Source organism: Manis javanica, chromosome 14, assembly GCF_040802235.1.
Source record: "Manis javanica isolate MJ-LG chromosome 14, MJ_LKY, whole genome shotgun sequence".
NCBI classification, from domain to species: domain Eukaryota; kingdom Metazoa; phylum Chordata; class Mammalia; order Pholidota; family Manidae; genus Manis; species Manis javanica.
In genome coordinates this window covers 22,673,160-22,745,248 of record NC_133169.1, presented here as the reverse complement: position 1 = coordinate 22,745,248, position 72,089 = coordinate 22,673,160, and the positions used below count along the sequence as shown (strand labels likewise).

Below are 72,089 nucleotides of genomic sequence, written 5' to 3'. Positions count from 1 at the left end.
ACAGAATGATGTAGAAATGAATACGGTCACATCATGGTAGCTAACTGGTGCCTGTGGGAGGTGTGGAAAATAAGAATGTGCTTATATAATAATCTAAATAGTTAGGAAAATATAACTGAGTACCCTCAAAATAGCTGTTAGGATCTCTTTCTAATTTGTAGAAGCAGACACTGGCAGACCCACCCCCTATCCTATCAGCCCCAGTAGAGTTGCACACTCTGTCCCCTTCCTTCCCTCTGTATCTTACTCTCTGATGTTCCCTCCACCTTGTCCTTCACCATTGTTTATCTCTTTCTGTGTCCTAATTCTTTCTACATACATTTCCATTCTCAGAATCTCCTCTCTCCTCTACCTAATGCTAAACTTTCATGGAAAAACCATTTCTCAGAGAAAACCTGTAGGAGGTGACATTTGATTTCTCCTTTTTCTTTCTTGAAATATGGAACTCTGTCTAGACTATGTTTTTGATCCTCAAACTCGTAGGCCGCAAGCAGTCTGGGTTTTTGAAAAATAAGAAAGAGAAGACAAGATTTGTGTTAATAAAGTGATGGATGGGTAAGCTCAACATACAAGAGGGCTTGGGAGCCCTCTCTCTGATACCAGTTTTGATATCAATACAATGATCCCAGGGTTAAGGGATTAAGACTACACAACCTGCTTGGTGAACACTGTCTGATAATAATCTTCCTAATGTTAATGATGGGAATTCTAGGTGAGGGTGATGATAAACTTTTATCACCTTTCCCATTTCTGCAAAATTGAAAGCCATTCAGAAACCTTGTATCATAGCACATTGCCTTCCAGGAGAGGATGACTTGAGCAGACACAAGGATGCAATTGGTAGGTCAGATATTCCAAAGCCAGATCAACTAATGAGAAATACTGACTTCAACTCATGAGGTCGTTATGATAATGTCCATGTTACAGATGAGGAAAATGAGACTTTATGGGGTAAAATACCTTGTTCAGTTTTCTCAGTCCAAGATCTGGAATTCTAAACTCAGATTCTGTAAATAGAAATTCCATGCTTTCCTTATAACAATACAATTTAGTCTTTAAGTGAAATTGTCCTAGTTTTATCAATAACATACAAGTTAACACTTAAACTTAACACTTCAACATCTCAGTTACCTTACTTGTATGTCAGGGATGATAAAATATACCTTAAAACTTTGTTGTGGGAATTTGAGAGGTAGATGATGGATAACACATACCAACAGCCTGGCATATATAATAGGCAGTAAAACTAACATTATAATAGCATTATTAATTAACATTTAAAAATAATAATATTAATATTATAATAATACATTACTGTCTCCATTTTTATATAAATTTAAGTCTGGGTTAGGTATAATTTTAATGAGAAAAAATAATCAATCAATAGTTGCCAATAGCATGCTTATCAGAATCTAGGTAAACACAGGAATGTGGATTTATTTTTGAAATCTAGGGAATGGCTATTCCAAGTTCCACAAAAAAACGAGTTCATCAGTTCATCTTCTGCTGTGTAACAGAATAGGTTAAATCAGAAATCATTTATGGTAGCACATGAATGGGGTCACCTGGGTGAGCTGGGTTACGTCTCTAGGACAGGCCTGGTTGATTTCAGCTGGGCTCACTCATGCTGGGCTTGGGTCTTTGCTTGGTTGGGGCACCTTTGCATATGTCTCATCCTCCTTTGGGACCTGCTGGTCAGTGTAAGCCTGTCCTTTTTGTGGCAGTGGTGAGAGTACATCAAATGGCACACATGCACTTTTGAATTTCTGCTTGTATCATACCTGTTAACATACCTGTTAACACAGCATGTCACACAGGCATATAGTCTTGAGAGCTATCAAGATATTCTCTGTCTCTGGAAGGGAAGAGCTAAAGAAGTGGTGTAAAAGGGCATGATATTTCCAAAGATCAAAACAGCTGGAGTCAAACCGATGGCCACTGAAGTCAAAGTTTATTGTGCACACACCAAAAAGACAGTTTGCACATTGGGAGCACTCAAACCAGACCACGGAATGAATCTTTGGGGTATTTGTTACAGAGCAGCTTATTTAATAAGAAAGGGGTGACTGTTCTTCATAGTGATTACTTACAATATTACAATTCTCAGTGGTTTCCTCATATCATACTTGGTAAACAGTTCCAGTATTGCTTATCATTTCCAGGAACACAAGCAAGAAATGATCCAGGTCAAGTTAACCTTGAAAAATAAGGTAAGTTAAGTTTTGTTTGTATGACTAAACAGGTTTTGTCTGCTCTGGGAATTTCCAGGGTTGTTCTGCATTTCTTTCTGATTTTAACAGATGCAAGCAAAGTTGGATAATTTAGCACAAGACATAAATATTCTCTTGGAAAAATGTGTAAGAAAACCCCATTTTTGTTTAAGGATGGATTTCCACCCTTTGGTAGAGGGGAAGTTTAGTATACTATTAAATACATGCTGTATGACCTTGGGACAATTTTTTATTTTCTATGGTCCAGCAAGATGGAATAATAATAAGACCTATGGCATCAAGTGTCTTTGAGGATGAAAGATGAATCTAATAAATAATTAGATAATCTATGAAACAAACTTAAAACAAGGTCTAGCACATAGTGATTAATAAATGTTTGCTGATATTTGAACGAGTCATTGAGGAAAAAAATTTATCATTTTACGTAAAGGTTTAAGATGCTCCTGGGAACAAAGGGAATCCAAGATTCCTGACTCTTTATTGTATTTCTTAAAATAGGGGAGTGTAAATATAAACTGTTTTTTTCTGATTAGTTTGGTTGTTCTGTTTCTGTGCATTTCCAAATAAATTTTAGAGTCAGCTTACCAAAATCTGCAAATAGCCTGATGAAATTCTGAATGATACTGAGTTTAATTTACCAATCAATGCAAAGAAAATTAACATAACACTGAGTCTTTCAATACATGAAAATGATAAATCTCAGTAATTATTTAGGTCTTTACTTTCTATGATGCTCTGAAGTTTTCAGTGTAGAAGTGTAGCATATATTTTGTTACATCCTTGAATGTTTTATATATTTTGATGCTACCATAAGTGGAATTATTTTAATTTTATCTCTCAATTTTTTAACTATATAGAAATAAATATGTGTATTTTAAAACTTGCTAAATACTCTTTTCAAATAGTTTTTTTTGTAGATTCCTTAAAATTGTCTGTGAACAGACTCATTCAGTAAATACTGATAGTTTGAACTTCTTTCCAAATCAATGTGAATTGTATTCTTTTAAAATTATTGAAATGGCTAGGATCTCCATGCAATGCAGTATAGAGTGGTAAAATGGTTCATTCCTGCCTTGAGTCAAATCTCTCTGGGGGAAATTCAGTCTGTCACTAGACATGATACCTGCAGTTTTTCTTGGATTCCTTCAACATTTGAGAAATTCCGTTTTACCAGTAGTTTGCTAAAGTTTTTATAATAAATAGATGATGAATTTTCAAATATACCACTTAATATTTCTTCTTTTCCCCTTAATATGGTAAATTAGCACACATTTACTTTGAATAAAAAGTTTTGCATTCCATGGATAAATTCCTTGTCTCATCTAGCATAATTCTCTTTATAAGTGATGGACTCTATTTATTATTTACTCTTTATTTAAGGTTTTTAGATATCTGTGTTCATGAGTGATATTGGCTTATAGATTCATTTTTCTTTTTAAAGCATTGTTTGGTATTTGTATCAGGGATATATTGGCCCATAAAATAAAGTGGGAAAAGTGCTTCCTGTATTTCCTGATTAATTTTGCAACAGAATTTGTATTGTTTCTTTCAAAAATCTGATAGAATTAAGCAGTGACTTTACATGGGTATGGAGTTTTTAAATTATTTTTGTGGGAAGATTTTAAATTATGATAAGAATTTCTTCTTCAGTAAACATAAAACTGATCACATCTTTCTATTTCTTTTTATATTAGTTTTGGTAATTTTTGTCCTTTCAGGTATTGGTCAATTTTATCTAAATTTAAAACTAGATTGGCAAAAGGTTGTTCACAATATTACTTTATTATGCTTTTGATGTCTTTAGAATCTCTATTAATGGCCCTTATTTATTCCTGATATTGAAAAATCCCATTTTTTTTGACACCTCTCTTGATCATTAATTTCAGGATTTACCTTTGTCTTTCATTTATGTTACTATGATCTTAGCAAGCATAGTTTTATCTTCCTTTCCTCTGCTTAAGATTCACTGTTTTTTCAATCTGTAGTTAACTTTCATAACTTTTAATGCCTCTTAGGTATTATGTATTAGATGTCACTTCTGTCCCATTGTCTGAGTCCTACTCCTTTGACTCCAGATAAATGTCCTCCAGGAATCATACCTCCTTCTGCTTTGTTTACATTTGTTCTTTTTGCTCAATTTGGATTTTTCCTGGCCTATGTTCCATCTCCCCAGCTGTATTTTAATTTGTGTTTTATGTGTTGTTAAGACCACCATTGAATTTTTAATTTATTTTTTATATATATTTTTTAATTAAATTGAATTTTTTCCATTTCAATGTTCTTATCAGAAACTTAGTCCAAATGGCTTAGATTACCATTGCCAGATTTGCAAGGACAAAGTGATTTTATGTTGACAACAATTTTTATGTTCATAACTATATTTTCCAGCTATTTAAATCATTCAGCTAACTGTTATTGCTTTTATTCAAATCCCATCAACATTTCAATGACTATAACATCAATTCAGTAATAGACTCTTTAATGGAAGAGGAAATACTAAGCAGAAGACTTGTTAAGTCAGTTGATTTCTAATATAGATTTAATGAAGTACTGTGATCTGGTTTACATATCAAAATCCTATATGCTGGATGATTGTGGGGGAGTTTCTTGGTTTCAATCAACTGACATCTATAATAAGTAGATAAGCTTCCTTCTCTGCTGCTCTAATAACCAAACTTTATTCTATAGTGAATATTTCAGGAAAATATTTATCCTCTGTAGGTTTTCCCGTGGTCCAAAATACTTCATCTCCACATAACTTGTCAGCCATCAGTAGGTGCTTAAGAAGTTAATTTCACTTTCATTTGACAGAAATTACTTAGTAACTTCATTCTTAAATATACTTAAAATGTTCTGATCTATTTTTCTTTAATATGTCATATGACCAAAGTTACTATAATTGACAAAAACCCCACTGAATGGTATAGATGACCCACTCTACAGTCAAGAGTAGTGTTAATTACTTATTTGAATGGCGCATCTATCTACCCCTATAATCAGGATAAATGGAATCACTGTCACAAGAGAAGCAAGGTATTAATTTAAGATCTAGTATATTTAACAAATCAATAACATTACAAATATCAGCATATTTTAAGTTAGAATACATGCTTCCACATTTCTGCAAATTAGAAAGGGAAACTAACCCTTTGCATTATGAAATTGGTAGGATAAAATGTGAGATTAGAGATGGAAGATCAGCAGAATCTAACTAAAAAAATGAGAGATAAATGTGTTGCCTTTAAACATGGAAATCAATATTTAAGAGAAAAATAATTTAGAAACAGGCTTACCATAATAAATAACAGTGGTGTTTTGCATTAAAGGGGTAACTTGAGTGTTAGCAATGCTAATGTAATCTAAACTGAAATGATATAACATAGTATAAGATGTTAAGTAGTGAAGCCAACCTAATTCTAGTACACTGATTAAAAGCACCAAAAGAATTTTCTTAATTTTAGAAATCCATAGATGAACCATATTATTTTCATAGGAATTTCATTTGGATGAAGAGAGAGCTAGAAAATGAATCATATCCTATAAGAAATTTTAGAAAGAAGTGTGAATATTTGCTTGAATAAGAGATAAGTGTTTGAAGGTCTGCCATGCATAACAGTGGTTTAGGTTTATTATAATGAAGATGATACTGACAAGATTGTCTAAAAATGGAATTATTTTCCGGCACTGAACTTGTCCAAGAAGAAGCTGAGGAAACTTTAGAAAGAATTTTAAAGAGGAGATTCAAGTATCTGATGAGATATTCAAGTAGAAAACTAGATATCTTTTAAGGTTCCTTCCAATCAAGAGATTTTTCTGATTTTGTGAAAATGAACTAGCGAATTAACTGGCGTTTTCATAAACTCTTTATCTGTTCTCTTTTCTCCTAGGTTCAGTGGCATTTGTATTTATCATACTCCATACATTTTCCATATTCCTTATATAATGTTTCATCTTATAAACGTCTAATTTAAGACTCATATTTTTGCTTATCGTCTAATTTGAACTTATATTCATGGCTTATATTAGAAACAAATTTTTTCAAAACTGGTCCTCTGAAACTTCTCCAAGCTAAAAACACCCCTTGTTAGCTTGGAGGGAGTGGAGACACCATTTTAAGATACTAGTTGTGTTAGTTTCCTAAGAATGCCGTAAGAAATGCTCACAGACCTGGAGGCTTAAAACAATGGAAATTTATTCTCTCTCGGAGTTTAGATTAGAAATCTGAAATCAAGGAGGGCCATCCTCCCTCAGAAAGTCCTGTGGGAGACTCGCTGTCTGCCTCTTCCTGCTTCCGCGCACGCCTTTGCTTGTGACAGCGTAACTGCCTCTGCCTGTCTTCACATTGCTTTTTCCTCCCTGTGTGTGTCAGCGTGTTCTTGTCTATTTCTTATAAGGACACTCTCACTGCACTTAGGGTCCTTTTAAATCCATTATGACTTTCTCTCTTTTCATACCTTAATTTCATCTACAAAGGTCTGATTTCCAAATAAGGTCACATTCTCAGGTTCTGTATGAATGAATTTTGGGGAAACTGTTCAACCCATACATTTTTTAACTATTAATACTCTATTGACTCAAGGAACACCTATGTTTAATGTTCTAGGGTAGGCTTCAATTTTTTTGTTCCTCTCACATCAGGGATATTAAAGATCTTTACTGAAGAAACAATATATGACTTGTAACTCATTTTCGTGAAGCAGAAGCAGATCTTTGCACTATTTCAACATGGTTGAATTTCTTTCAGTGATTTGTTTGTAATATGATGAAATTAATTTCAGAACATATTTCATAAAAACTAACAGAACAACTCATGTACGTGCATTTAAAGGTAAACCATGTAAAGCATTAACAAGTAAAGAATCTTTATAACTCACTTAAAAGTACTTTTGTAAGCAATGTTTCCACAGTCTGTGCCAGAATACTGATTTTCTTTCCATCCTAGATGATCTAATTTTAGCTCTTAGTGATCTCAGAAGCTAAAAAATAATATCATTGAATTTCACACAGACTATATAGATATATGATATCAAAAAAGTTACACGAAGAAGGTGCTTTAAACAAATGACAAAAAAATCAAATTATTTTAAATTTGTCCTTAACATTGCTAATGGTATGTATCATAGCACCAGAAATTATTTTTGTTTTAACTTACGAGGAGAAATGTTGAACTAGTCTAATTAGTTCTCATAATGTGACATGTTTAAAAAACTACTGGGAAGTAATATATTATTATTATTTTTTTTTAAGAACATTATGTTTACTAGGCTCTCCCCTACCCAAAGTCCCCCCCACAAACTCCGCCACAGTCACTGTCCATCAGCACAGCAAGATGCCGCAGAATCACCACCCCTCCTCCCTGTGTTGCACAGCCCTCCCCTTCCCCCACCCCACATTATACATGCTAACCATAACAGCCCCTTTTTTCTTCCCCACCCTTATCCCTCCCTACCCTCCCATTCTCCCCAGTCTCTTTCCCCTTGGTAACTGTTAGTCCCTTCTTGGGTTCTGTGATTCTGCTGCTGTTTTGTTCCTTCAGTTTTTCTTTTGTTCTTATACTCCACAGATGAGTGAAATCACTTGGTATTCGTCTTTCTCCGCTTGGCTTATTTCACTGAGCATAATACCCTCTAGCTCCATCCATGTTGTTGCAAATGGTAGGGTTTCTTTTCTTCTTATGGCTGAATAATATTCCATTGTGCTTATCTGCCACATCTTCTTTATCCATTCATCTACTGATGGACACTTAGGTTGCTTCCATTTCTTGGCTATTGTAAATAGTGCTGCGATAAACATAGGGGTGCATCTGCCTTTTTCAAACTGGAGTGCTGCATCCTTAGGGTAAATTCCTAGGAGTGGAAATCCTGGGTCAAATGGTAGGTCTGTTTTGAGCATTTTGATGAACCTCCATACTGCTTTCCACAATGGTTGAACTAATTTACATTCCCACCAGCAGTGTAGTAGGGTTCCCCTTTCTCCACAACCTCACCAACATTTGTTGTTGTTTGTCTTTTGGATGGTGGCCATCCTTACTGGTGTGAGGTGGTATCTCATTGTGGTTTTAATTTGCATTTCTCTGATAACCAGCAATGTGGAGCATCTTTTCATGTGTCTGTTGGCCATCTGAATTTCTTCTTTGGAGAACTGTCTGTTCAGCTCCTCTGCCCATTTTTTAATTGGATTATTTGCTTTTTGTTTGTTGAGGAGCTTGAGCTCTTTATACATTTTGGAGGTCAAGCCTTCATCGGATCTGTCATTTATGAAAATATTCTCCCATAGTGTAGGGTACCTTTTTGTTATTGATGGTGTCCTTTGCTGTACAGAAGCTTTTCAGCTTGATATAGTCCCACTTGTTCATTTTAGCTTTTGTTTTCCTTGCCCGGGGAGATATAGTCATGAAGAAGTCACTAAAGTTCACATCCAGGAGATTTTTGCCTATGTTTTTTACTAAGAGTTTTATGGTTTCATGACCTATATTCAGGTCTTTGATCCATTTTGAATTTACTTTTGTGTATGGGTTAGACAATGATCCAGTTTGATTCTCTTACATGTAGCTGTCCAGTTTTACCAGCACCATCTGTTGAAGAGACTGTCATTTCCCAATTGTATGTCCATGGCTCCTTTATCAAATAGTAATTGACCATATATGTTTGGGTTAATATCTGGAGTCTCTAATCTGTTCCACTGGTCTGTGGCTCTGTTCTTGTGCCAGTACCAAATTGTCTTGATTACTATGGCTTTGTAGTAGAGCTTGAAGTTGGGGAGTGAGATCCCTGCCACTTTATTCTTCTTTCTAAGGATTACTTTGGCTATTCGGGGTCTTTGATGGTTCCATATGAATTTTTGAACTATTTGTTTCAGTTCCTTGAATAATGTTGTTGGTAATTTGATAGGGATTGTATCAAATCTGTATATTGCTTTGGGCAGGATGGCCATTTTGATGATATTAATTCTTCCTAGCCAGGAGCATGGGATGAGTTTGCATTTGTTAGTGTCCTCTTTAACTTCTCTTATGAGTGTCTTATAGTTTTCAGGGTATAGGTCTTTCAGTCCTTTGGTTAGGTTTATTCCTAGGTATTTTATTCTTTTTGATTCAATTGTGAATGGAATTGTTTTCCTGATTTCTCTTTCTATTGGATCATTCTTCGTGTATAGAAAAGCCACAGATTTCTGTGTGTTAACTTTGTATCCTGCAACTTTGCTGTATTCCGATATCAGTTCTAGTAGTTTTGGAGTGGAGTCTTTAGGGTTTTTTATGTACAATATCATGTCATCTGCAAATAGTGACAGTTTAACTTCTTCTTTACTAATCTGGATTACCTGTATTTTTTTGTTTTGTCTAATTGTCATGAATAGGACCTCCAGTACTATGTTAAATAAAAGTGGGTATAGTGGGCATCCCTGTCTTGTTCCCAATCTCAAAGGAAAAGCTTTCAGCTTCTCGCCATTCAGTATGATGTTGGCTGTGGGTTTATCATATATGGCCTTTATTATGTTGAGGTACTTGCCCTCTATACCCATTTTGTTGAGACTTTTTATCATGAATGGATGTTGAATTTTGTTGAATGCTTTTTCAGCATCTATTCAGATGATCATGTGGTTTTGTCTTTTTTTTGTTGATGTGGTGGATGATGTTGATGGATTTTTGAATGTTGTACCATCCTTGCATCCCTGGGATGAATCCCACTTGGTCATGGTGTATGATCCTTTTGATATATTTTTGATTTTGGTTTGCTAATATTTTATTGAGTATTTTTGCATCTACATTCATCAGGGATATTGGTCTGTAATTTTCTTTTTTGGTGGGGTCTTTGCCTGGTTTTGGGAGTATTCCCTCCTCTTCTATCTTTTGGAAAACTTTAAGGAGTATGGGTATTAGATCTTCTCTGTATGTCTCATAAATTTCTGAGGTAAATCCATCTGGCCAGGGTTTTTTTTTTCCTTGGGTGGTTTTTTGATTACTGCTTCAATTTCTTTGCTGGTGATTGGTTTGTTTAAATTTTGTGTTTCTTCCTTGGTCAGTCTTGGAAGGTTGTATTTTTCTAGAAAGTTTTCCATTTCTTCTAGGTTTTCCAGCTTCTTAGCATATAGGTTTCCATAGCAGTCTCTAATAATTCTTTGTATTTCTGTTGGGTCCGTCATGATGTTTCCTTTCTCATTTCTAATTCTGTTGATGTGTGTTGATTCTCTTTTTCTCTTAATAAGTCTGGCTAGAGCCTTCTCTATTTTGTTTATTTTCTCAAAGAACCAGCTCTTGGTTTCATTGATTTTTTCTATTGTTTTATTCTTCTCAATTTTGTTTATTTCTTCTCTGATCTTTATTATGTCCCTCTTTCTGCTGACTTTAGGCCTCAATTTGTTCTTCTTTTTCCAATTTTGATAACTGTGAAGTTAGACTATTCATTTGGGTTTGTTCTTCCTTCTTTAAATATGTCTGGATTGCTATATACTTTCCTCTTAAGACTGCTTTCACTGCATCCCACAGAAGTTGGGGCTTTGTGTTGTTGTCATCATTTATTTCCATATATTGCTGGATCTCCATTTTAATTTGTTCCTTGATCTATTGACTATTTAGAAGCTTGTTGATAAGCCTCCAAGTGTTTGTGGGCCTTTTCGCTTTCTTGGTACAGTTTATTTCTAGTTTTATACCTTTGTGGTCTGAAAAGTTGGTTGGTAGGATTTCAATCTTTTGGAATTTACTGAGGCTCTTTTTGTGGTGTAGTATGTGGTCTATTCTGAAGAATGTTCCATGTACACTTGAGAAGAATGTGTATCCTGTTGCTTTTGGGTGTAGAGTTCCATAGGTGTCTATTAGGTCCATCTGTTCTAGTGTTTTGTTCAGTACCCCTGTGTCCTTACTTATTTTCTGCCTGTTGGATCTGTCCTTTGTAGTGAATGGTGTGTTGAAGTCTCTGTTAGCATTTGTTTCACATATGCTGGTGCTCCTGTGTTGGGTGCATATATATTTATAATGGTTATATGCTCTTGTTGGACTGAGCCCTTTATCATTATGTAATGTCCTTCTTTATCTCTTGTTACTTTCTTTGTTTTGAAGTCTATTTTGTTTGATACTATTACTGCAACACCTGGTTTTTTCTTCCTATTGTTTGCATGAAATATCTTTTTCCATCCCTTGAATTTTAGTCTGTGCATGTCTTTGGGTTTGAGGTGAGTCTCTTGTAAGCAGCATATAGATGGGTCTTGTTTTTTATCCATTCAGTGACTCTATGTCTTTTGATTGGTGCATTCAGTCCATTTACATTTAGGGTGATTATCGATAGGTATGTACTTATTGTTATTTCATGCTTTAGATTCCTGGTTACCAAAGGTTCCAGGTTACTTTCCTTACTATCTAAGAATCTAACTTAACTCACTTAGTATGCTGTTACAAACACAATCTAAAGGTTCTTTTCTATGTCTCCTCCTTTTTCTTCCTCCTCCATTCTTTATATATTAGGTATCATATTCTGTATTCTTTGTCTATCGCTTAATTGACTTTGGGGATAGTTAATTCTGCATTTGCTTAGTAATTAGCTGTTCTACTTTCTTTACTGTGGTTTTATTTCCTCTGGTGACAGCTATTAAACCTTAGGAACACTTCCATCTATAGCAGCCCCTCCAAAATAGACTGCAGAGATGGTTTGTGGGAGGTAAACTCTCTCAGCTTTTGCCTATCTGAAAATTGTTTAATCCCTCCTTCAAATTTAAATGATAATCTCACCAGATAAAATAATCTTGGTTCCAGGCCCTTCTACTTCATGGCATTAAATATGTCATTCCACTCCCTTCTGGCCTGTAAGGTTTTTGCTGAGAAGTCTGTTGTTAGTCTGATGGACTTTACTTTGTATGTGATCTTATTTCTGCCTCTGGCTGCTTTTAACAGTCTGTCCTTATCCTTGGTCTTTCCTATTTTAATTACTATGTGTCTTGGTGTTGTCTTCCTTGGGTCCCTTGTGTAGGGGGATCTGTGGATCTCCATGGCCTGAGAGACTATGTCCTTCACCAGATTGGGGAAGTTTTCAGCAACTACCTCCTCAAAGACACTTTCTGTCCCTTTCTCTCTCTCTTCTTCTTCTGGTATCCCTATAATGTGAATATTGTTCCGCTTGTATTGGTCACACAGTTCTTTCAATATTCTTTCATTCTTGGAGATCCTTTTTTCTCTCTGTGCCTCAGCTTCTTTGTACTCCTCTTCTCTAGTTTCTATTTAATTTATTGTCTCCTCCACCATATCCAACCTGCTTTTAATACCCTCCATCGTGCTCTTCAATGATTTTATCTCTGACCTGAATTCATTCCTGAGTTCTTGGATGTCTTTCTGTACCTCCATTAGGATGTTGATGATTTTTATTTTGAACTCCCTTTAAGGAAGAGTCATGACGTCCATAACATTTAAATCTTTCTCGGGAGTTGTATTAATAATTTTACTCTGGACAAGGTTCCTTTGGCATTTCATGTTTGTATATGGTGCCCCCTAGTGTCCAGAAGCTGTATTCTCTGGAGCTGCTCAGCCCCTGAAGCAATGTCGGGGGTTGCAGGGGCGCGGTACTGATACCTGGGGGGAGGAAAGAGCTGTTGCCCACCTCCTGGCTACTGTGCCTGTCTCCGCTGCCTGAGACAGTGGGCAGGTCACACAGGTATGTTTTTGTTCCAGAGGAGCCAGATATGGATCCCTGCTTTCCACAGGTGGCCGGAATCCCAGTCTCCCCAGGAACTCTGCCTATATTAGCTTTCCAACCCGGTAATCATGCAAGTCTCATGAAAGCACCATGAAATGTAGGTTTGTGCTCCCAGCACAAATCTCCAGAGCTAGGTATTCAGCAGTCCCAAGCCTTCTACCCCCTCCCTGCTCCGTTTCTCTTCCTCCAGCCAGTGAGCTCAGGTTGGAGAGGGGCTCTGGTACGTTACTCCGTCCACTGAGGTCTGCTCTTTTCTCCATGTGTGTGCAGTCTGACACCGTCCTCTTTCCTATTGCTCTCTCAGCATTAATTGTGCCAATTATATTTTCTAACTGTATCCAGTTTTAGGAGGAAGTCTCTGTCTCTTCTCTCACACTGCCATCTTTTTCTACCCCTAACCATTTTATCAATACTTTATAGAATATTAAGTAATTACATTTTAGATTTCTCTATCTTTAGAAATTCTCCAGTTGCTAGAATATTTATGTTTTATTTATGCATCCAAAATGTACTTGGAGATTTTAAACTGTAAGTCTTCACTTGTACTCTCTGAAGAAAAAATGTTCTAATAATCATAATAATAATATTTCAAGAAGTTAATTCAGGAAATAATAATTAACAGAGACTATGTATAAAGCATGAATCAAATAATAAGCCAGAAACTAAATAAAGGAACACAATTTGTGAACTCTGAGTAAATTGGACATCAGAGGATAAAGTTCATGCTGACTGTGCTTTTGAAGACAGCGTGGTGGTGGGGTGGTGGGTTCAGTCTGTGGCAACAAGGTGCTAAGGGTTTTAATGTAGGCATTACTTAGAGATTAGCTAGTGATCTCCTCTGAGTTCATTTACTTTTCCAAATGAGAACATTCCTCCCACACTTGAGGCCTTTGGTCCAACTTTGGGATGTATTTCCCTCAGTATGCAACCTTTGTTTCCTTTTTGTCCAACAGGTAGAAGGTAAAGACTGAGGGATAGTTTTTCCCCATATGGTTTTGCACATGATACAGTAAGGTAAGGATTGATTTTATGATCTCTTGCTGCACTCTCACAATCAAGTTTTGGTCAATTATCTGAACGAAATAAATTGTGATCTTTTAGGAAAAAATTGCATGCAGGTATTTTAAAGACAGGACATCAAGTGCTAGTGAGCAAGCTTAGGGACTGCAAATTTTGATTTATGTAGTTTAAACCTAACATAAAAAGATCTTTTATAACTGTGTTTTTTAAGCTTCTCTCTTGGGAAATGAAGAATGGCAGCACATTAACTGCTGTTGAATTACTTTTTGAAACCTTGATGAAGCATGATAGTTTTAAAACTCTTGCTTAACATCAGCTTGTGACTAAGATCATTAAATATCATGTCATGAGATTTGAGTACTATTATTTTCTGCCCCTGGTCTATCACATTAAAGCTTTTCTTAATGAGCACCTAATAACCTTCAAGAAGCCCTGCCCTTCTGGAACTAATGAGAGGAGGGCAAGTTGGAATATTAACAGGCCTAGCCCCAACATATAATACAATTTTGAAATGTTTATTTCTGCTTAATGACTGAGATTGGGAGTAACGTGTGACCATCACTCCTCAGACTACATCTACAGAGTAGCCAGGTCATCCGCAAGGCTCATCCTTATCCGGGCTTTTGATTCCTGATGGGCTCCTCCCTCTGCCATTAGTGAGTGTGAGGCACTGGCAGCTGCTCTATACTCCAGTCTTTTGACAGTACCTGGTTTGTCTGTCTTATTTAAATAACTAAGACAAAAATCACATTTTTGTTCAGTAAAGAAGATTCTGTAGATGGAAACCACTGGTGGATAAAATAACTTTATCGTTGCTATTTGTTGGAAAGAATGAAAATTTCATGCAGATGAAATGAGAAAGAAGTTAAACATTATGGATTCTTAACAAATCTTGAGGTTTATTATATCCATGAAATTAGTTTATAGCATAAAACATATTATTTTGTTAATGGCAAGTATTCAGAAAAGCAGAGCATTAATGGATGTCAAAAACAAAAGAATCTACAAAAGGAATCTGAAAGTTGCACTTTGCAAATTGTCTAACATAGTGATCAAATGCAGTACAGCTTTTATATTTCACAGAAATACAATGGAATCAAAATTAGCAGATTACCAGAAAGAAGCTGCTTTGAAAAAATATTTCTTATATTATTACTAACAGAGAGGAATTAAGATTTATGATTTTTTTTTCTGAAAGGGATTTCATAAATAAAAATCTAAGAACCTGAGTTTAGCTGATGCCACATTTTTTATTTCTCTGACATCTATATAGAAAATTCTGTGGCACTTAGTTAAATTAATTGCAAAGTTAGAAATGATTATACAAATGATGGAGGGTTTCCAAACTGATCCTTTATAAAAAGCAAGTAAGTAGCATGTATTGTTAGGTAAAACAATAAATCACATGAAATTTGGAGGAAAAAACTATGCCAGAAGCTGTTAATTTATTATTATTATTATTATTATTATTATTATTATTATTATTATTATTATTAAATATTATGTCAAGATGATTGTATGTATCATAATAATATGGCAAAGGCTTTCTAACTAAAATAGACAAACAGACTTATCACAGCGGAAGGCAGTGCTTTGTATTTCTTCTATTTCTTACCATCATTCCTTACAACTATTATCTTTTTCCTGGCCCAGTCCTGATCTCAGTATCTAAATGTATATCCTTATTATGTTATTGTGCATTTGTTTTTAAGGACAAATAGCCTCTCAGAGCTCAATTCCAATTGCAGAAATGGTTTATTATTATACAGCACGTAGAATCTCCTGAGTACAATAAAAAGCAGCATACTAAGGAGACACAGATATGCAACTCAGTGGTTACTGAAGTATGGCTTTTGTAACATTTCTGCTCTTTCCTTTTGTTGAATCATCCATTTTCTAACTCACAGTTCCAGATTACTTTTTATAAATGCAGAATGTCATCAAGTTATTAGATGTACAGTCTCACATATGTGCAGGAACATTTAAGGCATTTTATATAAAAGAAAAATGGGACAGTGATAAAAGTAAGTAAAGCAGAAAAGCAGAAAAGACATTGGCATTTACAGCTAAGTATCTGACACAGTCATGAATATAACGCTATTGTTTTTTGAAATATGATAGATATTAGGTTTTAGGAAATATGGTGAAGAAGAAATAATTGATCATCTTCCCCCAAAACTAAAATCAGAGTTGTGCACAGGTTTAATTTCTTAAGAACATCTGTGCAGTTAAAATACTGTGAAGTCACTAGTATTTTTTATGACACGTGAGCTATATGTGTAGGTTTTAGTAAGTACATTAAAGATGCTTACTAAGTACCTTTTGTACTGATTAAAATAAAATGATAAATTTTTACAGTGCACTAAGCCCTTTCTCCTTCTTCAGATGTTTTTCATTATTATTATTGTTGTTTACCTTTAAGGCTTACATTAATATTTTAGAGAATGTTTTTAGTCTATTGGTTAAAGTAATGTCTGAGTATGTTTTATTTTTCACAAGCTGTACCTACATCTGACATAATCAAATACTTAGAGTTGGTAACTTTGCTGAGTTAGAGTGCATTCTTTTTTCCTTCAAGCTTTAATACATACTGCATTGCTTTACTTCATTTGGATATTATTTTTCAGTTTACTCTCAGCTTACAAAGTTTACTCTAACTCTTGATTTATTCTACATGTAGCTATGTTGGCTCATATTAAAGGATGTTATATAATTAATTGCAACACTTAAGAAGAAAAAATATAGACTGTATCCCATTTTGTAACATGCCATCCAGCCAGCACTAGCCAAGAAGGGCTTAACATTTTCCCGACCCTGGGTAACGTGATCATAAATCTCTTCGGCTCTCAGCCTCACAACAATGCTGTCCATTACGCTTGTTTATTGGTTGCCATCTCATGAATCCATAAATGTAACTGGACGCTTTTCCATCTTTTCCTTAGCTTTATCAAATTCCATAGATATTATGTTAGCACCTTCCACAGCAACTTCATGTACAGATCAACAAATTTCTTCCTCCATTTTCTGGAGGTACATTCTTGGTGATTCATTAACACTGAACTCACAGCCAACAGTGCCATACCTCATGCCTGAAGGAACTTTATCTAATCCACATTATTTTCACCTTCTTGCTATTTAAGGCACATCATAGCCTTCTTGCTATTTGGAACACTAGACAGCACTTCAGCATACATATGGGTGCCATTTTAAACACAGAAATCATTTTTAAAAAGCACAGAACTGTTAAAAGCATAGCACTAAATAGGTTGCAATTAGGACATTTCCTTACAATATGTAGCTAAAACAGTAAGCTGCCTTCGTTGACTTCAGCTGGGATGATGTGAATCACGTGACTCAAATATTAGCCACTCTGCACACATTCAGAAATGACCAAAGCAGCCCACAAGTATTTGTTCTGAGGTAACAATTTTAGCAAGCAGGTGAATCCATGAGGAAGGAAGACCGACTGCAGTCTGATTAGACTGGAAGCCCAAGCCGAAGAATCATGTTTAAAAAATTAAGTCAACTTGATTTGTCCTACATAATCAGTGATAGGAATTCATACCTTATTTTATCTTGCTTCACATAAGACAGCTTTTGTTTTCATAGTCCTTTTTAAATTAATGCAAATGTTATGTAAATGAAATGCAGGCGGTCAGGATTTAAGATTTTTTTACACAGAATTCTAACCATCAATAAACACTCAGGTTAACAACAGCAATAAAGGAATACTAGTGTCTTCTTTTCCTTGTACTAATTAAGGTAATTGACATTTAGGAAAATTCACATTTTTCAGTTTACATTTGAGGGTTTTGACAGCAATGCAATCATGTGAACATAATTACAATCGAGATACAGACGAATTCCATCACCAGGAAGCATTTCCCAGGCCATGTTTTAGTTGACTCTCTCCTCAGCAGCCCCATCACAGATCTGTTTTCTGTCTCTACAGACTTATTTTATCTGGAATATCAAATAAATTGAATCACAAGGTACATATCCTTTTCAGTCTGACACCTTCACTTAATATTATTTATTTGAGATTCATGTGTGTTCTGGCATTTATCATGCCTTGATCCTTTTCAACTGTTGGATAATATTCTGTGGTGTGATGTACCTCTGTTTCCTATCCAGATGAAGAACATTTGACTTGTTTCTAGTCTCAGGCAATGGCAAATCAAGTTTCTATAAGCATTCATGTACAAGTTTTTTCATAAAGATACGTTTTCATTTCACTTGAGTAAATATCTGAAAATGAGATTGCTGGATATTTTAGAAAATGTATGTTTAATATACCTGGGATAAATCCCACTTGGTCAAGGTATATAATTCTTTTCATACATTTTTGGGTTCAATTACAGTATTTCTGGTGAGGATTTTTGCACCTTTGTTCATGACAGATATTGGTCTGTATTTTTCTTTTCTTGTTATTCTTTTGTCTGGTTTTCGTGATAGGGTCACGCTGGCTTCCTAGAATGAGCTAGGATGTATTCCCTATGATTCTACCTTCTGAAAGAGATTGTAGAGAATTGGTATAATTTCCTCCTAAAATATTTGGTAGAATTTACCCAGTGAATTCATCTGGTATTGGATGCTTTCTGTTTTAGAAGGTTAGAGGCCTATTCATACGGACTACTTGTTTCATTGTGAGTTTTGGCAGACTGTGTCATTGAAGTAATTGGTCCATTTCATCTGAGTTACAAATTTAAGGATGTAGAGTTGCTTATAGTATTCCTTTATTGTTTTTCTTAATATCCATGTGATCTTCCTTCCAAAGAACTTCATTTAACACTTCTTGCAAAGCAGGTCTACTGGCAACAACTCACACACTTTTTTATGTGAGTAAGTCTTTATTTCTCCCTCACTTTGGAAGGATAATTTCACAGGCCACAGAATTCTAGGTTGGTGGGCTTTTTTCTTCTCAATATATCAAATATTTTACTTCACTCTTTTCTTGCCTGATTTCTGAGGAGAAATCAGTGTGATTGTTATTTTCATTCCTCTGTAGATAAGGCATTTGTGGCTTTGGCTTCTTTCGGTATTGTTTCTTCATCACTGATTTTCTGTAATTTGAAAATTATGGGCCCAGTTGTAGGTTTTCTGTTTTTGGTGTTTCATTTTGTTTTGTTTTCTTCTTTTGCATTAATCCTGCTCGGCATTCTATGACTTACTGGAACTGTGATATTTTTTGATGTGTCATTTTTTTTGGTCTGAAATTCTCAGCTATTGTTTCGAATATGTCTTTTATACTTTCTCTCTTTCTTCTCCTGATACTCTCATTACCTGAATGCTATAACCTTTGTAGTTGTCCCACACTTCTTGGATATTCTATTTTTTCCATCTTATTTTTGTTCTTGTTTTTTAGATTTGGAGTTTTCTTTTGCTATACCCTCAAGCTCACACAGTCTTTCCTCAGCCACATCCGGTCTACTACTAAGCCCATCAAAGACATTCATTTCTGTTATGTGGTTTCTGATCTCTAACATTTCTTTTTGTTTTTTTTCATAGGATTCCACCTTTCTGCTTATATTGCTCATCTGTTTTTGCATGCTATCTACTTTGTCCATTAGATTCGTTAGGATTTTGATAATAGCTGTTTTAAATTCCAGGGCCCCTGCCATGTCCTGTTCTGAGGCTTGCTCTCTCTCTTCAAATTATGCCTGTTGCCTTTGGTATGACTAGTGATTTTCCCTTGATAGGTGGACATGGTGTAAAAGTAACTGTTGTTGTTACAGAGAAAAACCTGAAAAACCTGAACTGGATCACTGACGGAAGAACCAAGCGGCACTCAGAGGTCTTGGAGTGCTGAGGTTTTATTTTATACTTGCGGCTCAGTGGGGAGTAGTCTCCCAAGGTCTGAGCCCTGAACAAAGGCAAGGGGAGCAGTATGTATCTTTCTGCTTCTGCATCTGCAACATTTCTACATGCACAGCAAACAGCAAGCAAGGGGGAGGGAGTTTAGGGAGTGAGTGCCTGGCAGAGTGGGAAGTGAAGGGGAAGGGGAGTGTCTCTTGTCTGCGCTAAGAAGAGGAGCAGAAGGGAGCCACCTGGACTAGATTGCTGTCCTTGTAAGTTTTTCCCTATCACTGTAAATAGTCTTTAGTGATGTGGTAGTGAACTGTGGCTGAAGGTGAAGCATTCTAGAGTCCTATGATAGATCTTAGTCTTTCTGTGGCCTCTGGATTGTGAATTTCACAAGTTTTCTGTCCTCCTCCCTCCCCACATTCTGGCCCAGCTGGACAAGACACTGGAGTGGTTTGGAGTTGGGAATTTCCCTTCTCCCACATGAATTAGACTAGTAAACCCTAGCAGGTTGGCACTGGTTACATTGTTTTTCCTGAGGGAGGCCTTGTTAAGAGCGGAGTGCTCTGGTGTATTTCAAAGTGGTTCCTTTCGGCCTCCCCCCATGGGAAGCGTTAGGGAACGTTTCTCTAATATTTACTGTGAGAACCTAGTTAAGCCTCTGGAGGCAAAACTCACAGGTGTGAGGACCACTGATAACTGAGTCTCTATGTAATTTTTAACTCTCATGCTTATCCACCGTGGTACCTCAGGAATTCCTCAGTTACACTCCAGTTTTCCTACCCTGGCACTGGTCCCTATGTCTGTTCCTGCTCATAAATCCTTCTCAGGTAAACTGTTACTCCCATATTCACCTAACTCCAGCCTTGGAGGCTATAATCCTAATCTCTTTTGCAGATCAAAGAAGAGTTGTTGATTTAACACTATGCTCAGTTTTTACTTGTTGCAAAGGAATGGTGACTTCCAAGCACTTTACGTCTAAAACCGGAAACTGCACAGCAAGTATTTTTAAACTGTGTTTTAAGTTGTGTGCGGGTGTGTGTCTGAATACAGTAAGCATTGTTTTTTCTGTGTCTTGATTTTCCAGTTTTGAAAACCCATAGGTCTGCCTCTGTATTGTTGCCTTGTGATTTTGAGTCATGCACTCTTTTATGAAATTATTTTGGAGAATCTTTAAGTTCTAGTTGTAAGATAATTTCCACCATGAAGGACTCCCTTTGCTGTGCCAGGCACCAAGTAGTATTACCTGTTAGGTATTTTATACTTAATTCCGAATTCATTTTCTTAACAGCTGAATTACATAAGTTTGGTTTGCAAATGCAGGTGGGGATGAGCTTTTTGCTTTAACTTCTCAGACACTCACTGACCCCCCAGCCTTGCTTACTGCCATGGAAATTATTATGTTAGTTCTCTTGGGGTAGGGGCTGGAGAAAATCAGTTTCAACATGCATTGAGGCTGTTTCCTTTTGACGTCTCTGCTTTATTTGGGAGGGTTGTCCACCTTGTAGTGGTAGTGGGTGGGCTTTGTCTTTCTCCTGTTTTAGAAAAAACGAAGAACAATGAAGTTCAGTGTTTATAAGACTTGTCAAATGCCATCAAAACCAAAATCCAATTCTCAGAGTTCCTGTTTCACTGAGATTTTAACTTGATAGTTTCCTACTGTCTTTTAAGAGCACTGATATTTTTAAGGATATTTTTAACAGTTCATTTTGCATTTTTTTATTTCCTCTAGAAGATTAGAGTGACACCTGAAGAATCAACCATGCTGCTAGGAAGGACTCATTTCCAAAGATTTTAATTCCTCTTTAGCTATAGGCTACACTAAGAAGTGCATGCTTTGACTATATCCCTATTTCCAGATCCTAAAATACTGTTTCTTAAAGTGTTTTGCTTTAAGACATTTTTATCTTATTTCTCAGGAATACCTATGCTATGAAATTCTGACATTCCATTTTTTTAAAATTTTGCTATCATTAATGTACAATTACATGAACAACATTATGGTTACTAGACTCCCCCTGTTATGAAGTCCACACTACACACCCCATTGTAGTCTCTGTCCAAGAGCATAGTGAGATGCTATAGAATCACTACTTGTCTTCTCTGTGTTGTACAGCCCTCCCTGTATTGCCCCCCCTACATTACATGTGCTAATTGTGATGCCCCTATTTCCCCTTATCCCTCCCTTCCCACCCATCCTCCCCAGTCCCTTTCCCTTTGGTAACTATTAGTCCATTCTTGGGTTCTGTGATTCTGCTGCTGTTTTGCTCCTTCAGTTTTTCCTTTGTTCTTATACTCCACAGATGAGTGAAATCATTTGGTACTTGTCTTTCTCCACCTGGCTTATTTCACTGAGCATAATTCCCTCTAGCTCCATCCATGCTGTTGCAAATGGTAGGATTTGTTTTCTTCTTATGGCTGAATAATATTCCATTGCGTATATGTACCACCTCTTCTTTATCCTTTCATCTACTGATGGACACTGAGGTTGCTTCCATTTCTCAGCTATTGTAAATAGTGCTGCAATAAACATAGGGGTGCATCTGTCTTTTTCAAACTGGGATGCTGCATTCTTAGGGTAAATTCCTAGGAGTGGAATTCCTGGGTCAAATGGTACTTCTATTTTTAGTTTTTTGAGGGACCTCCATACTGCTTTCTACAATGGTTGAACTAAGTTACATTCCCACCGGCAGTGTGGTTTTAATTTGCATTTCTCTGATGATTAGGGATGTGGAGCAATTTTTCATGTGCTTGTTGGTCATCTGAATTTCCTCTTTGGAGAACTGTCTTTTCAGTTCCTCTGCCCATTTTTTATTGGCTTATTTGCTTTTTGTTTGTTGAGGTGCATGAGCTCTTGATATAATTTGGATGTCAACCCTTATCAGATATGTCATTAATGACTGTATTCTCCCATACTGTAGGATGTTTTTTTGTTCTACTGATGCTGCAAGGAAGCCTCTCAGACCGCCTGCCTTTCCTTTGTCCCAGAGTGGCCGGATGTGGATCCCATACTCCACAAATGGCTGGAACCTCAGTCTCTCAAGCACTTCACCTGTGTCAGCTCCCCAACCCCAGCAACCTCCAGAGCACCACACAATGTAGGTTTGTTTTCCAAAGCAGACTTCCAGGGCTGGGTGTTCAGCAGTTCTAGGCTTCCACCCTCTCCCTGCTCCATTTCTCTTCCTCCTGCTGGTGAGCTGGGGTGGGGGAGGGGCTTGGGTCCCACCGGATCAAAACTTTCATATATTACTGTGTTTCTTGAAGTCTGCTCTGTTCATGAGGTCTATATGCAGTCTCGTGCAGCCTTCTTTCCTGTTGCTATTTTAGGGCTAGTTGTATTAACGATATTTTCACACTATATGTGGTTTTGGGAGGAATTCTCTGTCTCACCTCTCACGCCACCATCTTGAATCTCCCGTTCTATTCTGATATTTCTTACTGTGACATAGTCTAGATCTCCAGGTTCTTAGATATATTTTTCCTGTCTTTCTTACAGTCCTTTATATGGAGTAAAAGTATTGGTCTTTTGATCAATGCTCTTAATGTTGTTTTCATAGAAAAGGTATAAGTGACATATAAGTTTTGAGGTTTTTGGTTTTTTTTCAAATTCTTGAATTTGAATTGAGACTATTACTGTGTATAAATTCTAGATTCAGAATATTTTCTCATTTTGAAGGGATTACTGCATCACAATTTATGACTCTACTTTCCAATATTGCCTGTATGAATCTGATGCCAATCAGTTGCTTATATCTTTACCAGCAGCTTTTGTTTTCTTGGGGGAGAAGAATTCTGTTCTTTCATTATTAGTACATTTTTGTGATGCATGATACAGCTACATGTAAGCACTTTTCACTTATTTTATATATTAATTTATAAAATCATTTTAAAACTCTGGTATGAATTAGATAATCATACTATATTAATTGTGCCCTCTACCTTTCTCCTACCCCATATTTTTCAGGTTGTCTTTTTCCCCTATTTTCTAGAAATTTACAATCAGGAGGGGTTTGATCTTTCATTATTTTTCTAATTTCTGGAGTTGGAAGGTGGGATTAGTGATTTTTTTAAAAACATCTTATTTTCTAATACATTCATCAAAAGCTATAATTTTATTTCAAGTTCTGCTTTAGCTGCATTAAAAAAATTTGATATATTACATTTTCATTCAAAATATTTTTCCAACTTATTTTTCCAATCTGTGGGTTATCTAGAAGCATTTTTACTTAATTTCTTTTTTTGATATTTTTTGGTAATTATTCTGTATCATTACAATGTTTTTTTTTTTTTTTTTTTTTTTGAGAGGGCATCTCTCATATTTATTGATCAAATGGTTGTTAACAACAATAAAATTCAGTATAGGGGAGTCAACGCTCAATGTACAATCATTAATCCATCTCAAGCCTAATTCTCGTCAGTCTCCAATCTTCTGAAGCATAACGAACAAGTTCTTACATGGTGAACGAATTCTTACATAGTGAATAAATTCTTACATGGTGAACAGTACAAGGGCAGTCATCACAGAAACTTTCGGTTTTGATCATGCAATATGACCTATAAACAATCAGGTCAAATATGAATATTCGTTTGATTTTTGTACTTGATCTATATGTTGATCCCCCATTTCTCCTACTATTATTATTATTTTTATTTTTAATAAAATGCTGAAGTGGTAAGTAGATGCAAGATAAAGGTAGAAAACATAGTTTAGTGCTGTAAGAAGGCAAATGTAGATGATCAGATGATCAGGTGTGTGCCTATGGACTAAGTATTAATCCAGGCTAGACAAGGGCATCAAGACATCCACGGATGCAGAAGATTTCTCTCAAAGCAGGGGGGGTGAGGTTCTGAGCCTCACCTCTGTTCATCCCCAAATTCTCACCTGATGGCCCCCCTGCAACTGTGCCTGTCTTAGGTTGTTCCTCCCTTGAGGAATCTTACCCGTCTCTGGCTAACCAGTCATCTTCCGGGGACATACAGGGAAATGTAAAGTTGGTAAGTGAGAGAGAAGCCATATTGTTTGCAAAGGTTAGCTTTTTACTTCTTTGCAGATTTATGCCCTGTGGCTTCTATGCCCAGCACTTGTCTCAAGGTATCTTTACCACCTGGAGGAATTATGATACTCGGTAAATTCGATATGAGGCACGAATTCTATTTAAGGGTTGTAATTAGGAAGGAAGAAGAAAAGCTATAGATGTAGCATACGAAGGAAACTTGGGAGGATTGATTATTTCTTTGACATATCTTCTTGTATAGTACCTTAAGTATGTATAGGTTTTAAACTACTAACTAATTTGCACACATATATTAACATAATAGGAATACGGTGACATAAACAAAGCAAATCTATAATTACCATCCATCTCCAGTGAAGCCAAGAAAACCATTTAGGCACCCTAGGCATTTGTGAAAATTTATCTATGATATGATGGATATTGTCCAACTGTACTTGAACAGTCTGAGAAAAATCAGACAAATTAAAGCAGCCCATTTCTGGGATCTGTTCACATCCCATATGTTCTTTTAACCGTAGATAGTCTATAGTCATGAGATTTTGGAGTGCTACAACTTGCACCCCTCCCAACTCCTGGTTGAGTTCCAACAGTACAGATCGGTCAAATTCGTTGTCTCACTGTATGCACATGCCAGCCTAGACATCTCCCTCCTCATTCCTATGGCAAGTCCAGGAGACGGTGGGCTGGATGCAGCCACAACCGCAGCATCGTCCGGATCCCTGTGGAGGCTTTTTGATGATCATCCCCCGGCACAAGTCCTCCAGAGAGTGCTGATGCCGGAAGCTCCTCCTCATATCGTATCTTAGTTCATTTTCTGGGTATCCAAGCTAGGCCTTGATCTCCTGCATAGAAACAAACAGACCCTTTGCCCACACTTTGACATGCCCTCTATACCACTGTGCAGAACTCATTGGAGGTCAGCACACAGTAACTGCTTTTTTTTTTTTTTTAAATTAAGAGAAAGGAATATTATCAGAAAAGAGTACCTCCATAGCTGATCATCTGACACCCTTTAAGTGATCAACATTAAGGATATTTAAAGCATGCGTTGATCTTTGATTTACCAATAGTTTTATCCTGTTAAGGAGTAATCCCCCTTTTCCTTCTTTCTTTCTTTCTTTCTTTTTTTTTTTTTTTTTAAATTTTTAATCTACACTTACATGAAGAATACTATGTTTACTATGCTCTCCCCTATATCAGGTCCCCCCTAACAACCACATTACGGTTACTGTCCATCAGCTTAGCAAAATGTTGTAGAGTCACTACTTGTCCTCTCTGTGTTGTGCAGCCCACCCTCCCCTTTCTCCCTCCCCCCCATGCATGCTAATCTTAATAACCCCCTTTTTCTTCCCCCCCTTATCCCTCCCTGCCCACCCATCCTCCCCAGTTCCTTTCCCTTTGGTACCTGTTAGTCCATTTTTGGGTTCTGTAATTCCACTGCTGTTTTGTTCCTTCAGTTTTTCCTTTGTTCCTATACTCCTCAGATGAGTGACATCATTTGGTATTTCTCTTTCTCTGCTTGGCTTATTTCATTGAGCATAATACTCTCCAGCTCCATCCATGTTGCTGCAAATGGTTGGATTTTTCCACTTCTTATGGCTGAGTAGTATTCCATTGTGTATATGTACCACATCTTCTTTATCCATTCATCTACCGATGGACATTTAGGTTGCTTCCAATTCTTGGCTATTGTAAATAGTGCTGCGATAAACATAGGGGTGCATCTGTCTTTCTCAAACTTGATTGCTGCGTTCTTAGGGTAAATTCCTAGGAGTGGGATTCCTGGGTCAAAAGGTAGGTTTGTTTTGAGCATTTTGATGAACCTCCAAACTGCTTTCCACAATGGTTGAACTAATTTACATTCCCACCAGCAGTGTAGGAGGGTTCCCCTTTCTCCACAGCCTCGCCAACATTTGTTGTTGTTTGTCTTTTGGATGGCAGCTATCCTTACTGGTGTGAGGTGATACCTCATTGTAGTTTTAATTTGCATTTCTCTGATAATTAGCGATGTGGAGCATCTTTTCATGTGTCTCTTGGCCATCTGTATTTCTTTTTTGGAGAACTGTCTGTTCAGTTCCTCTGCCCATTTTTTAATTGGGTTATTTGTTTTTTGTTTGTGGAGGCGTGTGAGCTCTTTATATTTTCTGGACGTCAAGCCTTTATCGGATCTGTCATTTTCAAATATATTCTCCCATACTGTAGGGTTCCTTTTTGTTCTATTGATGGTGTCTTTCGCTGTACAGAAGCTTTTCAGCTTAATGTAGTCCCACTTGCTCATTTTTGCTGTTGTTTTCCTTGCCCGGGGAGATATGTTCAAGAAGAGATCACTCATGTTTATGTCTAAGAGGTTTTTGCCTATGTTTTTTTCCAAGAGTTTAATGGTTTCATGCCTTACATTCAGGTCTTTGATCCATTTTGAGTTTACCTTTGTATATGGGGTTAGACAATGGTCCAGTTTCATTCTCCTACATGTAGCTGTCCAGTTTTGCCAGCACCATCTGTTGAAGAGACTGTCATTTTGCCATTGTATGTCCATGGCTCCTTTATCAAATATTAATTGACCATATATGTTTGGGTTAATTTCTGGGGTCTCTAATCTGTTCCACTGGTCTGTGGCTCTGTTCTTGTGCCAGTACCAAATTGTCTTGATTACTATGGCTTTGTAGTAGAGCTTGAAGTTGGGGAGTGAGATCCCCCCTACTTTATTCTTCTTTTTCAGGATTGCTTTGGCTATTCAGGGTCTTTGGTGTTTCCATATGAATTTTTGAATTATTTGTTCCAATTCATTGAAGAATGTTGCTGGTAATTTGAGAGGGATTGCATCAAATCTGTATATTGCTTTGGGCAGGATGGCCATTTTGACGATATTAATTCTTCCTAGCCATGAGCATGGGATGAGTTTCCATTTATTAGTGTCCCCTTTAATTTCTCTTAAGAGTGACTTGTAGTTTTCAGAGTATAAGTCTTTCACTTCCTTGGTTAGGTTTATTCCTAGGTATTTTATTCTTTTTGATGCAATGGTGAATGGAATTGTTTTCCTGATTTCTCTTTCTATTGATTCGTTGTTAGTGTATAGGAAAGCTACAGATTTCTGTGTGTTGATTTTGTATCCTGCAACTTTGCTGTATTCCGATATCAGTTCTAGTAGTTTTGGAGTGGAGTCTTTAGGGTTTTTTATGTACAGTATCATATCATCTGCAAATAGTGACAGTTTAACTTCTTCTTTACCAATCTGGATTCCTTGTATTTCTTTGTTTTGTCTGATTGCCGTGGCTAGGACCTCCAGTACTATGTTAAATAACAGTGGGGAGAGTGGGCATCCCTGTCTGGTTCCCGATCTCAGTGGAAATGCTTTCAGCTTCTCGCTGTTCAGTATAATGCTGGCTGTGGGTTTATCATATATGGCCTTTATTATGTTGAGGTACTTGCCCTCTATTCCCATTTTGCTGAGAGTTTTTATCATGAATGGATGTTGAATTTTGTCAAATGCTTTTTCAGCATCTATGGAGATGATCATGTGGTTTTTGTCTTTCTTTTTGTTGATGTGGTGGATGATGTTGATGGATTTTCGAATGTTGTACCATCCTTGCATCCCTGGGATGAACCCCACTTGGTCATGGTGTATGATCCTTTTGATATACTGTTGAATTCTGTTTGCTAATATTTTATTGAGTATTTTTGCATCTACATTCATCAGGGATATTGGTCTGTAATTTTCTTTTTTGGTGGGGTCTTTTCCTGGTTTTGGTATTAGGGTGATGTTGGCTTCATAGAATGAGTTTGGGAGTATTCCCTCTTCTTCTATTTTGTGGAACACTTTAAGGAGAATGGGTATTATGTCTTCTCTGTGTGTCTGATAAAATTCCGAGGTAAATCCGTCCGGCCCCGGGATTTTGTTCTTGGGTTGTTTTTGGATTACTGTTTCAATTTCTTTGCTTGTAATTGGTTTGTTTAACTTTTGTGTTTCTTCCTTGGTCAGTCCTGGGAGGTTGTATTTTTCTAGGAAGTTGTCCATTTCTTCTAGGTTTTCCAGCTTGTTGGCATATAGGTTTTCATAGTAGTCTTTAATAATTCTTTGTATTTCTGTGGAGTCTGTCGTGATTTTTCCATTCTCATTTCTGATTATGTTGATTTGTGTTGACTCTCTTTTTCTCTTAATAAGTTTGGCTAGAGGCTTATCTATTTTGTTTATTTTCTCAAAGAACCAGCTCTTGGTTTCGTTGATTTTTGCTATTGTTTTATTCTTCTCAATTTTGTTTATTTCTTCTCTGATCTTTATTATGTCCCTCCTTCTGCTGACTTTAGGCCTCATTTGCTCTTCTTTTTCCAGTTTTAATAATTGTGATGTTAGACTATTCATTTGGGATTGTTCTTCCTTCTTCAAGTGTGCCTGGATTGCTATATACTTTCCTCTTAAGACTGCTTTCGCTGCATCCCACAGAAGTTGGGGCTTAGTGTTGTTGTTGTCATTTGTTTCTATATATTCCTTGATCTCTATTTTGATTTGTTCATTGATCCATTGATTATTTAGTAGCATGTTGTTAAGCCTCCATGTGTTTGTGAGCCTTTTTGTTTTCTTTGTAGAATTTATTTCTACTTTCATACCTTTGTGGTCTGAAAAATTGGTTGGTAGAATTTCAATATTGTGGAATTTACTGAGACTCTTTTTGTGAGCTAGTATGTGGTCTATTCTGGAGAATGTTCCATGTGCACTTGAGAAGAATGTATATCCTGTTGCTTTTGGATGTAAAGTTCTATAGATGTCTATTAGGTCCATCTGTTCTAGTGTGTTGTTCAGTGCCTGTGTGTCTTTACTTATTTTCTGCCCGGTGTATCTATCCTTTGGGGTGAGTGGTGTGTTGAAATCTCCTACAATGAATGCATTGCAGTCTATTTCCCTCTTTAGTTCTGTTAGTATTTGCTTCACATATGCTGGTGCTCCTGTATTGGGTGCATATATATTTAGAATGGTTATATCCTCTTGTTGGACTGAGCCCTTTATCATTATGTAGTGGCCTTCTTTATCTCTTGTTACTTTCTTTGTTTTGAAGTCTATTTTGTCTGATATTAGTACTGCAACCCCTGCTTTCTTCTCACTGTTGTTTGCCTGAAATATGTTTTTCCATCCCTTGACTTTTAGTCTAATCTTATCTTTGGGTTTAAGGTGAGTTTCTTGTAAGCAGCATATAGATGGGTCTTGCTTTTTTATCCATTCTATTACTCTGTCTTTTGATTGGTGCATTAAGTCCATTTACATTTAGGGTGACTATTGAAAGATATGTACTTATTGCCATTGCAGGCTTTAGATTCGTGGTTACCAAAGGTTCAAGGTTAGCTTCTTTAGTATCTTACTGCCTAACTTAGCTCGCTTATTGAGCTGTTATATACACTGTCTGGAGATTCTTTTCTTCTCTCCCTTCTTATTCCTCCTCCTCCATTCTTCATATGTTGTGTGTTTTGTTCTGTGCTCTTTTTAGGGGTGCTCCCATCTAGAGCAGTCCCTGTAGGATGCCCTGTAGAGGTGGTTTGTGGGAAGCAAATTCCCTCAGCTTTTGCTTGTCTGGGAATTGTTTGATCCCACCATCATATTTAAATGATAGTCGTGCTGGATACAGTATCCTTGGTTCAAGGCCCTTCTGTTTCATTGCATTAAGTATATCATGCCATTCTCTTCTGGCCTGTAGGGTTTCTGTTGAGAAGTCTGATGTTAGCCTGATTGGTTTTCCTTTATAGGTGACCTTTTTCTCTCTAGCTGCCTTTAAAACTCTTTCCTTGTCCTTGATCCTTGCCATTTTAATTATTATGTGTCTTGGTGTTGTCCTCCTTGGATCCTTTCTGTTGGGGGTTCTGTATAATTCCATGGTCTGTTCGATTATTTCCTCCCCCAGTTTGGGGAAGTTTTCAGCAATTATTTCTTCAAAGACACTTTCTATCCCTTTTCCTCTTTCTTCCTCTTCTGGTATCCCTATAATACGAATGTTTTTCCTTTTGTATTGGTCACATATTTCTCTTAGTGTTGTTTCATTCCTGGAGATCCTTTTATCTCTCTCTATGTCAGCTTCTATACGTTCCTGTTCTCTGGCTTCTATTCCTTCAATGGCCTCTTGCATCTTATCCATTCTGCTTATAAATCCTTCCAGGGATTGTTTCACTTCTGTGATCTCTTTCCTGACATCTGTGATTTCTTTCCGGACTTCATCCCACTGCTCTTGCATTTTTCTCTGCATCTCATCCCATTGCTCTTGCATTTTTTTCTGCATCTCTGTCAGCATGTTCATGATTTTTATTTTGAATTCTTTTTCAGGAGGACTAGTTAGGTCTGTCTCCTTCTCAGGTGTTGTCTCTGTGATCTTTGTCTGCCTGTAGTTTTGCCTTTTCATGGTGATAGAGATAGTTTGCAGAGCTGGTACAAGTGACCGCTGGAAGAGCTTCCCTTCTTGTTGGTTTGTAGCCTTTTCCTGGGAGAATAGCGACCTCTAGTTGCTTGTGCTGGGCAGCTGTGCGCAGACAGGGCTTCTGCTTCCTGCCCAGTTGCTTTGGGGTTTATCTCCGCTGTTGCTGTGGGCTTGGCCTGGCTGGGGCTGTTCCTCCAAAATGGTGGAGCCCCGTTGGAGGGGGAGCGGCCAGGAGGCTATTTATCTCTGTAAGGGGCCTCTGTGCTCCCTGCTGCCCAGGGGGTTAGAGTGCCCAGAGATCCCCAGATTCCCTGCCTCTGGTCTAAGTGACCTGTCCTGCCCCTTTAAGACTTCCAAAAAGCACTCTCCAAACCAAAACAACAACAGCAACAATGAGAGAGGGAACAGAAAGAATGGAAAAAAAAAAAAAAAAAGGAAAAAACATGCGATTTTTTTTTTTTTTTTTTTTTTTTTTGTCCTCAGGTGCCGGTCCCAGGCACCCGCTCACTGGTCCTGCTGCCCTGTTTCCCTAGCACCAGGGTCCTTGTCCTTTCAAGGCTTCCAAAAAGCACCCACCCACCGGTCCCGCAGGGAAGGAACGCTCGATATTCTTTGTCCTCAGGCACTGGTCCCAGGCACCCGCTCACCAGTCCCGCCGCCCTGCCTCCCTAGCACCGGGGTCCCTGTCCCTTCAAAGCTTCCAAAAAGCACTCGCCAAAAAGAGAGAAAAAAAGGGGAAAAACGCGCGATTTCTTCCGTCCTCAGGTGCCGGTCTCAGGCACCCACCCACCGGTCCCACAGGGAAAAATGCAGGATATTCTTTGTCCTCAGGTGCCGGTCCCAGGCACCCGCTCACCAGTCCCGCCGCCCTGCCTCCCTAGCACCGGGGTCCCTGTCCCTTTCAGGCTTCCAAAAAGCACTCGCAGAAAAGAGAAAAAAAAAGGGGAAAAACGCGCGATTTCCTCTTTCCTCAAGTGCCGGTCTCAGGCACCTGCCCACCGGTCCCGCAGGGAAAAACGTGGGATATTCTTTGTCCTCAGGCGCCGGTCCCAGGCACCCGCTCACCAGTCCCGCCACACTGCCTCCCTAGCACTGGGGTCCCCGTCCCTTCAAGGCTTCCAAAAAGCGCTCGCCAAAAAGAGAAAAAAAAAAAAAAAAAAGGGGAAAAACGCGCGACCTCCGTCCTCAGGCACCGGTCTCAGGCACCTGCCCGCCGGTCCCGCAGGGAGAAACGCGGGGTGTTCTTTGTCCTCCAGCGCCGTTTCCAGGCACCTGCTCACCGGTCCCGCCACCCTACCTCCCCAGCAACGGGGGCCCGTCCCTCTACGGCTTCCAAAAAGCGCTCGCCAAAAAAAAAAAAAACCACTCCGGTTTCTCTCCACCCGCCGGGAGCTGGGGGGAGGGGCGCTCGGGTCCCGCCGGGCCGGGGCTTGTATCTTACCCCCTTTGCAAGGCGCTGGTTCCTTGCAGGTGTGGATGTGGTCTGGATGTTGTCCTGTGTCCTGTGGTCTCTATTTTAGGAAGATTTTTCTTTGTTATATTTTCATAGCTCTATGTGTTTTTGGGAGGAGATTTCCACTGCTCTACTCACACCGCCATCCTGGCTCCGCCTCCTGTATCATTACCATTTTTAAAAATATCTTAGGACTTACTTTATGGCTCAACTTATCTATTTTGGAAAAAGTTCCACGTACACTTGATAATAATATATTCAGTATTTTCTGGAAAATGTCATATAGGTAAGTCATACTGTTCAGATCACATTTCCTTCAGGAAGATGCATAGCATAATTGAATCAACTTAGTTTTCTGAAAGACTGTGTTTTCAGTTTGGTAGGGCTTATTTATCTCAGTTTTGTCCTCATTCAGGTTTGCAGAGTACTTGGTTCTAGTGTTTTCCCTGATGCCTTGAGTATGTACCTTAACCGCATCCTTTCTGGACCCTGTAATTAAAGGAATTGATCAAGGCCCTTCCACCTTAGCTGGATTTTGAAGTCAAAACTTATTCTCTTCAGCCCCAAAGAGCTGTTAATGTAGCTGCTGTAGCAACACAATATATCTGCAGTTTTTGTTGTGCATTCTGAAAGTTTACACCATATTCATGTGAATTTAGAATTAGCCTGATGATATGAAGACAATTTTTATTAGAATTTTTTTTCATTTCTTTGTGGTTCCCTTATCTTCAGCCCCAGACTCAGCCCTTCATTATCACAGTCCTGTAAGTCTACAGCACTTTTCTAATACTCTGTTTTCTATTTGTCAGTGTCAGAAAGTACTCTTTGGGGAAAAATTAAAACAGGTTGAAGGTAATAATCACACCTTGATGTTCCCTGTTCTATAGGATCATGGAACCTCAAACTCTGGCTGAACTGACAGCACCCCGTTTCTCTGTAGAGAGAGGTTTAATCTGCCAGAAGCTACCAATCATGGGCAGCACCAGAAGTCCCCAGCAGCCTTTGAATAGTTTTCTTTTATAATTATATTCTGAGTATCTTTTATGCACTACAGAATAATAGTAGCTAACACTTAATGGAGTTCTTACTGAATCTCAAGGCCTCTTATAAGCTCTTTAAGGATAAACTCATTTTATCCTTACAAAGACCTTATAAAGTCAATACTATTATTATATTATTGTAAGAATAAGGAAACTGAGGCACGAGCAGAAAGCAGTCTGTCCAACATCCAAGAGCTAGAACTCAGAGGGGCCTGGATGTGAACTTACTAGTCTGTCTCCAGAGCACTCATTCTCAATCACTGCTCTTCTTTGTCTACCACATGACCTTCATAAATATTAATAAATAAATGAATGACATTGCTGTACATGGATAGATCAATTGACAAATACTTTTTTTCCTGGACTTAAAACAAAGAAGAGATTCTTGATATTATTGCTGGTTTTACATGGTCACAATTTTGTCCTGCAAAAAAAGGTGTGTTGAAGTCCTAATGCCCAATACCTCAGGATGTGACCCAATCTGGACATAGAGTCATTGCAGATATAGTTAGTAAAGGAGAAGTCATGTGGGAGTAGGATGAACCCCTACTCCAATATAACTGATGTCCTTACAGGGAAAAGGCCATGTGAAGACAACATGCAAAGACAGCCCTATGTGACAGCAAGTGCAGAAACTGGAGTTATGCAGTTGCAAGCTGAGGAATGTCAAAAGTTGCCTTCAAAACCCCCAAATTTGGTAAGTGGCAAGGAGGATTTCTGCAGATTTCAGTGAGAGCATGGTCTTGCTGACAGTTTGAGTTTGAAGTTCCAGCCACCAGGATTGTGAGAAAATAAATTTCTGTTTTAAGCCACTCAGTTTATAGTACTTCATTAAGGGACTCTTAGGAAACTAACAGTAATAATGGGTTTATTAAATCTTGCAAAGAACATATAACTGAACACTTATACTTCTTTGAATCTGCTATATCATGAATCATAATATTCAGAAGTGTTGTAAATTTTAACCAAGAAGTTTACAGAGAGAAAATTTCTCGAAAGAACCCCAGCACCTACTAAAAACCTGATCATTTAAAAATATTTTATTAGGGGAAAAAAAGCTACTGTAAAATTAAGAATAATTGATTTTACTATAATTATTGACTATTGAAAAAATAAGGAATTTTATAACTTGGATCCCAATACTGTATTTATTAAAAGGAATTGTTGAAATGATATATCAGAGACAAGAAGCAGTCCTAAACACTTGGTTTTAGGGAGTCTTAGTAATTAAAATTATGTATATGTGAATAAACCTTAGTTACTACATTGAGATTCTTCTGCCCCAAAATGTCTATGTTTTAATGGATACTTTTATTTCCTTTTAAAAATATAAACATAGAGAAACATATGCAGTGTTTTCTATAGAAAAAACTGAACTTTCCTTTTTATAATAACATTATTTTCCTTAGAATTCATGATATAGATAAATGATAATTAGAAAACTAAAACAAGATATTAATTTTTCTTTCAAAATAATGGGTCCATCATAGCATTTAACATCTTCTAAGGATTTGTAAGACAATTGAATGCAAAATGAGAGGTCTATAGCTACCATGTGGAGATCAGATACACGGGAAGAATAAAGCAGACATCGATAACGCTGAATTTATTTGAACTGTAGCAACTCCAAGCCTACTAAGGATGGTCTTCTTATTGAAAAAAATGCCATGTTTTGACTTACTGTATCTGAAGAAGCAGTCATTGTTTATCTGAAATCCAAATGTAATGGACATTCTGTGTTTTCACTTGTTCTATCTGGCAGTGCTATGTGGAGGCAGAATAAAATCTGTGCATTGGAGGTCAGCACCGTGAAACTGGAAAGTATGAGAAAAGAAAAGAAAAGTGACGAAACTGGGGAAAGTGACAGCAATCAAAACAGTCAGGCTCTTAGGACAATTTCACATTCAATTTTAGTGTAAATGTGAAGAAATCTATTGAAATTTTTTTGAGCTGGAGAGTAGCATGAATCCATTAATGTTTTTAAAAGAATTTTTAAAGCTGCTGAATGAAATGATTATGATTAGCTATTTGGAATGGTAAATTTAGAGACATTTGTTAAGGGAAAAAATATTCTGATGGAGTAGATAATTGAACAAGGATTTTGAGAAAGAAGTTATAGGCTAAGTTAATAATGTGCTAAAGATTAACTTTACCCTATTCAGTTTTAAGAAAGATAACTTCTAGTGGAAGTCATAGAGGGTTATTTATAATCAAATATTTTTAGAGGTAAGGTAAAAAAATATGTTAAGAAAATAATCATAAAACTAAATTAAATTAATGGAGGATGTATTAGGTAAACTTTAGCAATGTATGGAGATTTCAAATAAGGCCAGTCCAACTCTACAGAAAACTGAGCACTGGCAATAGGCCCTGTATTAGTTTGCTGTTTGCTGTAACCAAGTACCACAAACTGTGTACATAAGCTTACTGTCTTTCAGTTCTGGAGGCTGGAAATTCAAGATCAAGGTGTCATTTTGAGGTTAGTTAGCAAGGTTAGTTCATTTTGAGGGTCCTGAGAGAGAATCGCGTTGATGCCTCTCTTCCAGGTTCCAGTGGCTTACTGGCAATCTTACCAATCTTTGATTTGCAGAAGCCTGGCCCAGATCTACACCTTCAGCTCCACACAGTGTTCTCCCTGCGTGTTTACCTGTGTCCAAATTTCCCCTCTTCTTAAGGATACCAGTGATATTGGCTTAGGGGCCTTCCCTGCTCCAATATGATTAAATCTGAGCTTGATACATCTGCAACCCTATTCCCAAATAGGGTCACATTCAGAGGTAAAGAAAGGGGGGTGGGGGGAGCACTTAATATAGGAATCCTGGGGATGACACAGTTTAATCCAAAAGAGGCACTCACACAAAATAACAGGTAAGGCATTTTATAGTTGACTAAATTTTTTGATCTTATAAGGAAAATGTACATTTTATTAGTACACTACTACTATTTCTATCACATCATATGTTTTTTCCAATGCTACCCATAATTTTAATCTTCTAAACATTTTCATATAAATCTCCACACAGCTACCCATCACTTCTACATGGTAGACATTGCTTTTCTAATTTTACACATGAAACCGAGACTTAGAACAGAGAAATAACTTGGTTCGATGTTTTCCCCTAGTGAGTGACAAGAGTCCTTTTTCAAACCTGAATTGCCAGTGTCCAAATTCCATTTGGATCACTAACTGAACATTTTATGAAAGAGAAAAGGGTAATTTGGGAAGCATAAAGCATATCATATATTTTATTGTTAGAATATAAAAACCTACCACAAGTTTTCAGATAAAAAAATAGTCTTTTAAAATAATATTTTTATAATCTTAGTACTTTAACATTTATTTGGAATTTTACATGCCTGGTTCTTTTCCTTGTCTAGTTATTAAACATTTTTAGTCAGAATACTTAAGTAGCATTTTTCATTTACTTCAGTTTGTACTTTTAACTGCTGTGAGTTATCAATGAACTCATTTCTACTTGTCCCATTTTAAGGCCAATCATCAATTCTTTCACTGCTGTCTTGAAATTTCATACTTTATTTTCTATTTTAGCAGCTCTAGAGTTTAAGGGAACTGAAGAAATCTGTCAGATATTCACACTTAGTGACAGGCAATGAAGTAGTTATCATCAATTCTTCCTGGTTTCTCAAGAAGACAGTAAAAAGTGAGAAAAAAGGTTTATTTGCTGATACCTTTTTCTGATGAGAGTGAATTCTTTCAGTATTAAAGCTATAGTTGGACCTAAGTTCAATTGCATGTCACTGAAAAACACCACCAGCTTAATTGACTATAGAACATTTCCATAAATCTGGTAAATAATAGAGACTCTACTGTGACAGACAAGGCAGACCTTCATTTCCAGAGCTGCTCCTAATCGAGCAAGTAAACTTAAATAAGGCAATTTTTTGTTTTTTTGTTCTTTTTCTTTACTTTTTTTGTTGCAGTGCAACTCAAGAAAATATGATAAATTATAATTATTTACAGGCAGGAGGGTGGTGACTGTTTTGGACAGTTAACTAAAGAGACAAAATGAACTTTAGGAAAAATGATTAGTCTAGACTGAACTGTTGTGTTTCCTCCAAGGAAATGATTTAATGTTCTTTTCTATATGGATTTAAAAATTATCTCAATATTCTCTGTTTAATCCATTTTATACGTGGATATGGATATTCTTCGTCAAATTCTGATTGGTGATTATTGTTTTAAAACTTTAAAAATTATGATTCTTGAACATTCTTAAATGAAGAGAATTTACATCTGTGGAAAGAAACTTCAGTGATCTTTAGTAAGAAAACGTTGATAATTTTAGTTTTTAAAACTGCATACTTATAAATAAAAACATGCTTGAAATGCATTCAACTAATACAATATAGATTAAATATAATAAAATTTAATAAAATTCTAGAAAAAAATCAAGAATAAATATAAAAATAATAATAAAAGAAGGCATATTCAATGGATGGCAATACATTTTGGTTTTTCCAGAGTTATAAAGATTTATACCTGTTCTCCTGGCATGCCTTTTGCTTTAGTAATTGCCTCGGATATTTTATTCTTAGTGGAGTATTATTGATATTATAATTAACCATTGTACTAAAGTAACCTATGACAGTCGGGGAGAAGACCATTTTGTTTCTTTTCCTTCTTCTGTTGTCTCTAATTGTGTGTAACACGCATTCACAGGGAATAGTATATTTTCATAATAATATTTAACTAAATATTATAGACAGCTATACTAGTCTTACTCCTTTCCACACTCAGTGTAATTACAATTCCCTTCCAAGAACAATATGTTTGGCATTTGCTAAAGTAGTGAAATGTTCTTGGGATGTGAGTGGACAGGGAGAGACAATTCAGGTTCAGAGGATGGGGGAGACATAGACAGCCGTATCTGCCAGCCTTTTGGTGCAACAGCCAGTTGTGCCAAGTTGGCTATATCTGGGAAATGGCAGTTGACATTGTAAATAAGTCTGCTGTTGAGTATATTTAGCATAGTATGAACTCTCTTGTTAGTAATAGTGACACCATTTATATAATCTGCAAATTTAAATCTCTTATTATTTGCTAATTCATCTTTTTTATCTGGCAATAAACTACATAGGTAGCACAGATATAAAAACAACAGAAAAACACTATGTGTTCAGTGAAGAAATCAGTACTGAATTTTCAATTTAAAGAATGTTGAGGATGAATGGGAAATACTAGGAATTGTAGGTTTTTTCAATATTAAGGTGAGAAGAACATTGTGGTGACATCAATTGCTGTAGTCAGATGAATCAAAGCTACTAACAAAGCAGCAAAATCTAACGTTAGTAATTTTAAGGTTTTCCAGCAGAGGTTGACTTAACATGCATAGCTTTGAGGGAAGAACGTCTACAGCAATTATTTGAACTTCTGCACAGATGTGTCTCCTTTACTTATTTATGTAATAATATATAGCAGTATCAGAATCATTAACTCATACACTTATGGGATACAATTTTATCTGGTAAAGTGCAGTGTTTATGTGCATTTGACTTTGCTTTTGCTCTTATAGACTCCTTTCATTTCTAAAGTTACTCAGGTCAGTAACCATTTAGTGAAGTTGTTTCATTTCTAATACAGATAGATTTATTCACCAGAGTCTGCATTTCTTCGTGGGATCCCCAGACCTCTTAAGAGATATCTTTAAAACTATACACTAAGATTCTCTCATACTACTGTAAAGTTCCATAGGTTTTAACACATGCATGCTTCATCTATTTAATCCTTATTTTACCTCTCCATAAACCCGTGGTAACCAGTCTGCCCTGTCTTTTGGCCTCCAAACTTTCTGGTGAGAAATTTGGTAATAATCTTGTGAAGGACCCGTTGAATATTGTGAATTGCCTCTCTTGCTTCTCTTTCACTGCTTTCATGACTGTTTTTTGTCTTTGGTCTTCGACGGTTTTATTATTATGCATCTCAGCATGATTTAGTAAATCTTCCTTGGAGTTCCCTGGAAGTTTATAGTCATGTCTTACATCCAATTTAGAAAGTTTTCAACTATTCTTTATTCAAAAAATCTACTTGCCCCTTTCCCTTCCCTTCCCTTCCCTTCCCTTCCCTTCCCTTCCCTTCCCTTCCCTTCCCTTCACTTCCCTTCCCTTCCCTCTCTTCTCTTCTCTTCTCTTCTCTTCTCTTCTCTTCTCTTCTCTTCTCTTCTCTTCTCTTCTCTTCTCTTCTCTTCTCTTCTCTTCTCTTCTCTTCTCTCTCTTCCTCCTACTTTTTTCTCCACTCTCACAACATGCATATTGGTCTACTTAATGGTGTCCCACAGGTTCCTTAGACTCTGTTCATTTTTCTTCTTTTTTTCTTTTCTTCAGATTCCATAATTTCCATTGCTCTATCTTCATGTTCACTAATTCTTTCCTCTGCTGGTCAATTCTGCCTTTGAAACCCTCTCATGAATTTTTAATTTCAGTTATTATAAATTTCAGCTCTAGAATTTCTTTTTGCTTTTTTTTTAGGGCTTATTTATCTTAATTGGTAATTCTATTTTATTCACTCATCATTTTCTTGACTTTACTCATGCCTTCTTTTACTTCTATGGAGAGTCTTTAAAACAGCTGTTTTAAATTCTTTTTCTAGTAGTTCCACCATCTGTTTTTTTCTGAGACAGTTTCATTGTTATTTTTCTGCTGAATGGGCTATACCTTCCAGTTTCTTTGTATGTCATGTGATTTTTTTTTAAAGTGATATTTGAATCTAATAATGTGTTAGTTCTGAAAATCTGATTCTTCTTCTCCTCTAGGATTTGCAGAATGTTTTGTATTTATTTTTATTTTTTATTTTTTGCTTTTGCTTTGATTTGTTTCTTCTAATTGTAAGCTGTTTCTATGGTAAGGTGAGCCTGAGGTGCAAGTCTCAGGTCTTCTCAGGTGTTTTCTGGACCTGTGCCTTCCCCTGGGTATTTTTGGTGATCTTCTAATTTCCCCATATATGGTTGTTTTTGAACAACCTAGTTTTCAATGTTGACTGCCAAAAGGAAAAAAGAGAAAAATAAAGAGATAAAAAAAAGAAAAAGAGAAAGTCACTGGGAATTTAAACCCCCAGCTGTTATGTATGGCAGAGAGGAAGTTGCTTACAATAATACCAGAGTTTGAGATGGAGGTGTAACAATAGCTGCTCTCCTCTTTGTCTACACCTTTGTGATCAGTAGTTATCAGTAATCAGATCCCCCAATATTTAGAGGTAAATGTTCTTGTTACCCATGCTAGCTCTACAATCTGCATGAAAATTGCTCTATGAACACTGCAAGACTGCCTGCCACATGGCTGATGTGGAGAAGGGCACCACTGCTAAGCAAGATCTGACTGACAAAAATTAACTATCGTTTAATGTCAAACCTTCCACTAGAAATTGCAAGTTTTTAATAGAATGGAAAATCCCAAAGTAATTTCATCAGACAGATTCTGCCAGTGCAATTGTTGTTTAGGCAGGGATGTGGAATAATGGGGCTTCCTATTCTACCATTTTACCATAATCTTTCCAAATTTCTTTTGGTTAGTGTTAGCATGCTGTTTTTCACCATTCTTTTATTTCAACCTATCTGAGTGGCCCATTGCTAGGAGCCTATCTAAGCAACCGTTCTGTCTCAGTTGGCTGCTAGATTTGCCTCTCCCTCATCTCTGCGCTTCACATTCCTACTTCAGAACACTCCATACAAAGAAGACTGAGTAATATTTTAAAATATGTATGTCAGAATGTTGCAGTCCTCTCTTTAACTGAACTTAAATTTCACTACAGTGAAATCTATTTTTTTTATATAGACAGAAGCCCTGTGTGGTTTGATCTTTGGTTACTATTTTAATCTTTCTAGTGTATTAACCACACTCTTCTTTTTTTTCTTTTTTGTATAATTCTTCCTGCCCAGATATCTCCCTCCAAATGCCTAGATCTTCATCCTTAAGGCCTCAAGGACAGTATCACTTGCTCAGGAAGACTTTCCCTCATTAACAAAAGAAGAGTTTTCCAGTTGCTTCATCTCAACTCTTCTTCATTACAGCCTTGTCACGATGTATTATATATTTTTATTTGCTTGCTTCATTCCATAAAGGTGTAAATTATATATGGTTTGTTCCTTGGTGAACTTAGTGAAGTATTTTGACCAATAACAGCTTCTCAAAAGTATTAGTTCCACAAATGAATGAACAAATTCATGAATAAAAAGTCAATATGTTAAATAGGAAAACATAATGCACTCTTATGGAGATATTTACATGTATTAGTTGATCCTTGAGGAATCACATACAGTTGACCTCTGAACAATGCACAGGTCAGGGGTGCCAGCTCCCATGCAGCTGAGAATCTGAATGTAATATTTCATTCCCCTAAAACTTAACTAAAAGCCTACTATTAACTGAAGACTTATTGATAAAATAGTCAACTAACAATATTTTGCATGTTATATGTATTAGATCATGTATTCTTATAATAAAGTAAGCTAGAGAAAAGGAAGTGCTTTTTTCAGATCATCACAAATCTCCAAAACCTTTTTAATATATTTATTGAAAAAAACTCACACCTAAGTGGACCTACACAGTTCAAATCCATGTTGTTCAAGGGTCAATTATATTTTATTATTCTCTATATTTTTCTAAACAATTTGAAATATACACTCATCTATGTCAAAGTTAAAAAGTTAAATTAGATCATTTGGATTATTAAATTGATTAATGAGTTGTATTTACAAGATGGATATTTGCAGTGTTTGGAAATACAACATAGCTGATTGTCATCTTCCTCTACACTTTCCTCTCAAATATTCTATTTAAATACAACTGTTTATAAAATTAATTATTTGAATTGCAGTAGTATTTTAATGGGGTATCTATTAATTGGAATTCTGATAGTGTGTAAACATTCCTATTGGCTGCTGAGAGCATTAGTCATGTGCATTACATTCATTTTGATCTATAAAATATGAGATTACAAACTATGTGTTACCAGAAATTTCCCAAAATGTAACTTTCTGTTATCCCTTTTGGTGACACAGTGTAATGAGATGAAAAAACACAATGATCCTTTAGTTCAATTATATGTTTAATTGGCATTTAAAAATAAATTTCAGCCTATGTGACTATGAGAGCCCATTTATGTTTTATGGACTATTCTTCCTATTTAGAATAAAATCTTCAGGAAAAGCAAGATAGTAAAAAGAAATACAAAATGTTTCATCAGAGTAATTCTTTAAAGAAAATGTCCTAACATTATAATCAAATTAAGTTAATCAGCACTGCTGGTTGCCTGTGTCTTTGAATCATTTCCAGAGTTAACTGCAAAATCCTGTAACTCTAGCCTGCTATGTGTTAGCTAGCTCTTTTTTCTTTTGCTATCTGGAAGTTTTATTTAGACTCTTCCATTTTTAACTGCAAAGTCCATAATTCTAAACAGCACTGTAAGTACCAGTTAGGACAGTTTATCTTTAGAGAATCTTTTTTAGCTCCAACATGTTATTAAAGTAGACTAGGTTCAAACTTTTTGCTTAAGAGGTACAAAAGAGAGAACATGTTTTGAACTGGTAATTGCAAAAGAAAGACTGAAAAATTTTATATTATTTGGCCATCAGGAATTTCCTGAAGAATAATAGAATAAAAAAAACTTATTTCTTCTAATCCTCCCTTTATTATAGAGATATCCACCAATACCACATGGAGGGGACACTCTAGAATATATTCATAAGAACATTTTATTTACATCAAGAAAATCAGGTATCTCCAAAATGAACATAGCATTTCAACTTCAACCATCACTTAATCTGACCCCAGGAAACCTAATCAGTTTTATCATCCTCTGTTTATTCATCAGACACATATCAATTGAAGTATAGAATATTCCTATGCATTTAGGATATTAACTATGTACCTTCCTTGGAAGAACTGAGAAGAAAGCCACACAAATCTTTAGGGTTTAATTCTCTTGTATAAATCTGGGTGAGAATTTGTAACTCTGCTACCTAAAGGGCACATGGGATGAACCAGCAGCATTTCTATCACTGAAGGACGATAAGAAGTCAGAATCTTAGGCCACAGCCCAGATGTACTAAATCAGAATCAGAATTTTAATAAGATCACCGGGGTACTTTTATATAAATAAAATTTTGAGAAGCACTGATGTTTTCATTAAAATATTAAAGATGTTTCATTAAAATTTCATCCCTTAATTTAGATTATGTGGGGCAGATATTACAAAAGGTGCAACAAGAATACCTTTTCTGTTTCATGACAACTGAAGACACCTTTAAGAAGATACCTGGGGTAAAATCTTTTGAATGTGTCTTTAATTACATGTCTGACAGTTGAAAATAGCTATCCATTGAGAACAATTTTATTTTAAACTTACCATGCCCTAGTTCTTTTATATTTATATTTAAGATTTCATTCTTTAGCTGATCTTTCTCCTCAGATTTATCATCAGATTTTTATCTTTTCTCAGGTTCTTCTCATTTAGAAGAGGACACACCATTTCTTTCCTTTGCACTATGGAAATATTTTTAGTTAGATTATTGAGTTACTTAGATATATTTCCTATTGTCCACATTATACAGGTAACATCTTTGCCAAATTCTCTTCTGTCACATAATAAGAAAGATTACAGGAGACATATCAGCCTTAAAAATGCATGAAGATCAATCATATACAAGATGGTGAACAATGCTTCCTCACCTACAGTGAAAATTTAATGAAGGAAAAAAATCAGCTTAAGTTTGGTATAAACAGTTTATTGGATCTAATGTATAATTTCCTGGGTATGGAAAAAGTTAGAAATTAGAAAGAATGGTTTTGGGAGATGTTATCACAGCTGTGATGGTTAATTTTACATGTCAGCTTGACTGAACCATGGGATGTCCAGATATGTTTGAATATGTTCAACGTATTTCTGGGTGTGTTTTTGAGGGTATTTGTGGATGAAATTAGTTTTTGAATTGGTAGACTAGAAAGAGTGAAGCGGATCGCCCTACCAGTGTGGGGAGGCATCACCCAATCCATTGGGGACCTGAAGAAAAAAAAACCCGGAAGCTGGAGTTTGCCCTCTCTGCCTGACCCGGAGCTGGGACTGGCCCTCAGACTAGGGCTTAATATCATCAGCTTCCCTAATTCGCAGGCTTTCCGACTTGGGCTGAACTGTACCCCTGGCTCTCCAGAACGCAGGAGTCAAATATCCTCCCCTTGTTGCGTTATTTAAGTAGCATGAGTGCCATGAAGCTGAAGTGCTTTGTTTGACCAACAATTTGCATAATATGACACAAAATTTGAAGATTAGAGGACATCAGCATTTCATTTGATTAATCTTTTCTCCATGAGCTAGAGCCAAACCTAATCGAAAATCATAGAATTCTTGAAAATTTTTATAACTTGCTTTGCAGCATTTAAAATCTACTATCTGACTTAATTCTGAATATATGTGACATGCACAACCTTTGCTCACTCTCACTAGAAACCAAGTAGCTAGCTATTCTATCTGTACTGTGCTTTTGTAACCACCAGTTACATAAAAATAATTATTTTTTAAGAGAGAAGTTTGTTCAGAGTACAACCTTCATGTTTTTTCCTTCAATTCTGCATAAAAGAATTTGGGTGGTAATAGCTGTGTTGAAAACTGATATGTATTTAAAAACATGCTCTGAGTGGCCATTTAAATAACACTGTACTATGAAAAATGGAATAATTGGGATATTTCTTAATCCTCTGTAAATCCAGGGAAAAAGTCCCAGGGCAAAACACCTTAGAAACTAAAAATCAGTCAAAGGGAGAAATAAAGTGCAAGAAACTGTTTATTGCTTACAAGCAGTTGTCCATTTCTGCTCACCTGTGTCTCTCACAATCTGGCTGCAAAAAGGGACCCCACCCAACCTCTCTGGTCCAGATATGCCCTCGCTTCCCCTTGTAATTACCTATTGATATGGAGATGGCCTACTTCTCTCCACCCCTTGGAAACACCTATCAATATGGAGATGCACTAAGGCCAGGTGAGAAATTCTGGAAATATTACAATTTTACCCACATCCTCCCTCAATAAAATATTTCTACATTTTGTACAGAAGATCTTAAGCATGAATAAACACAACACACCTTAACAGTTACTTGGAAAGGGTACTTCTGATATATAATTTCATTTAAATTAAGGTTTAATTAAATGCTGAGGAAACCTGGATTAATTTATTCCTGTTATGTTAAAATTACATGCATCTATTAAAATAATAATTTTAAATATAGACATACAGTATATAAATATAAAATAATATATATGTTTCATATATATAGTCTTTTTGAATACATACATATGTATGTGCTTTCCAGAGAGAGAAAAGGGAAGATCTACCCCCCAGGTGAAACTAGGTATGGGATTTATTGAAAATATAAGACACTGACTAGTCCTGAGAGATATCTCAAAGAGGACAAGAATTCTTACTATACACCTCTTCAGGTCCCAGATGTCCCTCATTAAGCCCTGGGGCATCTACTGAGTTTTCATGAGCCTATGACAGTCACATTTCCAGCCTTCCTCAGGTTACAGTGTATGTACCTTAATAATTTTGCCTTTCTGTCATAACTTCATCAAAGTCTATCCCACCAGTGCCTCCGATTTTATTTAGCATTATGAGACAGAAAGTAAAAGTCTGTTAATGAACTTGAAAATGAATTTCCTCAAGTGGTTCGTGCTGGTGGCAGCAGTGAGATCGGTTTGTTCCCTTCTGTCCTTTCTGGGGCTTTTTGGTGGAATCTGTGCCATTCCCCAGGCCTGACACTGGGACACTCTGAGATGCAATAAACCTTCCCCATTTCTCCATCCTGTCCTATAATATGCTAATAAAGCCTCTAACTTTTTACATATATTTGTGTTATTTTCCATTGTGTGGCTAAACAGAAGAGTTTTGGTGCCTCTAATATTATACAGCAATTTCAGTTGTTAATTTTTAATGCTCCTGTCCTTTGGAGAGGAGAGAGAGAGATAAATTTAACAACCTTTAATCCCTTGTATTTAAAATATTCCTTTTACTCTGATGTTGGCCAACTACTTCTAGCTCTTCACTTTTTATTTCTATGTTCCATTCCCTTGGTGTACCTTCTTTCTGAGCGGAGGTCTTCAGAAATAGGGAAAACTGAGTAATGGCAGGTTTATTCCTAAAAGTTCTCCAAATGTGAGTGGGATTGCACAGAGTGTCAGCCCTCTGGAAACCTACTGTAACACTATTAAATGTGAATAACTAACACCTTATCTTTTCAAGGATAAATTGTTTTCCAATATAAAATCTGCTTTCCTGTAAAAATTTGTTTTGAGAAATTGTTATTGAAGCATTTACGAATGGATGGTTTTCAAACTTGGCTGAATACCAGAAGGCCCTGGGAAGATTTTGCTGTACATTTACTAAGTTTTAGCCCTGAACAATTCTCTTATTGCTATTATTGTCATTATTTTTATTAGGAATAACAAGAAATCAGATGAGGCTCATGGGGAGAAAATGCAGCCTGGCCTCAGCAGTGATTGAAAATAGTTCCTGGAAAGCTGTTAGAACAAAAGCAGAAGCTGTTACCATTCCTTTCTCTGATGCCACACATTCTCTCATCTCTTCTGCAAACTTGAATCATGTTTTTCCTTTTCTTGGTTATTGTCTACATTCTGCTGTTTATTTCTACATTCTCTCATCATGGATGCTTCAAAAGAGATGTCTTGTGCCCTAAGTTTTCAGGTTCTTGTTGTCCAGTCACCATTACCAACTCAGTTAAATACTTTTTAAGGATTCTAAATTTTTAAGGAGAAATATATTATTGAGTCAGCCTATGTCAGTTGTTCACCAATTCAGCCATCAGAAATGGCTAGGAACAGCAACATAGGCTGTTGTTATTTTCAGGGTTATAGTAAATAGGTGTCACTATCTGAACGATAGGAAGGTTTTCTTTATTTTTTAGAAAGTTTACTCTTTAATACACCAAATATGATCCCTTTTGCAAATTTCACAAGTAAGTGTCTTTGTTTTTAAGTGTTTTGCTAATAATTTATACTAAGTTGAAAGTAAGCACTGTCGAGCAAGTGACACCTTTTACCATCTCCAGGGGAAGAATCCCACTGAGTGGATGGTAGCAAAGAGCACAACACTGCCACCACTAGGAGCAGCAGCCTCAGCATACCATCACCCCACTGTGCGCCCTGTAAGTGCTGTGGTCACCAAGGAGGACGTGGCTCACACAGACACTGCACGGAGCAATGCTTTGCTCACAGAGAAAAAGGAACAAGATCAGTTTCAATAGTCGGTCCTGTGTGGCCCGTGAATCTTGCCTGAAGCCAGTGCAGGGACATGGTCTGAACACACCCTCTTGTGCTGCAAGTGAAGGACCAGCTGTGCAATATGACGCACAAAGGACACATCAAGTCCAGATAGAGAAAGGTCCCCAAAGAAGGTGATATGACCAGCAGATTGCGAGGTTTCTTTATCTCCATGGAATATGTTTCAGGCACAAAGTACATTCTTAAGTACCTATACTAGGATGACTGTCTTTCCCATCATGCAGGTTATATTTCTGTTAAAAAGTGGTTGTTTTACATAAATTTTGTTATGTATTTAAAATTGCTTTTTAAAATATCCTAAAAGTTCCCCTAACTTCCCAATTAATTATGAATATAAAATAAATGCCAAAATACATGTATTAGTAGTTTGACATCAGTTTTGCATTTTTGTTTACTAAGAAGTATAGTTTATACATCTTGGGAAAAACAGGTTTAAATTAAACTAATAATCTTAGCTTTAGCATGTCCGAACATACCATGTCTGCTATGCATTATAGATTCATATAATCTGTTCTGTTGAAGTGACTCTCTCCCTTCATGATCTGAGATCTGAGGGAATGTTCTCTGGGACTTAATTAATTCAGTTCACTTATGTTTAAACAAGTATAATCAATTCTTGATTTACCATACCAAGATCAGCAAAGAAAAGTAATGAATAGCAAAATGTAAATTAAATTATTCATATATAATATAGAAAAATTGTAACATTTATTTTAGTATTTAATCTTACTTGTATCTAACACATAAAGGCCTATTTGCCATTTCACAGATATCATTCAAAAGCAAAAAGGCAATAGAGGTATAGCAGGATGATTTACCTGAAATGCAATATAATGAGAAAATCTGAGAAATCAGTTTGCATTAGTATTTCATAATAAAAAAGAAGGAAGAGTTATTTTCTTCCAAGAAGATATTCAGGCCATTGTGTCTGAAGTCTAGACTTCCTTTATAGCAATAAAAACTAACTAACTATCCTCTCTTTGATCAGAGGACTGGCTTACTGGGTTATGAAGTGCTTCCCAGAAGTTCTAGTCCAAGTGAGAAGATATGAAAGTGACTATGAAGACTAAACCTGAGTAGGTTCATAAGATCTCAAAAGGAAGAACTCATGAGCCCACTAGAATGAAACTTTCAGACACTGTGGAATCACAGAAGGACCAGGGCTCTGTGACTATTGACCATAGTTGGCCACATACCTTGAAGACTGTGCAGGCTATTCCCTCTGACATGGTCACCAGTGGTGAGTGTGGGTGTGAGATGTTCCTCCAGTGGCAGAACTACTTTATAAAAAGAACTCTGTGTAAATTCAGCATTTGTTGAAGATAGTGATGGAAACAGAAGCCCATTGACAACTCTTCAAAGACAAATTCAACATGCAAGACACTGATGTCACTCACAGAGTGAATGTTCAGATCTTGGGGTGTGGTCTGATTTGGTTTTATTTGCCCCTCCAATGAAGTGACTGTCAATCCTGTGGCGTGGTGGCCAGGTTGTGGGTGACTTCTGTGACTGTGATGCTCTTAGATCTGCCAGTTCAGCACTCTCTTCACTAACTGTAGCTGCCAAGTCAGTGCTGCCTCCCTGGCCCGCAGACCTCGGGCCCCTCAACTCCACGCCCTGGTATTCTGATCATGCCTGCCTCCCCCTTGAAACATGTAGCTTTGGATAGGACAGCTTCATATTTTTATTTTTTGACCAATTTAGAAGAACCTAAGTTGAATTACTCTCTGTGTCAAGACCACTTTTGTGTGTTTTAAATACAAAAATTGAAATTGCATAGTGGTATCTGGCATATCACGACACATGTCATTTTTAATCCTTAAATTGTGACTTTTCACTTAGGCGGCATTAATATTAAAATTTTTGCAAAGGAATATGGACAAATTTGGAATTGGAGTTTGTTAATCTTATTTTATTAGTTAAACAAATGGTGTACGATGATAGGATTCCTCATAAAGCTTTTAAATTAAATCTTTGTTCTCAATTCATGTCATCACAAAGATCAATTAGTATGATTCAGATGTGTAAACAGAAAGCTTAACTTAGTTTGTTTAAATGAAGAGAGAAGCACTGTTTCACATAATAAATTGCACAGAAGAAATAAAAACTCCCAGTAACGTACTTGGGCTCTGGTTGTGCTTTTGTGTAGCTTGGAGCTGTTCTTCATTTTCAGGGAGGCAGCAAGATGGCCACAACATTTCCAGGAATTATGAGCAGATACTGTTACGTCCACAAGGAGAAATGGAAAATTTCCGGTGTTTCTTTTTAAGAGTGAGGACAACAGTTTTCATGAAAGCCCTTCAGTCACTAAGCTTCACATTTTATTGAGATGCAAATGGGTGCCTTTTGCTGGGTAACTAGACTCTCAGTAGTACATTTCTGGCACCTAGATACCTTCTTTTTCTTTACTGTACCTTACCTCAGGATTATAACAGTGAAGAAATGGAAGATGATCTTTTAAAAATGCTTTTTTACATCACTGTGAGAAGCATGCACACATTGGTATGATTTTGTTAGCTGCTGGAGAAGAAAAGAGGAAAGTTAGAGGAGAAAGGAGAGAGTCTAGGTGACTGGAAAGGGGCATGTTCATCTGGACTGATGATTAATAACTTGTTCTGTTACATCATTAAGAAGAATTAAAAATCCCACAGGGCATAGCTGAGCCTTAGGCACAAGAATTCTCACCTTTAGCAAAGCTAATCATGACACAGATGTGGAATAAAAGCAGAGAACCATCCAACTGTAAAGAATAATCTTGGTTTGGGCAATGAGTATTTATTCCAGTTTTTAACTTTGAACTGAATCATAGATCAGTTCCATCATTATATATAAAGCATAGGACATCAGCAAAATTTCTTAATCTAATACAGCAATAGGTCACTTACAAGGGAAATAACAAATTTGGTGTTGTTTGGGCAGAAATCCAAATTTTGATGCATTCTTAACCTTCTCTAATATTAACATTTTTCATATATTCAAGATGGATAGTCAATAACAAGGCATTCATTTATATATTCACAACATTATTATTAAAATATATTCTGTATCAGTAATATCCTAGTACAGGTGAAACAAAACATACCTTTATTTTGGGACTTTAATTCTGGTGTGTATTGGAGGTGAGGTTTGAGGAGATAGAAATAAACACAAATTAAATATACAGCAGAGTGAATAGGAGATGTGAAGAAAAATTAAGGTTTTAAGCAGATGCTGGTATTACTGAGTGTTATTTAATGAAGTGTGATCTGGAAAATCACTTTAAGAAGGAGGTGTTTCATACGGAGTCTGACAGAAGTAGAAGACAGATATTGGGAGCATGTTTTAAATGGAAGAAGCAGCAAGTTCAAAGGCCCTGAGGAGGAAAATTAATGGATTGTAGACTTAATTCCTCCATTGACAGATACCTCTCAACACAAAAAGCAGTAAAACTTTTGAATCATTTCATGTTGGAGGATAAGGCAAAGTTTTGAAAAATATATAAGTGGTACCATCTTCTGATGACATTTTCTAATTTGTTAAACCCAACATAAAAAATTGTGCGTGTGTGGGGGGATGTGTATGTGTGTATAATTTCATTAAGGTACTTGATTTGAAAAGTGTGTGTTTTATGCCTATGAACTGAAAATGCTTCTAGATATTGGAATATTATAATTACATTTCATAAGGAACATTTTATATACCTATATCATTGATGGTTTTTGTAAGCAACCAACAAAAATCTGACTAATTTAAGCAAAAAAATACATCTATTGGAAGGATGCAGAGAGGCTCAATCAAAGAAACAACTTTCAGAACTCATGGCATCTGATTGATTTATTATGGATCATGCCCAAGACCACTTGACTGGGGAGAAAGAAACTCAAGAAGGCCACATGAGAAAGAGAAAACTTTGCAAAGAGGAGTAAAACCCTTTCCAGAAGAAGGAAAAAGTAAAGGCTAGGTGTCCCAACATGAATATTTTCATTATTAGTCTCTTCCTTTATTAATAATGTTATTATATCATAATAATCTTGTATCATAACAGAATGGGTATAATATTTATATTTTACATACAGACAACCTTTCAAGAAAGAGGAAATGTATTAATATAAAGCTGCTCTTTCACATTCACTTCAGGAGCACTACAAGGTGTCCAAGGACCTCTATGTGAAATGAATGGATATGCGTAAAGGACACTGGTGACTAGGACAGCAGAGGACACAGCAAGCAGTGTGGTTAGAATAGTACAAAACTGTGATTCAATTTCAGACAAGCCAGTTCCTACGTTTGTGATGTTGTACAATTGAGTCATTTTTTTTTTGCCTAATTTTTCTCATCCAGAAAGGAGAAATGATATTGGCAGTCCTATAATGATATATTGAGGTACATGGAAGTTTGACATGCGTTACGTGCTCCTAGGCTTTATTTACATAACGCAATAATAAATATTTTAACATGAAATTTTTAAATAATTTAAAATAAAAAATTCCTAAATTATATATCTATATATGATACATTTTAGTAAATAATATACTTGTCCCTCTTAAATTAGGGACAGGCCTATGGCACTGTCCATCTGACTTTCCTCTCACTCTTTCTGGTATAGCTCTCTGGTACCTTCATGGAACACTCAGTTTCAAAGAAACACAGTTTAAAATGAGAGACTGCACTCTTTGTTAATTTACGATGTGGGATAGAGAAAGGCTATAAATCATCCTATTCAAATAGCTAGTGAGTGTTAATACATAACCTAAAACCTCCTTCTTCTTATTACACAAATTCTGTCCTTTTCCTCATATATTCCATATTTTATCTTTGTCTTTATAAGATAGAAATCTGAAAGCATTACAGAGCATCATATTGCAAAGGCATGGTTTGGGCTTTCATAAATCCTTTCCCTTGGAGAATTATTTGAACTATACAAAACCTAGTTTCCTTTATAATTGCTTTCACTGTTTAAATGACTATTTGATGACTGGAACAAAGAGCATTTGTGGGTTTCCTAAGCATTGAACAAAATTTCTTACATAGATTAGGTTCCAATGATCATTCCATTCTTTGGATTTTGATCAAAAGCAAAGTATTTGAGTTTTTGTAAAAGAGCTTGTTAAAATATAAAATCTTTTTCTAAGGGCGGAGAGAGAAATGTTTCAGGCCCAAAGGAATTTTCATAGGCCCACAATACTTTAAGCATTTAAAACAATAACTATGGAAATAAATTTGTGTTATAAACATCCATAAGTAATTCAATAAACAGTTGATGAATAAAATACAATTCTCTTCTAAACTGTTTATAATTGCATCTTAAATTTGAGACCCTGGAAGAAATTCTTTAAATGTTCAGAATCTTTCTCCTCTGTGTTTGTGTTTATGCATGTGTATTATATCTTAAGATCTTGTTTCACCCTTCAAATATACCTTAATCATGCCTGTAACGACCTATCCTGCTGTAAACAGATAGTGACAACTTGGATCAGATGTGAAATGCACATGCCACCTAAAATAATGACACCTCTTGTATTTAACTGACCTACTTTTTTAATGTAAGCAGGCAGGAGGAGGTGGTAAAGTAGCTACACCTGTTACAATTGTGAATATAATCTACAGACTTCAATTTTTCTTAACTCCAAATGAAAAGAATAATAACGTCTATTTTTCCTATTTTATAAGTGACTGTGAATTTTAAAAAAAGATAGCAAAGCTTTAAAACAACCTAGGAACTATTTACCTTATATATTTGAGGTGCTGCCTACCAAGTCAGATTTAGGTTCCTATTTTTTATTTGTATCCATGTTACATTTTTCTTACATTCAAGTGTTTCTCTTTCACCAACACTTATAATAACTTCTCTTATTTTTTAAATAACACATTTTATAATTAAGTGATACATGTTCAGTTCTTCATTACACACTATTATTATACTTTCTATTTTGCCTTACTTAATGGCATCTTAGTTGGTCTATCATGAATCAGAATAGTTGCTTATAGATTTTAATTTAGTCATATCTCTAACCAAATTGTTATATAAACCATTTAAAATCACATGTCCCTATTCTACCTCCTGATCTATCCAGTAATACAAAATAATTTAGAATTAATAAAAACTAATTGAGAATATATTTAAAATGCATAGTGTCAGAAGAACACTAACACCTTAACAAAAGGTACGCTGCACTGTGGTAAACTCTAACTCCTGAAATTGCTAAATAATTCTAACAGTTTCCTTAACTCTAATTTATTCTTATTAAAATTCTCAATGTAGCATATATTTTGGTAGGTCTCTTTAAATCCTGTTGGAACAAAAAATATATACATGCATACATACATAATTTAGTAATATGATTTTTTCCCTGGCTTCTAAATTCATATTATTATCCACAAAAAGCATTATGTCAAAATAAGGACAGAATTTTTCACATAGGCAGAGAAAAGAAAATTAAATGCAGAGTCCAGATTGCTGACACAACAATAAATACCCAGAATCTATTTCATGGTATGTCACTAGGAATAACTAAATTTTAAACCTCTAAGATATTTTAGAGGTTTAGGATACTTTCTGTGATACAGCCTCATATTGAAAACTTGAAATTGAATCATATTACTACTTTTCATGTTATAACTTTTTATGTTTTTGGTAGTTTTTTGAGTCTTATTAATCAGTACTTGTTTGTGATACTTGTCATGCCATGTGGAAAAAGAACGATTTATTGTTTTTTTCATTAAAGAATATTACCAAGAAAGTAAGTTAGGGTTGTTTGTTTATAAAACATGATATTGTACCTGAAATATCTACACTCTATAGGAATCTAACATACAATTTATTGTCAAAAATTGAAACCATTATATGTAGCAAACATTATTGGACTATTTTCCCAAGAGAATGGTATAATTTCTGTAATCTTTTATAAAAATACACTGTAGAAAATAAATTATATAAAAATACATTGTAGAAGAATACATACTTTCTATTCAAGTTTGTTTTGTCTTCTAGAGGAGAAATTAATTTCATGATTTTGTAACCTAAGGAAATATTTTGAATAAAACTACTAAGGCATAAAATCTGCTTTACAAATGCTACAAATGCAATGTGCAGCACTTGGCAATGGCTAAAGTATTTAAATTATATACATAAAGTATATTTGTATCTATGGAAGTTTATATAAACTATATATATATATATACAAGTATATGTGTATATAGTAGACTGCATTTTAGTTGAGTAGGATTCACATACTGATGAATCCTGCATTCAATTTTAAATTTAAAATGCTAGGGCACATGAGGAAGATGCTCATGTTAGAGAATGATAGCCCTTAAATATTATTTAATGTAGGACTGGAAAATATTTCTGATTTCTTATATATTAGACTTACTTCACTGTTACTTGGAAAATGGAACCCAAAATATTGTTAGTTGAATTTGACATTGAAGTATTCTTGCAGCAGCCTGAAGTACAATTTCTCTTCATGTGATATCACCAACTAGTTAAACAGATAGTCAGATAGTTTAGGGCTTTTAAAGAGCAGTTAAAGTTAAGTGGCAGGTAATTACGCCTCAATGCTCCAATTGCTTATATACACGCATCTTTCAGTACACTACTTCACAAACAGAAAAACAATAACAAATTTCTGCATATGCCCAATTACACTTGAAAAGTATGTGTAGAAAGTCAATGTCATGACATTTAATTCTAACCAAACAATTCACAACTAAATTTGGAGTCTGAAAAATCATTTTTACTATACAAATGTGTCTTGAAGTTGTAATCATTAGATTCATTGCTCTTCTCCCGAGTTTCTGACCTGCTGATACTTTGAAAATGGAAGGAAGTAATGCTGACCAACAAAACACATACTCTACAAATGTTGAGAAAGAATAACAGACCAAGGAAATAATGCACATGCATTAGGTATAATCTCACAACCTTAATGTTTGTACTTAGCATTTTTGTTTCATTTTACATATAAAATACCTTCAAAAGTTCATAATATCCTCTATAGTCTTCAATTTAGTCTATAAATTGTTCAACTGTACTCTTTTTTTTGGTTCCTCTTACAGTATTTCTTCCCACCTAATGCACTGTAAATGGCTTGACTTTATGGTTTCAGTGTTGGGCAAATATAAATTAAAAATGCTTTACTGTAATCAATATTAGAAAATGTTCTTATTTAGCAGTGTAGGCAAGTAAACACCAACCAGTTGAACTGGTTTATTTTACCTTTATTTATTTGGTGATTCTCTGAGGTTTTGTTCTTTTCCTTTTATTCCTGCAACAGAAAATTTGAATCACCTGCTGCTTGAAAAACAAGGCACTGACATGTCTAACACTGACAGATATAATCATATCTTTGTACTGTTTTCTCTCTTGGAATATACTTTCTCCCTCATATGCTTTAGTGTACATTTTCATTATTCTCATTTTTTTAAGGATGTAAAACATTTCTTTTTCTTATCATGTCCACAGAAACTATTGCATTTCAGTGCAGAATTACAAGGAAGAGATTTAATTTCCTGATCCTCATCCTATTAAGTAACAAAGAGATATCACCTTACACCCAGTTAGAATGGCCACTATCCAAAGATAAGAAATAACAAGTATTGGCAAAGATGCGGAGAAAAGGGAACCCTCCTACACTGTTGGTGGGGATGTAAATTGGTACAGCCACTGTGGAAAGCAGTAAGGAGGTTCTTCAAAAAAGTAAAATAGAAATACCATATGACCCAGTAATTCCACTTATAAGAATTTACCCAAAGAAAACAAAATCCTTGATTTCAAAAGATATATGTGTCCCTATGTTTATCTCCACATTATTTACAATAACTAAGATATAGAACAACCAAAGTGTCCATCAATAAGTGAATGGATAAAGATGTGATATGTATACACAATGGAATATTTTTCAGCCATAAAAAAAGAAATTCTGCATCTGGAGGGTATTCTGCTCAGTGAAGGAAGCCAGGCAGAGAAAGACAAATACCACATGATTTCACTTATTTTTGTAATATAAAAACAAAGCAAAACAAAATGAACAAAACAGCAATAGACTCATAGACACTGAGAAGTGACTGGTGGTTACCATGGGGAAGTCACTGGGGTAGGTGAGTTGGGAGGGATAAAGGGGGACAAAAATTCTCAATCATATAAGTTGGTCATAGGGATAGTAGTACAGCATCAAGAATGTAACAAATGATTCTGTAACATCTTTACATGTTGACAGTAACTGCACTAGTGGGGCTGAGGGTTTAATAATATACGTAATTGTTGAACTACTTGTTGTATATTTGAAGCCTATATAAGATTGTACATCAATGTTACATCAATAAGAGAAAAAGTACACTAAGAAAAAAACTTCTACTTGTATGTGTCTATGATTCTATAGCTAATATTTTAATTATAGGAGATCAAATTTCAGTTTATTGAGCAAATATAATATTGATAGATAACATTTAGGATATGTTTCCTGTTGATCAGTATGGAGTATAGAATTATAAAGATTTCCTTTTCCCTAAGAATCCTGGCTTTTGGTTATTCAGTCAAATACTAATCTAGCTACTTCTCTAAAGGAACTTTGCAGATATCGCTAGATGACCTTAAATTAGAGATGATCCTGGATTTTCCATGTTGGTATATATACAAAATGGAATACTATTCAGCTATAAAAAAGAAGGAAATCCTGCCATTTGCAAAAACTTGATGGACCTAGAGGGTATTATAAGTACAATAAGCCATGTAGATAAGGACAAATACCATATGTGGAATATAAAAACAAGACAAGACAAATGCATAAAATAACAATGACTCAGGGATCACGGGAAGATGGTGGCATGAGTAGTTCAGAGGAAATCTCCTCCCCAAAACATATATATTTATGAAAATACAATAAATACAACTATTCCTAAAAAAAACACCAGTGGATACAGTACAACAGCCAGGATACATCTACATCTGTGAGAACTCAGCATCACACGAAGGGAGTAAGATACCAAGTGCTCCCCCACCACAAAACCCGGCTGGAAGAAAGGAGTCAGAATGGGGAGGGAGTAGTGAAAGCCCAGGACTGCTAAACAACCAGCTCTAGAAATCTGCACCCGGAACACAGACACAAGGTGCATGGGGTGCTGAATATTAGAGAAACAGAAAAGCAAAACCTGTGGATAGGTCCCTGCAACCGGCGCCCCTGAGGCAAAAGAAAAGCGAGTGCTTTCTGCAAGTCTTAAAGAGACAGGGACCCCATAGCTGAATGAAGTTGTCCTGGAAGCTGGGAACACTGGGGAAACTTAGGTGCCCTAAATGGAGGCAGTGCAAGTCTGAAGCCCCTCACAGGACTAGGCAGCCTGCCAGTTATACCTCCAACTGGCGTGGACCCCAAAACACCGGGCCAGTAGCAGGAGAGTGGGAGCACGCACCAGGGGCAGAAGCACTAGAAGAAACCGAGAGCAGATAAGTGTGCCACAGGACTAGCCCACAGCAGCGTGACCGAACAGCCTGGGCACAGCTCGTGCACACTGGCGGCAGTGAAGCCAGAGCCTGGTAGAAGCCTGTGCAGAAAAGCCCTGTGCACACAGGCAGCGGAGCCAGAGGGAGCAGGCATGCTCCCAGGAGCCGACTGGAATCCCAGCCCAATGCACAGCCACCCGGGCCAGACCCAAAGGTTGCTGCTGCCACACAGCTGCCCAGCAGGGTCACCGCTAGAATGGAGGAGTGCCCCCTCAGGGCTCCGTGCTGCTCTGACGGACACCCGCCCACAACAGTTTAGGAGATTAACCCGGCGGCTGCTCCAGGAGTGCAGGTAGCTGTCACAGGCAGCGGAGAAGGGCAAGGCATTCAGCAAGGAGGAAAGGACTTTCTTCTCCCAGCTGACACACCTGCAACCTGCCTACAGCAATCACCATGAAAGGGCAAAAAATTCTGGTCCAGACCAAGATAGTTACACCTGAGAAAGGATCTGCAGACGCAGACCTAACCAGTCTCCCTGAAAAAGAATTCAAAATAAAAATCATAAACATGCTGACAGAGCTGCAGAGAAATATGCCAGAGCTAAGGGATGAAGTCTGGAGGGAGATTACAGACGTCTGGAGGGAGATTACAGAAGTGAAACAAACTCTGGAAAGATTTATAAGCAAAATGGATAAGATGCAAGAGGCCATTGATGGGATAGAAACCAGAGAACAGGAATGCATAGAAGCTGATGCAGAGAGAGATAAAAGGATCTCCAGGAATGAAACAATATTAAGAGAACTGTGTGACCAATCCAAAAGGAACAATAACAGCATTATAGGGGTACCAGAGGAAGAAGAGAGAGAAAAAGGGATAGAAAGTGTCTTGGAAGAAATAATTGCTGAGAACTTCCCCAAACTGGGGGATGAAATAGTTGCTCAGACTACGGAGGCACACAGAACTCCCGAGAGATGGGATCCAAAGAGGTCAACACCAAGACACATAATAATTAAAATGGCAAATATCAAGGACAGGGACAGAGTACTAAAGACAGCTAGAGAGAGTAAAAAGGTCACCTACAAAGGAAAACCCATCAGGCCATCATCAGACTTCTCAACAGAAATCTTACAGGCCAGAAGAGAATGGCAAGATATATTTAATGCAATAAAACAGAAGGGCCTTGAAACAAGGATACTGTATCCAGCACGATTATCATTTAAATATGAAGGAGGGATTAAACAATTCCCAGACAAGCAAAAGTTGAGGGAATTTACCTCCCGCAAACCATCTCTACAGGGTATCTTAGAGGGACTGCTCTACATGGGAGCACTCTGAAAAAGAGCACAGAACAAAACACCCAACATATGAATAATGGAGGAGGAGGAAAAGAAGGGAAAGAAATAATCATCAGACTGTGTTTATAAAAGCTCAATAAGTGAGTTAAGTCAGACAGTAAGGTAGTAAACAAGCTAACCTTGAAACTTTGGTAACCACAAATCCAAAGCCTGCAATGGCAATAAGTACATATCTTTCAATAATCACCGTAAATGTAAATGGACTGAATGCACCAATCAAAAGACACAGAGTAATAGAATGGATAAAAAAGCAAGACCCATCTATATGCTGCTTACAAGAGACTCACCTCAAACCCAAAGTATTGCACAGATTAAAAGTCAAGGGTTGGAGAAAGATATTTCATGCAAACAACAGGGAGAAAAAAGCAGGTGATGCAATACTAGTATCAGACAAAATAGACCTCAAAATAAAGAAAGTAACAAGTGATAAAGAAGGACATTACATAATGATAAAGGGCTCAGTCCAACAAGAGGATATAACCATTATAAACATATATGCACCCAATACAGGAGCACCAATATATGTGAAACAAATACTAACAGAATTAAAGGAGGAAATAGAATGCAATGCATTCATTTTGGGAGACTTTAACACACCACTCACCCCAAAGGACAGATCCACCAGACAGAAAATAAGAAAGGACACAGAGGCACTGAACAACACACTAGAACAGATGGACCTAATAGACATCTATAGAACTCTACACCCAAAAGCAGCTGTATACACATTCTTCTCAAGTGCACATGGAACATTCTCCAGAATAGAGCACATAATAGGCCACAAAAAGAACCTCAGTAAATTCCAAAAGATTGAAATCCTACCAACCAATATTTCAGACCACAAAGGTATAAAACTAGAAATAAACTGTACAAAGAAAGCAAAAAGGCTCACAAACACATGGAGGCTTAACAAAATGCTCCTAAATAATCAATGGATCAATGCCCAAATTAAAATGGAGATCCAGCAATATATGGAAACAAATGACAACAATAACACAAAGCCCCAACTTCTGTGGGATGGAGCAAAAACAGTCTTAAGAGGAAAGTATATAGCAATCCAGGCATATTTAAAGAAGGAAGAGCAATCCCAAATGAATAGTCTAATGTCACAATTATCGAAATTGGGAAAAGAACAAATGAGGCCTAAGGTCAGCAGACAGAGGGACATAATAAAGATCAGAGAAGAAATAAATAAAATTGAGAAGAATAAAACAATAGAAAAAAATCAATGAAACCAAGAGCTGGTTCTTTGGGAAAATAAACAAAATAGATAAGCCTCTAGCCAGACTTATTAAGAGAAAAAGAGAATCAACACACATCAACAGAATTAGAAACAAGAAAGGAAAAATCACGACTGACCCCACAGAAATACAAAGAATTATTAAAGAATACTATGAAAACCTATAATCTAACAAGCTGGAAAACCTAGGAGAAATGGACAACTTCTTAGAAAAATAGAACCTTTCAATACTGACCTAGAAAGAAACAGAAAATCTAAATAGACCAATGACCAGCAATGAAATTGAAGCGGTAATCAAAAAACTACCCAAGAACAAAACCCCCGGGCCAGATGGATTTACCTCAGAATTTTATTAGACATACAGAAAAGACATAATACCCATTCTCATTAAAGTTTTTCCAAAAAATAGAAGAGGAGGGAGTACTCCCAAACTCATTCTATGAAGCCAACATCACCCTAATACCAAAACCAGGCAAAGACCCCACCAAAAAAGAAAACTACGGACCGATATCCCTGATGAACGGAGATGCAAAAATACTCAACAAAATATTAGCCAACCGAATTCAAAAATACATCAAGAGGATCATACACCATGACCAAGTGGGATTCATCCCAGGGATGCAAGGATGGTACAACTCTTGAAAATCCATCACATCATCCACCACATCAACAAAAAGAAGGACAAAAACCACACGATCATCTCCATAGATGCTGAAAAAGCATTTGACAAAATTCAACATCCATTCATGATAAAAACTCTCAACAAAATGGGCATAGAGGGCAAGTACCTCAACATAATAAAGGCCATATATGATAAACCCACAGCTAACATCATACTTAACAGCGAGAGGCTGAAAGCTTTTCCTCTCCCAGCTGACACACCCGCAAGACAAGGGAACATGACAGGGATGCCCACTCTCCCCACTGTTATTCAACGTGGTACTGGACGTTCTAGCCACAGCAATCAGACAAAACAAAGAAATACAAGGAATCCAGATAGGTAAAGAAGTCAAACTGTCACTATTTGCAGATGACATGATATTGTACATAAAAAACCCTAAACACTCCACTGCAAAACTACTAGAACTAATATTGGAATTCAGAAAAGTTGCAGGATACAGAATTAACACACAGAAATCTGTAGCTTTCCTATACACTAACAATGAACTAATAGAAAGAGAAAGCAGGAAAACAATTCCATTCACAATAGCATCAAAAAGAATAAAATACCTAGGAATAAACCTAACCAAGGAAGTGAAAGACCTATACCCTGAAAACTACAAGACACTCTTAAGAGAAATTAAAGAGGTCCCTAACAAATGGAAACTCATCCCATGCTCCTGGCTAGAAAGAATTAATATTGTCAAAATGGCCATCCTGCCCAAAGCAATATACAGATTTGATGCAGTTCCTATCAAATTACCAACAGCATTCTTCAATGAACTGGAACGAATAGTTCAAAAATTCATATGGAACCATCAAAGACCACGAATAGCCAGTGCAATCCTGAGAAGGAAGAATAAAGTGGGGGGGATCTCACTCCCCATCTTCAAGCTGTACTACAAAGCCACAGTAATCAAGACAATTTGGTACTGGCACAAAAACAGAGCCACAGACCAGTGGAACAGAGTAGAGACTCCAGACATTAACCCAAATGTATATGGCCAATTAATATTTGATAAAGGAGCCATGGACATACAATGGGGAAATAACAGTCTCTTCAACAGATGGTGGTGGCAAAACTGGACAGCTGCATGTAAGAGAATGAAACTGGATCACTGTCTAACCCCATACACGTAAGTAAACTCCAAATGGATCAAAGACCTGAATGTAAGTCATGAAACCATAAATCTCTTAGAAAAAAACATAGGCAAAAATCTCATGGACATAAACATGAGTGACTTCTTCATGAACATATCTCTCTGGGCAAGAGAAACAAAGGCAGAAATGAACAAGTGGGACTATATCAAGCTAAAAAGCTTCTGTACAGCAAAGGACACCATCAATAGAACAAAAAGGTATCCTACAGTATGGGAGAACATATTCATAAATAACAGATCCAATAAAGGATTGACATCCAAAATATATAAAGATCTCACATGCCTCAACAAACAAAAATCAAATAATTCAATTAAAAAATGGGCAGAGGAGCTGAATAGAGTTCTCTAAAGAAGAAATCCAGATGGCCAGCAGACACATGAAAAGATGTTCCACATCTCTAATCATCAGAGAAATGCAAATTAAAACCACTATGAGATATCACTTCACACCAGTAAGGATCGCCATCATAGAAAAGACAAACAACAACAAATGTTGGCGAGGTTGTGGAGAAAGGGGAACCCTCCTACACTGCTGGTGGGAATGTAAACTAGTTCAACCATTGTGGAAAGCAGTATGGAGGTTCCTCAGAATGCTCAAAATAGAAATACCATTTGACCCAGGAATTCCACTTCTAGGAATTTACCCTAAGAATGCAGCACTCCAGTTTGGAAAAGACAGATGCACCCCTATGTTTATCACTGCACTGTTTACAATAGCCAAGATATGGAAGCAACCTAAATGTCCATCAGTAGATGAATGGATAAAGAAGAGGTGGTACATATACACAATGGAATATTATGCAGCCATAAGAAAAAAACAGATCCTACCATTCGCAACAACATGGATGGAGCTAGAGGGTATTATGCTCCGTGAAATAAGCCAGGCGGAGAAGGACAAGTACCAAATGATTTCACTCATATGGTGAGTATAAGAACAAAGGAAAACTTAAGGAACAAAACAGCAGCAGAATCACAGAACCCACGAATGACCTAATAGTTACCAAAGGGAAAGTGACTGGGGACGATGGCTGGGAAGGGAGGGATAAGGGCGGGGAAAAAAGACAGAGGGCATTACGATTAGCATGTGTAGTGCATGGGGGGCACGGGGAGGGCCGCGCAACACAGAGAAGACAAGTAGTGATTTTACAGCATCTTACTACATAGATGGACAGTGGCTGTGAAGGGGTATGTTGGGGGGACTTGGTGAAGGGGGGAATCCTAGTAAACATAATGTTCTTTCTGTAATTGTAGATTAATGATACCAAAATTAAAAAAAAAACAATGACTCATAGACACGGAGAGGCGTTTGGTGGTTACCATGGGGTAGAGTTTGGTGTGGATGGGTAGGGAGGTAAGGGAGATAAAGGGTCACAAAAATCTTAACTGTAATGTAAATTGATCATGGGGATGGAAGTGCACCATGGAGAATATAACCAATGGTTCTGTAGCATCTTTCTGTGTTGACAGATAGTAACTGCATTAGTGGGGGTGAGGATTTAATAATGTATGTAATTGTTGAACCACAGTGCTGTATACTTGAAACCAATATAACATTGTATATCAACTACACTTTCAATAAAAGAAGAAACAGATTTCATTGACTTCTTTTATTAGAGGAAGTTTCAAATATGGATTTATCATTAATGGAGAGATATGAGACTATTTTTGTCTTCTTTTACTTAGTATTTTGTTACAACATTCCAAGCCTCACATATCTGCCATGATTACTCCTCTGCTCGTGTTGCATTTGCAGGTAGAGTATCCCACACAAATAACCATAATCACAGCTTATTGAGGTGGAATTTTCAGATTCATAAGTATGAGTAAATACAAAAAAAAAAGAATTCGTTTCCTATTCTTATGTATTTCACTCTTCCATCAAGCAGCTTTGTGACTGGGCATATTTTTTCTGAATTTCAGATGCAAAATGGGAATGGATAATTTACACATTGTATACTAGGGTTATTTGTGATGGGAAAAAGTATCTACATAGGAAAGGCATTGTTATCATTACTGTTAATAGTGAATATTGCTCAGTGTGTGTAACCTAATAACAATGCAGAGTGAAAAATAAAATAATCCCTTAAATGAGTCATAATTTTTCAGATGTTTTTGTGTCTGTGATTTGAATAGTGATGCCATTTATGAACAGAGTAGATTGAATAGTAGCCACCCAATGACACGTCCAGATCTTAATCCTAGAACCTGTGAATATTACCTCATATAATTAGGGTAAATTTTACCTTATGTAGCAAAAGATGTGATTAAGTTAAAGATTTTGAGTGAGGTACTTACTCTGTATTATCTGTGTGTGCCCTAAATCCACTAACAAGTGTTCTTATAAGAGGCCCAGAGAGATTTGCCAAATAGGAGAAAGCAATGTGGCCATAAAGGCATAAATGGGAGTGAGGAGGTCATAAGTCAAATGATTCCTATGGCTGTTCAAAGGTGAGAAAGGAAAATCATGAATTCTCCCTGCTCCAGAGGGATAGCTGCTCGGCAATGCTTTGGTTAGAAACTTCTGTCTTCTGGAATTGTGAGAGAATAAATGTCCACTGTCATAAGCCCCCATGTTTGTGGTAATCTGTTGCAATTTTAATTATTGTTTGTGGGCTTGTAGGCTGTAATTCATTGTGAAAACAAAAGTATTTGAAGGGATGGAAAGTTTAAAAAAATTAAACTTTCTATACTGAGAAGTGTACCTGTGCAATCATGATGTTCATGATATAATCAGTGATAACTTTTTTATCCATAATTAGAGCTCATTCCCATTTCCAAGAATGGAAACACTAAGATGAGAATTTTGACAAAGTAATGAGCAATATGCAATGACTAAAGAAAGGGGAGTTAGCTTCACTGTCTACAACACAGTGTAAGGGCAGAAATTGTAAGAATATATTGATATCCATAATTATATGGATACTCATAATTAGAAAATTGCTGAACTATGCTCAAAAATTTCTGAGAAACTTTGTAAGACAGAATAATATATCAGAGGAGACATTAACTGAAGGCAAAATGAAACTATGTGCTGATGAACTTGGACAGATAACATTGAATGAAGAGGAAATGATTGTAAAGAAGAATGAAATGCCATATGGTTCATCAAAAATAAGTTCCAGATGTGAATAATCAAAAAATATACATGAAAGAGCATACTTTAGGATATCTTTTATGACACTGAACTCTCCAGTGTCCTCAGAACTTTGTGTTTTTCCCATTCATTGCAGTTCATACAAATTTCACTTTGTAATTGTAAAAAGAGCATATCTTGCACAAGACGACAAGGGCACATTTACTGGCATGACTGCAACTACTTTCTTGTCAGGGAGTGAGAAAGCAAAACAATTAGAGTATGTCTGCTCACCATATAAGGTAAAATGAGATGGGGATTGAAATTCTGTTGCTACATCAAGAAATCTGTTTTCATGTGCCTCTCAGAGTATAAACATCTCTTTTAATGAGCATGACTATCATATTTAAACATAGGGATTTTTCATATATGCTCTAAACATGAGCTTCATCCCTCAAGTGAGGGATGATATCTGGGGTTAGATTTATTGAGGTAAGTTATCTTAATTTCCAGTAGTAATATTAATAAGCATTGAGGGGTGGTTGTCAGTTTTGTACTATGAGATATTCTTTAAATAATCACTAATAAGTCTTAGGCCAAGCTGTGGAAGTAATCTACTTCTGTCTTATGAAATCTATATTTAGCTATGATGTTCTAAGTGTTATTTTATTTGAATCAGTTTAGGGAACTGGGAAGTGTATGGATGTAATTGGAGGGTTAGATATTGGGACCTTTTGTCTCTTTTAGGCCTGTGATGGCTGCAGACTGGAGGTTTCCTTCCTCCCTCGTTACTTCTGTGTTCGTGGCCTAACAAGCTTCCCGCGTGTGCACTCTTGGCCCTAACTCCGCCTCCCCACCTAACCCAAACCTGCCTAAAGACCCTAGTGACAGATGAGATAATCAATTCCCATTGGTTTCTGTTACTTCCTTATCTTCCCCTATATAACTAAGCCTCTGATGGAATAAAGCTGAGTTTTGCTGCGCCCTTGAGGCTGACACATCTCCCGGATTGGTGTGGTTTTGTTTTTCCCCAGATCTCAGGGGAGGGTGTCCAAGCCACCGACACTTGCCCTCTCGCTGAGCCCCGGGGATAACAGGCTGTTCCTGCTTGTCCCCCTGCCTTCTTGTTGCTGAAGAGCAACATTAGATACCAGGTTTGGACAGGAAAGACCTGCGTGGAGCTCCAGAGCTTTGAAGCTTCATTCCCAGGGCCTGAGGTCAGTGAGTCACCTTCAATGGGAGCCTCCCATTTCGACTCTGATCGCCACTATCATCTTTATTGCTGTGATGTCTGCACTTCTTGTATCACATACTCAAGCAAAAATGTCCCCGCTGGAGGGTCACACTAAACAACTGTAGGTCACCTTGCCTACACTGTGGCTGCCTAAGTTTGGATGAAGGAGGATTTTCCCTTTCCAAGCAGCAAAGAGTGAAAGGCAACCCACAGATAATATACACAGTGGGAGTTTCTACCCAAATAGGAAAGAATAATGCTACAGGGTCACAAATAAAACCAATCAGTGAATTGATTCCAAGTATTAAAATAATACATTAATATTTTATTGAAAATAATAAATTTACTGAAAGGCACACAGTCTCCTAAGTCCAGATGTTGAGAACTCTTGATAAACTATTCTCTCCAGTAATGTAACTGGGTAGACTGGATAAATGAGTGACCCACATTAGTGGGTATTCTAAACTAGTCAATGACTAGATTTCTTTAAGCATTTTCTAAATTCTAAGATTTGTTATCCCCATAATTTCAAAGAGGTATTGGTATTCACGTTATGTTTTCTTTGGTGATAGAATCACTTTATAAAATCATTGACAATTCCCTCTCTACTCCAAACTCAGTGTAATTTTTGGCCTTACTGGGAAATAACAGATTTCTACAGAGAAAGAAAGGCAGTCAAAATCTATACAATGTCAACTGAACTTGTTAATATGAAGTGGATAAATTTCATTGTCTCTAGCCTTTGGAGCCATCCTCTCAGGGAGGTACAATAATTCCTAGTACAATGCTAGGCAATACAATGCTCCTAATTGTATTTCCTTAAATGGAAAGCAGTAGCTGAGTGGAATAAAAGTTAACTATGGATAAACTCTCAATCAGCAGGCTAGAATAAATTTATTCACAATTTAACCCCTACCTCTTATGTTCCCTTTAATCTTTTTGTGTGTCTGCCTATAACAAATATCACACCTACCATTGAAATTTTCAAAATATGTTTCTTCAATTTCTTCTCTCACTATGGCAGGGGAAATGATAATAGGAATGATTTGGCATCTTACTTTAGAGCTTTATAAAATATTCAGTCATACACTCCTAAAATAATTTTGCAATATATATGTCTATTACATTTTTAATTTGGCATCTGCAATTGTTAAAATGAATTAAGCTATTTACATTCCTAATGCATTGTATTTTATATTTTAAAATAAAGCTGTTATGACATGCCTTTCAGGGGATCCATGAAAACTGTATACCATTTTTTTGGCATTTTTAATCAATAAAAACTATTTTATATACCATTAAGAAACTTGAAAAAATATTTTCTTGAATTTATATTTTCCTGTCTTTTCCCAGACACTTGTATTTTATCCTCATGTAATATATTTGCATTCTTGAAAATGTCTTGTCCTTCTTAGCCAAATAACGTATCTACATTTATTATTTTTTTAAATTTTCTGCAGACACTTTAAAGTGCTATTTTTTTGTTTGTGTCTGGATTGAGATAGCATTACAAGTTATAGTAGTCTACAAATGACCAATTTAATTTATTGGAAATTCATTTCTTAATAACAGACGAGATTTATAGTTCTAATTACTTCACAAATTCATAAATGAGTATTCTTCATTTCTAGAGAGTTTTTAGCATTTATTCTTATTTTCATTTATTTTGAGAAATCATTTTTTATATAAACAAGTAGGTAGGAGTTAACCATGTTTTATTCTAACAATGGCACTCTATTTTGATCTTTTCTTGTTATATGTCAAAGTCAAACATTTTATAAAATCAAAATTAGTAATTTATCTGTTGTAAACTTATACATTTCCTTTTCACTTTTCCAAAGAGTGAAACCTATTTACCAAGACATCAAATGATTTAGTTATGTCTATTATATAATAGAGGCATGTATATTATATTCATTTCACATTGTTTAATGAGGTAAGTTAAATGAAATGAGAACAAAAATCTCACCACATAATTGAAAGTCGTGCCATTTAAAAGATCTCCATACCTATTATGTGTGAAAAATTTATGGATCCAGACCTAGCCTAGATCCTTTTAGGACGTCCTGAATAGCAGGACTCAGATGTCTAGCTTCCATTTAGGATTTTGAAAGCTGGAAAGAGCATCTCTCCCACCCTTACAGTAACAACAAAGAAACAGGTAAATTTCAATATTACAACTTTCCTTCAGCCTGTCCTGGAGCTGATATTGTGGGGCAATCAAGCCCTACATCTAAAAGAAGACAGTTGCCAAGGCAGATGGGGTGCAAGTCTTTACTTTCAGGATAGAAGCCAGTTATCAAAATGTCAGTTAAAAAGGCAGCTGAAACTGTCAAATAATTGATAAAGACAAGGGCAAGCTAGTGTGAGATGTCTTTTGAAATATATTGCCTGTTTAATATTGCCTTGTCTTTGTAAGAATGCTTTACAAAATTATGACTACAAGTCATTTCCATGTTGCAAATATTTTCTCACAATCTGTATTCTGCCTTTTCACTTTCTTGAGAGCTTTTTTTGGATAATGGTGTCAGTTTGTTTTCACTCCTAAATATGTGTTTTTTCCAGTTTTTTTAGATAAAATTAACATATATTATTGTATAAGTTTAAGGTGTACAGTATAAGGGTGGGACTTACATGATTGTAAAAGAATTACTACAATAAATGTAGGTAACATCTCATACAGACAAAATAAAAAGAAAAAATATTCCTTGCGATGAGAACTTTTAGATTTTATTCTCTCAATAATTTTCCTATATATCTTACAGCAGTGTTAGCGATAGTCACCATGGTTTGCATTACATTCTTAGTACCTATTTATTTATAACCGGAAGTTTGTAACTTCTGTCCACCTTCCCTGAAGACCATATTGCTTTGATTTTTATAGCTTTAGCTTGAAATAAGGAAATGTGATACCTCATGTTTTTTTTCTTCTTTATCAAGATTGCTTTTGTTCTTCAGGCCTTTTTTCATTTTGGTTTGGTTTTGATTTTTGTGATTCCATGTACATTTTAGGATTCTTTTTTTCCTTCTGTAAAAACTGTCATTGGAATCTTGATAGAGATTGCATTGAATATATAGATGTCTTTGGGTAGTGCTGACATTTTAGCAATATTAATTCTTCAATCCATGAACACGGGATGCCTTTCCATTTATTTGTGTTATCTTCAATTTCTTTCATTAGTGTCTTACAGTTTTCAGAGTAGAGTGTTTTTTACCATCTTGGCTAAGTTTATTCCAAAGTATTTTATTGTTTTTATGCTTTTGTAAATGGGATCATTTTATTTTTTTTACACATTTTTTTCTAATAATTTTATATAATTTGTTGTTAGTATATAGAAATACTACTGATTTTTGTATGTTAATTTTGTATTCTGCAGCTTTACTGAATTTGTTGATTAGATGTGTTTTTTTTTGTGTGTGGAGTCAAAATTTTTCTATATATAAAATCATGCTATCTGCAAATAAAGACAGTTTTACTTCTTCCTTTCCAATTCTGGTGCCTTTGTTTCTTTTTCTTTTCTGATTGCTCTGGCAAGAACTTTAAGTATTGTGTTGAATATATATAGTGAGAACAGGTACCTTTGTCTTGTTACTGATCATAGAGGAAAAGCTTTCAACCTTTCACCATTGAGTATGATGTTAGCTATGGGCTTATCATATGGCTTATTATGCTGAGGTTATGTTTCTTCTCTATCTATTTATTGAGAGTCTTTATCATGACCAGATTTCAATTTTTTCAAACTTCCTTATCTATTGAGATGATTATGTGAATTTTTTTCTTTCATTCAATATAAAGTGAATCACATTGTTTGATTTGCATATTTTGAAACATCCTTGCACCCCAGGTATAAATTCCAGCGGATCATGGTAGTGAATGATCTTTAAAATGTGCTACTGAATTGAGTTTGCTCATGTTTTATTGAGAAATTTGTATCTATATTCATTGGGGATTTTGTCTTTAATTTTCTTTACTTGCAATGTTTTTTCCTGGCTTTGGTATCAGGGTAATTCTGACCTTGTAAAATGAGTTGGGAGTGTTCCTAACTCTTCAAAATTTTTTGGAAGTGTTTGAGACGATTGGCATTAATTCATTAAATATTTAATAAAATTCACTAGTGAAACCATCTGGTGTGGAATTTTTTCACTGGGAGGTTTTTGATTACTGAATCAATCTTGTAACTAGTAATTTGTCTATTTAGACTTTCTGTGTCTTCCTGATTCAGTGTTGGTAGATTGTTTCTAAGAATTTTTCCATTTTGTTTAGGATTAGTGGTATCAGTTTTGAAGATATCCAGTTTATCATTGTTTTATTTTATTTAGACTTTTTGAGTCCTCATTACAAAATCTTTCTCTAAATGTTTACCTCTGAAAGTTTTATTTACAGCTTTTATGCTTATTTCTGCATTATATTTTAAATTAAATATCATTATAATGTAAGAATATATTCAATATTCCTTTACTTTTTCATTTAGATATCTAGTGTTGGAATCAATTGTTGAAAGACTGTCATTTCCATTTTTAATTTCTTTGGTGGATGTTTTCAAAATCAACTAACTATATATGAACAGGTCAACTTTTTAACTTTCCATTCTGTTCTATTGATTTGTATATCTGAGTTTATAACTAAACCATATTGTATGACTTAATATGGTTTTTTATTGTTATAAAATCAAGTAGCATATATTCCTGAGCTTTTTAATTTTTAAGTAAATTGTTTTGGCTATTCTGGTCCTTCGCATTTCCAAATAAACTTTGGAGTTAGTTTCTCAATTTTTACAGAAACAAAAACAATAATGGTATTTTTATTATAATCCCATTAAATCTAAAGATCAGTTTAGGGACAATGGACGTCTCTAATATTGATTCTTTCACTCAATTACATGTTATCTCTCCTTTAGTGAAGTCTTTGTTCATTTCATTCAGAAGATTTGGAGAATTGAGTAGAGATCTTTAAAATATTTTATTCACTTTCTAAGCTGTTTACAATTATTCTTTACATTTTTTATTTTGGTA

At 36.1% G+C, this 72,089-nt stretch overlaps 1 long non-coding RNA gene across 1 annotated transcript; it reads left to right on the top strand.

Moving 5' to 3' along the window:
- The first annotated feature begins 22,561 nt into the window (after positions 1-22,561).
- LOC140846206 (uncharacterized) lies at positions 22,562-50,039 on the top strand. Its single transcript, XR_012125153.1, has 3 exons — positions 22,562-22,827; positions 34,208-34,329; positions 48,926-50,039. It is a non-coding gene; the product is annotated as an uncharacterized lncRNA (long non-coding RNA).
- Positions 50,040-72,089: the final 22,050 nt, after the last annotated feature.